The sequence below is a fragment of the Pinus tabuliformis genome, chromosome 7 (assembly GCF_031772625.1).
Source record: "Pinus tabuliformis cultivar Carrire ecotype Pingquan chromosome 7, CPIR1, whole genome shotgun sequence".
NCBI lineage: Eukaryota > Viridiplantae > Streptophyta > Pinopsida > Pinales > Pinaceae > Pinus > Pinus tabuliformis.
In genome coordinates, this window is record NC_142293.1 from 1,313,423,169 (window position 1) to 1,313,495,257 (window position 72,089).

The window sequence follows — 72,089 nt, forward strand, 5'->3', positions numbered from 1 at the left end:
ATAGGATTGATGTTTTCATAGGGACTTTAAAGGATAATATCCAACATGAGGTTCACCTTGGGGAACCTGATTCATTGGAGAAGGCATTCAGGCTAGCAAGAAAAATGGAAAGCAAAATTATGGCAACCAGGAAGCCTACCACTCACAACTATAAATATGGAAGTGTTTTTGCCCCTAGCCTTCCACAACCTACAAGGTTGACACCACAACAATTGGAAGAAAAAAGAGCAAAAGGGCTTTGTTACAGTTGTGATAGAAAATACACTAAAGGTCATAAGTGTGCTGAGAAGAAATTATTCTACATAGATTGTGAAGAGGAGGAAGAAAAGGAACAAGAAATGTCAAAAGAAGAGGATATACTCTAGGAACAAACCCTAGATAAAGAAGAAATGAATCCGACCATATCTTGTAATGCATTGGCTAGAATTACCACTCCTTAAATTATCAAGATAGAAGGACATATCAAGAAGAAAAAGGTAATAATGTTGATTGATTCAGGAAGTACCCATAATTTTATTCATTGTAAGATAGCAAAGGAATTGAATTGCTTCCTATATCTAGCACCAGAGTGTCAAGTGATGGTTGCAAGTGGAGGAACCATAAATTGCTCTGGAAAGTGCCATAATATCAAGCTATCCATGGGAGAATATGTATTGAATAGCCCAATGCTTTCCATTCCAATGGGTGGTGCTGATGTTGTACTAGGAGTCAAATGGCTACAATCCTTGGGTACAATAGCTTTTAATTTTCAAGAACTTTTCATGAAATTTTGTGTGGAAGGAAAGAAAGTTGAATTAAGGGGTATTGTAGGGAAACCGAGAAAGATAATCAGCTCTAACGGTATGACAAAGCTTCTAAAGAAGGAACAACGAGGTGTAATTGCACAATTATGTTCACTAGAGGTTCCCACATCGAAATCATCTATTTCTCCATATCTCCAAAAAGTCTTGGACAATCATTCCAAGGTATTTGAGACTCCCAAAGGTCTCCCACCTATTCGTGATCATGATCATGCTATTCATTTGATTCCAGGAAGTCTTCCTCCAAACATCAGGCCATACAGATATCCCTATGCCCAAAAGAGTGAAAATGAACATATGGTTGCAGAAATGCTATAGGCTGGTATAATTCAACCTAGTCAAAGTTCTTTCTCTCCTCCAGTAGTATTGGTGCACAAGAAGGATGGATCATGGCGCATGTGTCCAGATTATAGGGAGCTCAAAAAGCTCACTATTAAAGATAAATTTCCCATTCATGTCATTAATGAATTATTGGATGAATTGCATGGATTAATTTACTTCACCAAGTTGGATCTTCGTTCAGGATATCATCAAATCAGAATGAAGACTGAAGACATTCCGAAAACAACATTTAGAACTCATGAGGGTCATTATGAATTTTTGGTCATGCCTTTTGGCCTTACCAATGCACCTTCTACATTTCAAGGTTTGATGAATTCCATTTTCAAACCCTTCCTTAGAAAATTTGTGTTAGTATTTTTTGATGATATACTAATCTACAACAAGTCTTGGAAGGATCACGTTGAACATGTTGACAGGGTGCTCAAACTATTGGAGGAGAAACAATTATATGCAAAAAGCTCCAAATGTTTCTTTGGAGTACAAGAGGTGGAATATCTGGGTCATATTATATCTCACAAGGTGTTAAGGTAGACCCTAGCAAAATTAAAGCCATCAAGGAATGGAAAATCCCCACATCCATAAAGAATCTGCGAGGATTTCTCGGGTTGACAGGGTATTATCACAAGTTTGTTAAGAATTATGGGATAATAGCAGCACCTCTAACAACATTATTGAAGAAAGATACATTTTCATGGACTCTAGAAGCAACAAAGGCCTTCGAACATCTTAAAGAGGCAATGTGCCAAGCACCGGTCTTAGCTACGCCAGACTTCACAAAAACCTTTATTGTGGAATGTGATGCTTCAGGAAATGGAAGTGGTGCTGTTTTAACGCAAGATGAAAGGCCCATTGCTTTCGAAAGTTGTCCAATCAAGGGAAAGTATTTACACAAAGCTATTTATGAGAAGGAAATGTTGGAAATACTACATGCACTAAAGAAATGACGACCCTACCTAATGGGAAGACACTTCAAGGTAAAAGCAGATCATGATAGTCTTAAATACTTTTTAGAACAAATATTATACTCTGAAGACAAACAAAAATCAGTCACAAAGATGTTGGGTTATGACTTTGAAATCATCTACAAAAAAGGGAAGCAAAATGTTGTGGCAGATGCACTGTCAAGAAAGGATGAGGATGTGGAAGCATTGTTGTGTGCCATTTCTATTATCCAACCAGATTGGATAAATGAAGCAAGGAAGGAATGGAAGAATGACAAAGAAGTGTGGGCACTCATTCGAAAGTTACAACAATATCCCAATACATTTGATACATTTAGCTGGAAAAATGATTCGTTATGGTACAAAGGTTGCTTATACCTATGTAAGAATTCCCAACTCAAACAAAAGATTCTTATGGAATTGCAAACTTCTCCCTTAGGAGGGCACTCAGGATTTTTAAAAACTTACCACAGCGTTAAGAAGGATTTTTTTTGGGATGGCCTTAAATAGGATATTCAAAAGTTTGTGGAGGAATGTTTGGTTTGCCAACAAAATAAAGTTGAAACAACTAAGACCCCAGGTCTATTACAACCTTTATCCATTCCAAGCCAACGTTGGGAGGAGGTTTCAATGGATTTTATCACAGGTTTACCCAAGTCTGAAGGAAAGAGTGTCATCATGCTGGTAGTTGACATACTTACCAAGTATGCACACTTTTGTGCATTATCATATCCATTTAAAGCCAATATAGTTTCTACTGCATTTATGGAAACAATTCAAAATCTACATGGAAACCCAAAGATTTTTGTAAGCGACAGAGATCCCATTTTCACTGGAAATTTTTGGACAGAATTATTTTCTTGTCTCGGTACTCAGTTAGCTCATCTCTTATCTTATCATCCTCATTCTGATGGGCAAACTGAGATAGTAAACAAATGTTTGGAAGGATATCTTTGTTTCTTTGTTTCTGGTAAATAGACACAATGGGTCAAATGGTTGCCTCTCGCTGAATGGCGGTATAACACTTCCTTCCATACTGCAGAAAAAATGACTCCACTTATGGCACTTATGGATATCATCCACCATCCATCACATCATATTTAAGAGAAAATTTTAAGGTTCAAGCAGTGGAACATCACATCGAGCATCAACAACAAGTTCTCCAACTCTTAAAGGATAACCTCACGTTGGGGCAAAATAGAATGAAACAACAGGCAGATCAACATCGCAGTGAAAGAAGTTTTGATGTAGGTGACTGGTATTCCTACCATTACAACCATATAAACAAATGTCCCTCAAGCAAGCTAAGAAGGATAATAAATTATCACCAAAGTATTATGGTCCGTACAAGGTGTTGCAAAAGATTGGTACTACGACATACAAATTGGAGCTTCCCGCAGCTTCCTGAGTGCACCCAGTTTTCCATGTTTCATGTTTAAAGAAGGTTATAGGTGACAAGCTCCCAGTTCAAACATTATTGCCAGAACTTGACGAGGAAGGAAAAATCATATTGGAACCGAAAGCAGTCACAGAAACAAGAACTCGACAACTACGAAATCGATCAATTTCGAAGTATCTCATCAAGTGGAAGAACTTATCCACTGAAGATTCCACATGGGAGGATGAGAATTTTATACAGAAGCATCCAGAACTACTCAAGCGTTGAGGACAACACTTTTCGGAAGGAGAGGGGAATGTTAGGCCCCTATAATACTAGTGATTCCCCCATTAATATTGTCATTGTATCCCTTATTGTTATTATTGTGCCCCTATTGTCCCCATATTGTTATTAGTATGCCCCATAGAAACCCACTATTATTATTTTTGTGCCCTTATGTTATTACTATTATGTCAGCTTGATTATATTATGACCCCTTAGACTCCTATATATAGAAGGGAGTTTTAGTCATTTGTATCATCCAAGAATTGTTCATTTGTGTAATGTAAAGGAGGTTGCCCCCTCGAAGAGACTGAATTCTAAGGCATTGATCTATCTTTTCTATATTTTTGTGAGTTGGTTTCCTAACACCATTTCCATCCCATTACAGGGAAGTCCAATGAAAAGCATAAGGCATCCATAATGTAGGTAGACATGTAGAAGGGAGGAACCTTGTCTTCAAAGATGTTTTGGGAATACCGAAAGGCTAAAATGTGCCTATTCAAGCTATCAGAAAGAATAGTAGTCCAATAAAAGATATAACCCTCGGAGACCCCATCAATTAAAAGTACCCAGGTGTCAGGGAATTTTGACATGTTAAGGTAGGAATATAATCAACACAACATAGAAGCGACTTGAGAAAAAATGGATGCAAGAGGTTCAAGTGAATACTAAACACTTTCTTCAGCTTTGTGCTTGCTGGAGTATTTTCTCCATTCTTTAATCGGGTTTGTCGAGTTTCCATGTTCTTTTACGAAGGCTTCGACATATTTCCTATTGTAAATACATTGGGCATCTGGAAAGTGGTACATACTCTCGAGGAATTTGTTGGTAAAAGAGACAATGATTGTTCATTTTCTTGTATGAATCTACCTTTCTGAAATGTATAAACTTCTTACCACCCATTAGACAATGTATGTATACGGTAATAACCTCGGCCTTGCCCCACTTCTATGGAGAAAAGAGTTGACTTCATCTTTCTCAATGGCCTCTAATACAGGAGTTCGATCATCTGTTGTTACTATTTTGGTTGTAACCTTTGGCTTTTCATCTTCAAAGTATTGATACATCGCTTCCCAAGAGGGATGACTAGAATCTCTAATGCATACTATATCATAGAATAACCTAGCTCCCAGAGCCTTCTCATCGATTTCCTCTATAAATGGGCATGTGGGTTGTTGCTGTGAAACCTTCTTCTTAGGTTTAGTTGCTTTCTTCATCTCTTCTGTATATCGAGGAAGCAAATACAAAAATTAGCAGGAAAACTCTTTATGGAGGCTCAAAAAGGAATAATGAAAATGAATCTTTAAAACATATTTTAAATCAATCGAGGGAACAAAAATGTCCATTAATGTGAGCCTTTATTCATTTGAGGACCATTATTACGACATTAAATCGTCTAAATGGACGAGATGGTGAACCACGTGAAGAATGCCACATAACATCTTGGGATAGAGATATTAGAGGGAATTTGAATTAAATTACAAGATCACAACAATCATATCTATTGGGATGTCGAGATGGAAAGAGGCAAAAATGAGTTATCGGGAAGAAATTTAAATTGATTTATGACAATGACTCGATATCCCGAGGTTCTGAAATAAGAGGTGGCTTCAAAATGGGAATTATCGTAAACTTTTTAAATAAAAATTACGAGATAAGAGAAGCTTGAGATCGTCATCAGATAGGAGCGCAATATCAGAAGCTCAGAGATATTAACAATTACAATAACTTGAAAGGTGCCATGTGGATCTCGGGGAGGAAAATCTTATAATGTTTAAAGAATTGGTTTTGATAGAGCGGTGTTGAGATTTGAAGCTTTTAAGCCCATACTTCACCTTTTTCGAAGATTTTCCTTTTAATTTCTTCTAAGGACATTTTTGTGGCTTTTGTTCAACTAATTTAATTTCATTTTTTGTTTTATTAAATGAATTAACACAAGGAAAAATCAAAAGGGTCCCATTATTATGACTTTAGAAGAAAAATGGGGGTTGTTGTTTTGCCACAACACTATGGTAAAGTGGGCGTGAATATCATGATTACAAATATAGTTATATTGTAAGTATTAAAGTTTATATATGCTTATTAATTTAATTTAATTATGGTTACAAAATCATTATTTTAATTTATAATGTAAAATAAATCTTAAATTATAGTTACTACTTATATGTTATATATTTTAATGTGATATGTATATTGTGAAATTTTTTTAACTACATGGTTATTCATAATTTATTAATAAAAACAAAATTACATTATAAAAAATTAATAATTAATAATATATATATATATATAATTTCAACGAGTCAAAATGTTTTAATTATTAACTACATATTTTTTTTGATAATGTCTTTACGTCGTAAGATGTTTTGCTATGAAAAGAACTCCCCTCCCATGCCACCTGTTCCTCCCATGCCACCTGTCCCTTTGTGTGCCTTTGATTTAGGTGTCAAATGATAGAAATAGGCTCTACCATCATATTAAAAACCGTTACTAGTTAGTTACAATTCGTTCCAATGAGATTCGATGTGATAGTGTGATAGACTTAGAGTACCATGATTCATTTCGTTGGGCATCCTAGGATAGCGCTGAGAGAAATCAAGGGTTAATGGCTTCCAAACAATATCTACGAGGGGTCGCGCTCGCCCCTGCTCGCACAGGACTTCACAGGTTTTCACGGGCTTCTGGGCCATGCAATTCCAAGTTCTCAAGTTCAAAAAATTGAACTCACAGGCAGAATCAGATCTTCTGGCATGTATAAAGTGTGGATCTCGCCTTGCGTCCTCCGAAATCGAGTATCTGGAAAAATATGCAGCAAAAAGGTTGTAAATTCTAAAGAATAATTACAGCAACAGTCTCTGCAAGCCTTCTTCACGTTGGGGCCCCGGTATGGGAGGCAACAAGGTGCCAAGAGGCAGATCTGTCTGTTCAGTAAGATTCCAGGTCTAAACTTTTTCCCAACCGACGAAAAAGGAAAAAAGAAGAAATAAAAATCGTTGCATTTATCTTCTTTTAATTTGTGAGGCTGTGGATTGTAGCTTGGAGGTGAAGCTTTCAAAGAATCTTCAAGGTGTAAAGGTGAAAATCAAAGAATATTGACGTTTCCGCAGGGTTTTAAGCTTCAAAATCGAAGCTAGGTTTCCTTTTTTCAGTTGAAGGGTGTGAGGAAGCATGTATTTGGAGTTCGGCTGCAAGAAAAATAATAACGCGAGCTCGGAGGTTCAAATGTCTGTAACGGATCAATTTGATCGTCTTCCCAATTTGTTAGTTTTGGTGATCTTTAACAAGTTAGGCGACATCAAATCCCTAGGGCGGTGATCGATTATTTCGAAATGTTTTAACGATTTGGTGCAGCAGATGGAGGATGTCGTGGTGAAGGTGGCCTGTGTGATCTTTGGTGAGGAGAGTGGGAGTTTGAGCGGCAAGAGCAGGGGATCTATAGGTCTTTTTGTTAAACTTGTGATCGGTAGTATAATTAAGCCCTTACTGGAATTGAAACATATCCTTAGGATGAAGAAGGTAGTTCTTGTCGAGGTTTCACATCATTCCCTCGGTGAGGTGCTATAAAACTTTGAGGAGATTAAAAATCTTCACATTGAGCTTCCTAGCGGAGAGCTGTGTGATATTGGGAATGCTTCAGAATATCATTCTCACCGATGCAGATGGACATGGGATGCTCAGTATAGGGAAAAAAACAGTTGCGAGAGTTTAGGGACAAGCCGCTAGCAGCCTCAACTTCTGTGAATCAGACATAGGTTCCAGCCTTGAATATGAAGCTCTGGTATGCCCCATATCTTGAGCTTCTAGAAGGTGGTGGGATGGAGGGAGCAACCCTTGTTTCCATTAGGCCTAGTGATCAACCGATTAAGAAGGATACAAAAGCTTTTCTAGCAGGGGAATTTGATGAACCATTTGGTGCAGCTACGAAGGAAATGGTGAAGAAGAGGACTTACCTTTTGGAAATGAATTCTTTCTCGCTGATGTAGAACATAAGGTTGGCTGGGCTGCTCACACGTAAGTTTGTTTCTTGAGCACAAATTTCTTTTGACAAATTGATCTGCAAGCTAGGCATGCAATTGAATTCCTTATCATATTACAACCTTTGACAATTAGGCTTTTTGGAGCTTCTTATACCGAGTATGACCAGAGCTCAATTTCTTTGATGCATAGATAATGGATCTTCGACACAAGAAAGTCCAACCTTGTGTTCTGGGGACAATACTATGAGATTATGTTTTTCATATAAGCCAAATTTCTTCTTGTATTTGTGGTTTCTGGCTGGTCTAGTAACCTTTTCACATGATCCTTTAAAGGCAATCTGAAATTTGGCCTGCACGGCTAGATTCATTCTCTAGTGATGAGGATTATGTTGTAAGTGCTCAGGTCTCCCATTGTAAATTGTTAAGTTTGAAGCTTTGTAATATTATCATTACAACCCAAAATTGATTTTAATTTAGCCACCCACATATGTAGTTAGAAGTCAAAAAGTATAAAATACCATCTTTGATGGATTCTTTTTGCATTTAAACTCCTTCAAATGTTCTTACACACTTCAAGCTTTGGTAGTATTGAAATGGTTAATCATTTATCCAATTTACTTTCCTTGCTTCTAGTATAATAGAAGTGCTTTTGTTTGAATTTTATAATACTCTATCCTGCGCAGAGAGCTATGGTATTGTAAATTTGTTCCCTCGCACTTGATTTCATCCTTTCTCTCACCAATAATATCATTTTTAAGATCCCAACAAGAAACTTGGTCTGATTGTGCTCGTTGGTATGAGGTTAGGTTGAGATTTGAAGATATGATATCTGGTCTTTGATGGAAATCGTTTGCATTTAAGGTTTCATTGTTCATATATAGCAAGTGCTTGAAGTATGATATTGTTTGACATAATTATGTGCTAGGTATATTACTTTCCCTCTTCAATGCTTATGGTGTGTTAGAATTATAATTATTGTATCCCTCTTGTTTTGTTTTTCTGGGTAATTTTAACAAGCAACATTAGAATTTTTTTTCTAATTTTTTTTCTTAAAAATTAAAATCAAATATGCTTCTTAAAACTTAAAAGTGAAAGTGAAATTTCATCCTTGTAGTAGCAGTCAATTATAATTATATTTCTGAATGTGGATTTGAAGCTATCATAGATTTGAAATATTAATTTTGTTATCTTGATTAAACTATGATTATAGTTCTAGGGTCCTTATCATATTACAAACTTTGACAATTAGGCTTTTTGAGCTTCTTATACCGAGTATGACCACAGCTCATTTTTCTTTGATGCATAGATAATGGATCTTCGACACAAGAAAGTCCAATCTTATGTTCTAGGGACAATACTCTGAGATTTTGTTTTGCATATAAGGCAAATTTCTGCTTGTATTTGTGGTTTCAGGCTAGTCTAGTAACCTTTGCACATGATCTTTTAAAGACAATCTGAAATTTGGCCTACATGACTAGATTCATTCTCTGGTGATGAGGATTATGTTGTAAGTGCTCTGGTCTCCCATTGTAAATTGTTAACTTTGAAGCTTTGTAATATTATCATTACAACCCAAAATTGATTATTTTTGCATTTAAACTCCCTTCAAATGTTCTTACACACTTAAACCTTTGGTAATATTGAAATGATTAATCATTTATCCAATTTACTTTCCTTGCTTCTGGTATAATATAAGTGCTTTTGTTTGAATTTTATAATACTCTATCCTGCACAGAGAGCTATGGTATTGTAAATGCTATGGTATTGTAAATTTGTTCCTGACACTTGAAGGTCGACTGGGTTGCTCACATGTAAGTTTGTTTCTTGAGCACAAATTTCTTTTGACAAATTGATCTGCAAGCTAGGCGTGCAATTGAATTCCTTATCATACTACAACCTTTGATAATTAGGCTTTTTGGAGCTTCTTATACTGAGTATGACTAGAGCTCAATTTCTTTGATGCATAGATAATGGATCTTCAACACAAGAAAGTCCAACCTTGTGTTCTGAGGACAATACTTTGAGATTTTGTTTTTCATATAAGGCAAATTTCTTCTTGTATTGGTGGTTTCTAGCTGGTCTAGTAACCTTTGCACATGCTCCTTTAAAGACAATATGAAATTTGGCTTGCACAATTAGATTCATTCTTTGGTGATGAGGATTATACTATAAATTCTTAGGTTTGAAGCTTTGTAATTTTTTTTTCTTAAAAATTAAAATCAAATATGCTTCTTAAAACTTAAAAGTGCAATTTCATCCTTGTAGTAGCAGTCAATTATATTTCTGAATGTGGATTTGAAGACTATCATAGATTTGAAATATTAATTTTTTTATCTTGATTAAACTATGATTATAGTTCCAGGGTCCTTATCATATTACAACCTTTGACAATTAGCTTTTTGAAGCTTCTTATGCCGAGTATGACCAGAGCTCAATTTTCTTTGATGCATAGATAATGGATCTTTGACACAAGAAATGTATAAACGTAAAATTAAATGATGGAATCATAATTTCCATATTTGGTGTAACTATCTCTTGATTGATTGGCATTTATAATGAAATTCAGAAAAATGTACAACAATCACTATATATAGTAAATGATTTTCACTATCATCATGGAAGAGTAACAATTTAATGCTACTCTTTCCTACCCCATTACATCGTTTCCTTTTCAACATCTGGTGCAATTGCTAGTTACCTTTGTCCTAAGGATGAATCACATTAGATGGTTCAAAACGTCGACCAACAACTAATAATGTGATTAATCCTAAAGACATTCTCAAAAAATTAGTATGGATCACAAAAGTCTAAAACCAAGAACAATAATTAATGATTTTATTCTTTTATTTTTGTTTTATGTAATTTGACCAAGTCAAAATGTTTAGCCAACATAACATAATGGGACATTACAACCTCTCTTCCATATTGGGCTGGAGAGTGTAGATGCGAAAATTAATTAAAAAAAAATTTATATATAAAATATTTTGATTATGAAATGAGAGGTGGTTTTTTGGCGATATTGATGAGCCATGATATTGGCCCATGGTATTGTAACAAAGCCTATTTATAATATAATAATATCCATGGTAAATTGAGAGTGAATATACATGGTTAAAAATCTTGTCATATTGTAAGTATTAAGTTTCTATGTGCTTATTAATTAAATTTAAATAGTGTTACAAAATTATTATTTTAATGTATAGGTAAAATGGAACTTAATTTATAGATACTATTTATATATTATATATTTTAATGTGATATAAAGTTTAGATATATCTGAAAAATAATTATAATAATTTTGTCCTTAGATTTAATTAAAAAATTCTTATAAAATTAAATTCAAATAAAATATTTAAAAATATAAAATTAAATCCAAATAAAATATTTAAAAATATTTTGATTGTGAAATGTGAGATGGTTTTTGGGCATGTGATATTTATGAGCCATGTTATTGGCCCATGATATTGTAGCAAAGCCGTATTTACAATTTAATAATACTTATGGTTAAGTTGGCGTGAATATCTATGGTTAAAAATATTGTTATATTGTAAATTTATTTAAAGTATTAAGGTTTTTATGTGCTTATTAATTAAATTTAAATATGGTTACACTAGCAATTGCCCCAAAAGGTGCAAAAAAAGGCCGATAGGTTTTTTAAATTGGAAAAATGATATGAAAATTAGAAAAATGGTATGAGAAATATATAATTTCTAGAGCTCAAACTAAAAACACTGATTTGATATACTTCTAACAGAATACTAAAAATAGAGACTAACAGCTATTGGAAACCACCATTTAAATTCAATTAAAATGGTTGGATTATACTATTAATTTATATTTTTTTCTTCTAAAAATTAATTGAAATTTATTTACAGTTTATTTTAATTTACATATGAATGATAAGTGGTGCTATTTTAATTTCATATATAATCCAAAATAAAATACAAAATAATGAAATTTTGTAACGAAGATTAACTCCATATAAATATAAATTCTTAATAAAAATATATAATCGTTATATTTAAAAAAATACTCATGTCATTCATAAAATTTATAATTTAGTAATGCATAACTTCATAAATAACTTAACTATTTATAAAAGAAAAATTCAAATCGAAAGATACTCTCTCCATATATCTAGATATAAATATAAACATTAATCGAACTTGTGTATGATTCTATTATTCGAGAAGATCAAAATCGAGAAACATATCAAAAACCTTAACCTTGATAGGGACAATGTGAGATTGTTTTAATTTTAATTGCTTTATGAGTAGTCGGCCAATGTTTATTCCAAATGGTTTTAATTTGAACGAATGAGTATTTATCTATCTCTAATTTCACACACATTGTATTTATCATTCACTTCACATTTGTTTTACAGTTTCTGAAATTGTGATTAGAAGTATAGAGTTAAAACTCTGAAGAACTACATTTCTAATTCACAATGGTGTTAACAAAAATACATTTCTAATTCCCAATGGTGTTAACAAAAGTAATTGTCACATGCATGCGAATTAGAACATACATTAGCAAAACTGGCATGGTAAAATTTGACATAGTGTTTCAGAAGTCAACTGCTATCATTGCAAAAAACAATAATTTCTTGCTCTTTGGTTCCATGAAGTTCCTAGTAACATTAGCTAAAACCACAAATAATTGACATGCTACCAGAACTTAACTTTTACCAAATACAACTCCAAGCTCACTGGATACCTTAAAGTGTCACTCTTATAATAAGTAAAAAATTAATTTCAATCACTGGTATCCAAATAATGGTTTCCTGGGTATTAATTGGAAAATGTGTTTTCTGCATAATGCCTAACAACTACAATAGAGCCCAACACTAACAAATATTCTATTTCTGAGAAAAGCACATCATACTGACTCTGACAATTTTCATATAATTAATAACTATTTGAAAAAGAATCTTATCTAATTTGAAAAAGAATCTTAGCTCAAGTTGCTGTGTTATGAAATTTTTTAGGAATACCGTGTCAACGGTTAAAAAATTGCGGCTTTGAACTAGTGAATTTGTGTTGCCATAACTGTTCTTATCCCGTTTTCCACATTCCCTTTTTCCAGTCAATCTTTTGGGATCTCTTTAATCTGGTTATGACTCCCTAGGAGGCTGTGCTTCTCTGTACTTTGGTGATTGGCAATGATTACCTGAGGACTTTGGATGTATTATGTGATGGATGGCCGAGATTCACTGCACTTAATGCCTAGTTTGCTATTGGGCATTGTTGAAATTTTACGCGATCGCTCAAACACTTGAAGTGCAATTCATTTCACAATATTACATGTATATGTATGACATTCCCTTTGAGCCATCGCGTAAAATTTCAACAATGCCCAATAGCAAACTATGTACATATTTTTTTGACTCATGTTATCTTATAGAAATATATGTCTATTATATATATACGTATCTCTTTGGTAGACTTTACGTCAATGTTGCAAGCAACAATCACTCAAAACATTCATATAGCTGTGATATTTCAACGGAGCTATTGGGGTTGGGTCAATATGTTGACAGCGTCTGGTGAATGATCTTAGCACCACTTGCTCACTCTTAGTCCAAATTTGCATTATCATAGATATCAAACCCCCAAATTTGTAACTCCAGAGAGTCCAATTTCTCGGCCAAACAGAGCATGGCATAATTGACAGTGCAGGGCTGCGATTGAAATCAACACTGTTGTTGCTTCTGCTCATTACCATTGGCGTATCAATGCACTCTGTATAGTTAGTGTAGCAATCAACAAGCAAGGAGTTGATAGCTTGTTTTCCTGTACAGTTTTCAAGTGATAGCAATCAACAAGCAAGGAGTCGATAGCTTAGTCCAAATTTACATTATCATGGATATCAAACCCTCAAATTTGTAACTCCAAAGAGTCCAATTTCTCGGCCAAACAGAGCATGGCATAATTGACGGTGCAGGACTGCGATTGAAATCAACACTACTGTTGCTTCTGCTCATTACCATTGGCGTATCAATGCACTCTACATAGTCAGCGTAGCAATCAAAAAGCAAGGAGTCGACAACTTGTTTTCCTGTACAGTTTTCATGTGAAGGTACATTTGGGTCCACTTTACATTGGTAGAGTGATTGCCCCAAATGAAATTAGCAACCTATTCATAAATTTATTTAGACTGAATTGTTTTCATTTATGCTTGAACAAGAGTAAGTTTGATTAAATTCCATTGAATTTTCCAAATTGTGAAGTAGGTTGCAGTCTACTTCAACCAAGTTGCTAGAATTTACTTCAACTTATTTTGACAAAAAGTAGCTAAATATAATCTGGCAATATTGAACAATGGGAAATACACCTTATTCTATTCGCAAAGACAAACCATATTAAAAAAGTTGTACCATAATATAAGCCTGCAATGCAAAAGTTGGAGGATGACAACCTTTTTAAACCTTAAGAAGGCTGAGTTCAACACTTCAAGCAGACAACATCAACTTGCTCCTTAACACATCCACTTTGCTGCTTGGAGGTTAGACAGTCTCTTCATGGCAACATACATATGTTATGTACAAGAACATATCTGCCAAACTGAATGGAGTTGTTTGTATGAGAGAAAAAAAGATACTGCTCTCACCTTCTAACAAAAATGACAAGAGGATGGAACTAGCTCATCAAAGGATGATTAATATGATGTATCTGACAAAACTAGGGAAAATTTTTTAGGAAAAAGGAAGTCAAGTGTATTCGTTAATTAAATCTGATGCTAAAGGGACTCTACAAAAGTAAATCACTACCAAAAAGGAATGACTTTGTGCAATACAATATCCTCAGTTGTTGCTAAGGAAAAAATATATTAAACTTTAAAGCACTAGTTGAAAGAAAGAGCACGAAATTTGAAGACTTTTAAAACTAAATTCTGTCTTTTTATTACCCAACAATGCATATTTATAATACAAAAGGATGACAAAAGTAGAGACTGGAGATGAAATTTGATCATCAGGTATTGATCAATCTAGCCTTAAATAAATGGAACTTATTGAATACAGTTTTATTCACATAAGAAGCAATATGATAACTCGATGTACCAACAGTAGACAAAAGAATCTTTAACGCTGATGTTTAATTTTACTTATTCTTATTAATTGTTATCAATTATAAATTTGAAAAAGTACTTTCATTCCAAAAAGTATTTGGGAAGTGTGGGGGAGTGGTTGTGAGGCATCTATGTTGGAACTTTTCTGGTAGCAAATTTGGTTGGGATTTGGTTCATGCCCGATTTGGAGCTGGAAACTGAATGATCAACATATGGCTGAAATCCCTTGCTTTCAAGAGGGAAAGGAATTTCTTTTTCGAATGATTTATGGGTTTTGGAATCTACATCTTGGACTAAAATTGAGAAATTTCTTATAGTTTATGACAGAGTAACTAATAGGTGACATCCAAAACTTCATTCCTTCAGAAGAGAAATATAAGATGGACATTTTGATGCAAGGACCTATCTAGAGAGATTGGGTGTGGTCATTTGGTAAGGCTCTTTATTTTTATGATACCAGGAGGATTTATCGTCTGCTTTGCAAGAAGTTGCACTTAGCCTCTACTTTGAATCCTAGATGGCCTTTGATGGATCCTGAAAAGAGATGAATTGAAAGATTGCATAGTCTGTGGACCCTCAAAATCTACGTTAAGCTCTGAGTCTTTGGCTGGTTCATTATTTATCAAGGTTGTCAACAAAGGTTCACCTATCCAAAAGTGGATTCACAGATAACAGGTGCTTAGTGTGTGGGAAGGAGGAGAACCTCAACCATATTATGTGGAACTCCAAATTTACGCTAGATTGTTGGCATTAAGTTCGATGGAATAGGAGGTGGTAGTGTGTATGAGTTATTTTCTGTAGGAGTAGTCACTGTCTCCAGACGCGTGCCAGTGGTATGCACAGACTCCGCAAGTTGGCTTGAAGGGAGCTCCAACTTCACACCTAGTAAGTGTAGGAGGAGAGAGATTGCCAATGAAAAGGGCCTGGCTACCCATCATCAAACCCCCAAGGTTGATAGATTATGATTGGAATTCCTGTTGCTCAAATTAGGATCATAAGGAAAACCATTTTCTGCAAACCCATCCAATCTGGGAGGCTGAGCATATGGCAATCGCTGAGTAGTCTTGAAGCATGGTTCCCCTATGCTCTTTAATGGGGTGTCATTGCCAAACTGACCAAAAGGGGAAATCCCTCCTCCTCCTACACCAAAGGGCATCATCCTCTCGCTATCTTGAATCCGTTTTGCACGCTGAATTGGGTTTCCGTAACTATGTGACAATCCCAGTGCCTGATTCAAAATCAAACTCGTGGAAACCTCTGTTAAGCTGGGAACGAAGTGTATGCCAATGAATGCTGGATAGGTTTTAGGCTATCAAATGTGACATTAGGAATCCGCAGTTTTGCAGAGCCAGACAAGAACTCATGATAATTATGACTATGATTATGTTGGGATGTTGAAGCATTTGCACCGTTGATGGGTTGCTAATTTTGTTGATTGTTGCCAATTGCTTTAGAGGCAGATCGGGCGGGTAAAGAGGTAATTCCTGTCTCTGCCTTATCTTGATCTGTGTGTTCCGGTGATTCTTAATCTCATTATCAGTCCGCCTAGGCATTTGAACCCAAAATTAAAATCATAAGAATACATACCCTAAATTTATTGATTTGATTTATTTTCAACATTCAAAGGGAACCAAACATAGGTCGTCCCAACATATATACCACTGATAAAATGAGTCACAAAGTCATATATGGCCTCAACTAACAAATGGGTTTTCATCAGAGAACTTTTGTTTTAATAAAAAAGACACGTAAAAGCAAACCAACAAAGGAAAAAGTAACAATAGGTACCCCCTGAGCAGCCATGCGAGCCCATTTGTTTCCGAACTTGGCGACCTCGGGCAGTTCCTACTGCCACATTGTAGTGTTGTTCCTACGCCAAACATCCTATGTCTCTGCCGCCGTCGCCGCTGCCCTGATCAGGATGCAAGAATAGCCATTTATTCAGAGAGTCGTTATCCATGAGCTCGTAAACCAGGAGCCTCTGGCGAGCATTGTTCCTCCCTCTCCTTGAAGAGTTGCAGAGTGAGCAAGAGACCTATTCAGAATGCTTGTAATTGGAGTAAAATCAGAGGACGGAACATGTGGTGAGGGTGCCAAGCTACAAAACCTTTGCTGAATGTTTATATGAGATTTCTGAGCTTTTCTCGCAGCAATTCTCGTATTCTGGTGTCCTCCATGTTTAGTGACATAAACTCCACTAAAAATTTAAACGGACTCTCTTGAAAATGGTGCGCACAGATGTCAAGTGGAAAACAGAAAGGTGGCCTAAAATCTGTGCACAGATGTCAGACGCATATGAAAAGTGATGAAAAGTGTAGACGGTCGATTGATTCAAAAGAAGACCTATCAGCCTAAAAATCATTATTTTAATTTATAAGGTAAAATAGATTTTAAGTTATAACTAATACATAGATATTATATATTTTAAAGTCGTGGAGAAGCTCAAGGTAGGTGTGTAGGCTCAATTGAAAAAAAATAAAAAGATAAAAGTGATATCGGATAAGTGTAAACATTTAAATGTTGGTTCAATTAATAATAAAAAATTAAAAGTAATAAACAAAAAGTTAAAAGTAATAAATAAAAAGTTAAAATTAATATAAACCCATAACTTATTTCACAATCATGGATATTCACCCCACTTTATGGTGGATATTATTAACTTGTAAATAGGCTTTGTTACAATACCAGGTGTCAATACCACATGCCCAAAAAACATAACTTATTTCACAATCAAAATATTTTCTAACAATATGACAAGATTCTTAACCATGGATATTCACCACACTTTAATATGGATATTATTAACTTGTGAATAGGCATTGTTACAATACCATAGCTTACCAATACCACATGCCCAAAAAACATAACTTATTTCACAATCAAAATATTTATAACAATATGATAAGATTCTTAACTAATGATATTCACCACCACTTTGCCATTGATATTATGAACTTGTAAATAGGCTTTGTTACAATATCATGGGCCAATACCATGGCTTATCAATACCACATGCCCAAAAATCACAACTTATTTCACAATCAAAATATTTTATAACAATATGACAAGATTCTTAACCATGGATATTCACCTCCACTTTACCATCGATATTATTAACTTGTAATAGGCTTCGTTAGAATACCATGGCTTATAAAAACCACATGCCCAAAAACAATAACTTATTTCACAATCAAAATATTTTATTTTTATAGTTTTTTTAATTAAATCTAAGAGGTAAAATGTTATAATTACTTTTGAGATATATTTAAACCTTCAGCACACGGCTACTAAAAATATTTCCACAGAAATTAAATCAAGGTCTTAATAAAATTAAAAATGAGAATACTTTTATATATAAAGATGTGAAATTTATATAATATAAATAATATTATTAAGAACTAACATAGATCCATCTTAACTAAGGATCCAAGCAATGAGAGAAAGCAAAGTGACTAACAATAATAGAGGAAATATAATGCATGATTCTTTTAAGTTTTTCATTATTGTATTTTCTTTGACATGATTGATCCAAAATATTGTTTAATATCTTATAACCAAATGCATTTTTTCAATTTAGATACTTTCTTAAACAAAACACAATGGGATAAAATTCAAGAGAGGTTTGGTGGGGGCGAGGGAGGAGAGAGATGGGTGGGAGAGAGAGGGAGAGGGAGGAAGGAAGAGAGGGATGAGGGGAGAGAGAGAAGGAGAGAGGGAGAAAGAGGAAGGAAGAGAGAGAAAAGGAGAGAAAGAGAGAGAGAGAGATGGATTTGGTGGGAGAGAGAGAGGGAGGAAAGATGAAAGTCATAGATAGAGGTGGAGAGAGAGAGGGAGTGACAAGGGAGAGATGGATAGAGGAGAGGATGGAAGAGAGAGAAGAGGAGAGGATGGAAGAGAGAGAAGAGGAGAGGAGAGAGAGAGGGAGAGAAGGGGGAGAGAGAGAGAGGGAGACAAAGAGATGGAGGGGAGAGAGAGGAGAGAGGGAGACAAAGAGATGGAGGGGAGAGAGAGGAGAGAGGGAAGGAGATAGTGATAGAGTTGGGGAGAGAGAGAGAGAGAGAGAGAGAGAGAGAGATTGGGGTGGGGGAGAGACATAGGGAGGTGGGAGAGAAAGGGAGAGAGAGGAAAAGAGAGAGTACTCAAGAGAGAGAAGGAGAAAGAGAGATGGAGTTGGAGGGGGATAGAGAGGGAGGGAAGAATAAAGACTTAGAGAGAGAAAGATGGAGAGAGAGGAGTGATAAGGGAGAGAAGGAGAGAGGAGAGAGAAGGGGAAGAGAGAGACGGATAAGAAGAGGGAGGGAGAGAGATATAGATATACATAGAAAGAGAGTGTATGTTTGGGGGATGAGATAGAGAGAGGGAGTAAGAAAAAGACACATAGATACAAATATATATTATATAGTATTAGATAACCAACCTAGATCCGTTTTATCCCCAAATCTATCAAGCACCGAGAGGGATCAAATCTCTCAAGGTGCAAACCTTTCCTAAATTCCTATGACTAGTGATGATAGCAAAGTCTAATTCCAGCGTTCCAAGCATTGTAGTCCATTTGCACCAAAATTTTATTGGCATAATTTATTACCCTTTGTCTTACTCTGATTCTCACCTGAAATGATGAGTAACTATTTACTAAGAATGATAAAAGATCTAGATAATTAAATTATCATATCTCCATCCATTAATTAAGGAAAAATATTTATTTTAAACATATAACCTCTTCAAAGTGAAGAAGTACTCTCAACTAGTATTCTTTGTTAGATTATACATAACAATCATAATGATAAATATAAAAATTATTACTTATTAAATAAATAAACTACATTAATCTATTTATTTTTAAACAATATAATAATTTTCACATATATTCAACTACATTTAAGAAATAAAATAAGAAATTATTCAACTAAATATAAGATAAAATTTTAGAATTCTTAAGAATAGTTATTAATAACGAGAACGGTTTCTTCTTTCGAGTAAAGATTGGGTCATTGAGCTCCAAAAGAATATATGTCATTGTAATTTTGCATAACATGCACCCACTCAGAAAATAGCATAATAATATTATCTTTAAAAATATACCTTTGAAACCCACAAGTGACCTCTATTAAAAAAAATGCCTTTTAAGTCAAATGACGTATAAAGGATTTTAATAATTTGGCATGCCACCAGAATCTTCCAATAGAAATCTTGTTTACATACTAATAAATTGGTTTATCCAAGCCAAGCACTCACAATGGATAGCCGAATCATGTCCTCCAACTTGTCCACAATGGTGAGCTGTTGGGAAAGTTGTGGAGTTTAGTTTTCAGAAAATCATAGGAGAACATGCCACTCTTACATTGACTCGTGTTTATATATTCATATATTGTAAATGTATTAAATACTCAATAGAATATTGGTTTCTTTCACACTAACATTTATGACATATTAAATCATTTAAAAAGTGTAAATATTAGTTTGGATTTCAAATATATGTGCTTCATTTAATGCATATATCACAAACAAGGTTTTTGTTACAGAAAAGGTTTTTAAAGTCACATAAGGTAGGTTGAGAGTGACGTAAGAGGGTAGCTAGGTTTGTTTATTATTTTTAATTATTTTGGTTTTTTATTTGTTTTATATTTTTATATGTTATTTATTTTAATTAATCTTATTGTGTTTTAATTAATTTTCATTGTTTGTTTGTTTATTTAATATTTAATAATAATAATAATAATAATAATAATAATTATTATTATTATAATAGTTTGGTTTAAGTGATGTTTATTTTTTAATGATTTTTTATTTTTTATTTTTATTTATTTATTTATTTTAATTATTTTGATAATGTGTATTTAATTATTAAATTATTTATTATTATTATTATTTTTTTAATTTTAATTTTAAATTTATAGTTATTATAATTATAATTTATGGTTATAAAGTTTTTTGTCATTATTAATTTAGGATTAAAATTTCAAATATTTTATTTAATGCAACAATGATCTTTTACAAGTTATAATGATCATTATAATGACAAACCAAATGTAGGGCAAAGATGAAGATTCCAGTGAGCGATTTTTTGGCCATAGGAACATGAGAGGAAGTTATATGACGAGGGAAGCACGAGGCGAAACCGACAGAAGGAGTTGGTTTCTAAAAGAAGGTCAAATCAAGCACCAACACAACTTACCTTCCATCTCAATGATGGATGCCTAGTGGTCTTCTTGGCAATTGTCCTCTGCTGCATAAATTTTGGGCAAACTCTTAGCTACTTCACCCACTGTGCAAGATCCTTGGGCATTGTATATCTTTGGTCCAACATTTTGTTGATGTGGAAAGTCCCTTCTTCTGTGGTTTTCACACATGCCCAACATTTTAGTGGCTCTTGGTGTTCAAAATTGGGTTGTTATGGTGCTGATTGCTACACATTTTTCTTAACAATATTGTTAGTATTCTGTTGAAATTGGTTTGCAAGGGCTAAATGCTTAACCTCCCTTTTCTCTGAAGTTTTCTTGAGGCAATCCTAATTGATTCTAGCATTTTTCCTTGCCTTTCAATCACCCTTTATCTCTGGTCCGCATTTTGCTTGATCATAGCAATGTTTCAGCTTCTTGATAACTTCCTTCAAAGTTTGAGGTTCTAGCAACTCAATTTTATCTCTGAATTCCATAGGCAACCCACTAATAAACCTTTGAATCTTGGCTTTCTCATCTTTGAGATATGGCACATACCTCAATAATTCTAGGAACTTGGTGACATATTCATCATCTGATAATTGCCCCATCTTGAGTTCATAGAACTCTTTTTATTTTCCATCATAATAACATTTAGACAGGTATTTCTCTCTGAAGAGTTTTTCAAATTCATCCCAAATTAGCTCCTTCTCAACAATACCTCTAATGTCTTCAAATATTCCCACAATATGTCTGCCTTCCCCTTCAAGCTATAGGTGGAAATCCTAGCTATAGGTGAAAAACTTCTTCATGCTAAGCAACCAAGCTTTTGCCTCTTCTAATTTCTTCATATGCCCATAAAATGTGGGTGTCTTGGCTTTCTTAAAATCCTCAGGCATGTACTCCTTTCCCTTGATTCCTGAATTATGATGATGATAATAGTGAGAGAGAAGGTGGTGCCTCTTGGTAGCAAAACTAGAATGATGCACGTGTGTTGGTCCCTCTTCTAGGGGTGCTCAAGGGTATATCTCCTAGCACAATATCCTCACTTCCCTATATGTGCCTCTTCCTAGATCTACCACCATTTTCTCCATTTCTATTCTCTTTTGATGCATGAAGGCTCCTCCTATCTCTATGATTGGCCCTCATCCTATATTGCTTCTCTCTCTGCAGATCTTAGAGATTATGCAGGATAACAAAATTTATCTCAACATGCCTTTCTTGAGCTCTCACTGGCCTCTCATTGTCTTCTTTGAAGCTCCTAACCTCAACCCTTAGGCTCCTCAAGGTGTCCATCCAATCTGGAGAGTGGTTCCCTCGGCCTTGGTCAATTGATATTTCCTCTTCATGAACCCGGATTCCTTCACTTCCATGTTGTGATTGATCTGAGCTATAATGCACCATTCGAGTCACCATTTTTGTGCTATCTCTATCTTAAGTTGCTTGTGATGTGTTATCGATCACACACACTATTAGATAATTCAAATAAATAAACACATGTATGGCCATGAATGTTATACTCATGGGACTGTCATGGTGATCCTACCATAACAAGTCAACCACATTAACCTCCTCATGAGATTAAATAATTCATATCCATCAGTTTCAACTCAAGCCATCTAAACTATTAGTGCATCATCAATAAAATAAACAACCATTTAAACATAGGGTCCTGCCCTTACAGAGCTACCATAACAACTTGCACGTAACAAAATAACCATATTAGCACAAAATTATAACAAAACAACAATTTACCATTTGTAATCTATAGACCTGCAAAATTCATAATTTATTACAGTGGGTAACCTATTCATTCATTCCTGCTATTTAACTTTATCTTTTTCCAACCATGTCACAGAGTGAATAATGCCCATTTAGGTCTGTTATTAATTTATTTAGACCAACTTTTTTTTCCGGAGAAAAAAACACAACTTTTTATTATTGACATAAAAAGTTTACATTCTGTTGTGTTCTTGAGCCGACAAGGGGGCTCTAAAGTTTCTGTTTTGTTCACATTGTGAGCTGTTACAGCCGTGCCAAAAACACTATCAGTTCTCCTCCCCACAGGAGGCGACAAAATACCAACACAAATCTGAAAACCGTAGGTTCTGGGGTCTCCTTCGATGAAGGGAAACAACCCCTCACAACAAAAGTTTTAAAAGTCTGGTTGTGTCAAAAAGATATAGACAGCAGTAATGTTATATAGTTTTGCTGTATACATAAGCATGAAAAAAGACTATATACCGCAGAAAAATAAATATAAAACGTATATGTACAGCATCAATGAAATAAACTAAGAAGCCGCTGTCAAAAATGTCTATGTACTGTATTCACTGTGGCAGAGAATAAGGAGGCTGATGAGTGAAGTGTGACTGTCCCTGTCTGATCTCTTCAACTGTCCAACTGCCCAGATCCTGTTGAAGACCAGCCTTAGAAAGTTTGTCTGCGTCTTCATTCTTGTCCCTGTAGATGTGGCATATAGTGAAACTGTTAAAAGAAGCTTTTAAAAAGTTAATTTCATCAACAAGAGTCTTCAGTATTTGATTTTGACAAGTTGCGTTTCCATTGACCCATTTAATGACATTTAGTGAGTCCCCAAAGGTTTGAACCGTGTTGATATTTCTGTGAAGAAGCCAGCATAAGAGAAAGCGTAAGGCAGACAATTCAGCATAGTTATTTGTGCCTGTACCCAACCCTACAGATGCTTTTAAAGAATGTTCTGAGTTTATGTGTATGCACATGCCCGCTCCTGCCTTATTGTTTTGGGATGCCCCATCGAAAAAAGCCCACGGAATGCCTTCCTGTATATTGATTTGTTTTTGTTTATTTTTGGGATTTCTAGCTTCTGGAGGCGGGATGGCTGAGTATATGGCTGCTACATTAGAAGCAGTGATGGAGATGGGGGTATCCTTGTCTTGAAATAGGCATTTGTTTCTTGCCAACCAAACACCCCAAAAGAAAACCAGGGGTAGATTTCTCATGTTCCCCTCCGGATAATTATGCCACCATTTCCTCCAAGCCTCTTCCATTGGTTCAGGACCCCACTGTGCTTTTACCTTGAGCATGGAAATAACTTCCTCCCAAATCCTTTTGGAGACTGCGCAGGATGTAAAAAGATGACAAATGGTTTCCTCTTCTGTCTTGAACAGGGGACATCGCCCAGGCCCTGCTAGAAACCTAGCTTGTAAAATATCCCAAGTTGGGATCTTCCTTCTTAGAATACACCATAGAAAGAGCCTGGCCTTTGCTGGACTCTTGAGTTTCCAAATATTTTTTGCCCACCAGACTGGTTCTCCCCAACCCTTCTTACTCATTAGAAAAGAGTATCCTTCTTTGGGAGAGTAGTCCCCGGTTTTACCTTGTGCCCACATCAGGCGGTCTGGTTCCTCTTTAATCCTTACATTTGAGCGCTGTAGTTCTTTGAGGTAGACCTCCCACTCATTCTTCCATCTGGCATTTATTCCTAAATCATCGACACCCTGCCATGCCTGTCCCCATAAGGTAGATTGGCCCACTTTCTCCACCTAATTTAGGGAGGTAATACCTATGCTGTCTAAGTGTCCTAGAAGCCCTGGGGACAGGGCATAATCTTCATTGCACCCTACCCAGGGGTCTCTGCCAATACGAACCTGTTTTCCATCCCCCACTTTCCAAGCTAATCCTTGTTCAATTACTGAAAAGGCTTCCACCGTGACCTTCCAGATGGCAGAGGAATTCTTTATCTTCTTGTTTTGACTCCGAATCCAATCTTCCAAGGGGACTGGATCGATGTACTTCCTTTTCACCACCCTAGTCCACAGATTCTCCATAGTTATTAATCTCCACCCCGATTTTGCTGCTAGTGATAGGCTGAACTCAGGGAGTCTTTTAATACCCCATCCACCCCAATCTTTTGGCCTAGCTACTTTGTCCCAGGCTACCCAAGGCAGTACCGAGGCCTCATTTGTACCTGCCCAAAGAAATCTACAACAAATTCTTCTGATTTTCTCCATTACTCCTTTGGGAATCCAAGTCAAAGCAGCCCAGTATACAGGGATGGCTAACAGAACTGATTTGATAAGGGTCAATCTGCCTGCTCTGGAGAGCCACCTGAAGCTCCAGTGTGATATTCTGGCTTCTATTTTAGCTACAAGCCAATTCCAGTCCTCTTTTTTGTATGAGGCTGGTTTTAACCAGAATCCCAGATATTTGAAAGGGGAATCCAGAGCTTGAATGGGGAAAGGGAAGAGATTGGCCATTCTATCCCTCTCTCTTCTTTCAAAATCTGCCACACATACTTGAGATTTACGAGAATTTATCTGCATTCCAGTAGCTTTCAGAAAAAGATCAAAAATGCATTTTAATTCCTTTAGTTCATTGAGAGATCCATTGGTGAAAATCAATATATCATCAACAAAAAGTAAGTGAGTGATATAAAGATTGACTGCTACCTCAATACCTTTTACCTTCTCCTCTCTTCTGGCTTTGTGGATCAATCTGCTTAGGCCTTCTGCCACAAGAAGGAACAGGAGAGGGGATAGCGGACATCCTTGTCTGAGGCCTCTTTGACTGTTAAAAAATGAGGAAGCTGCCCCATTGATCAATACTGCAAAACTGACATTTGTGATGCAGCCCATAATCCAGCTAATAAAGGAGTAATTGAAGCCCACATGAGTAAGCAGCATCCGGATGTAGAGCCAGCTTATTCTATCATATGCTTTTGAGAGATCAATTTTGATGACTGCTCCCTTTTTTTTCTTCAATCTGACACTATGAATAACCTCTTGGGCTACTCCAATTGCTTCATGGATTTGTCTACCATCCAGGAAACCAAATTGTTCCATTGATATATTCCTTGACAGGATAGGGACAATTCTGAGAGCAATGACCTTTGCAATAATCTTATAAATACAGTTACACAAGGAAATTGGTCTGAAATCTTCAAAACTCTCCGGATCATCCTTCTTAGGAATGAGAGCAATAAAGGTAGAGTTAAAAGGTTTGTAGACTTCTCCTTTCTGTCTTGACTCTTCAACTACCTCAGTAATCTCAGAACCTATAAGATCAAAAAAGTGGAGAAAGAGTTCTACAGTCCATCCATCAGGACCTGGACTTTTATCCTTACCCATAAGCTTCATGGCTGCTTCCACCTCCTCCTTGGACACCGGAATTGTAAGGTCTTCTGCTTCATCCTCCTCAATGAACCTGGGGAAACATTGAGCTGTTCTTATGACTTCTGCAATGGTAGCCTCTCCCGGGTCAGAGAAAATTTTCAGGAAATGTCTCTGTCCTAAGCCAGATAGCTCAGGGAAAGATTTGACTTCCCTCCCTTCTTCATCTTTGAGACTCCAAATGGTATTTACAGATTTCCTGCCTTTGGCAAAATTGTGGAAAAACCTTGTATTTTCATCCCCTGATTTTAGCCAGATAGCCCTACTCTTAAGCCTCCATTCTTCTTCCTTATCCAAGAGGATTTTGTTTAGCTGTTTCTCTAGGTGAAGAATTCTGTCCTTAGAGGCCTGCGTAGAATAACCATCTTCCTCAGTGCTTTCCAACTGCTTCAGCTCCTCCCTGATTTTATTCAATTCCTCATTTTGATTCAGTTTCCTGTCCTTTGCCCAGGAGATTGTCGCTTTCTTCAATCTTTTGAGGTTCTCCATAAACAGGAAACTCTTATCCTCACCTGAGTTATGAACTGGGTGGATCCAGGTCTCTTTAAACAGGTTACTATATGAAGGGTCATGGAGCCAGGATGAATTGAACTTAAAGGGCGCAGGAGGTTTTGGGGGAGGAAAAGTGAGTTCAAGAAAAACAGGGAAATGGTCCGAGTTCCCTACTTCCTCTACCCACTGCTTGAGGAGAGGAGCTTTTGCAGCTAAAGACTCAGATAACAGAAAACGATCTAGTCTTTTGGCGATCCGGTCCTCCCCTGACCTCCGGTTCCTCCAAGTGGGCTTTAGTTTGATCGGGGAAGGATCTATGAGATTATTTTCCGTTAAGAGGTTAAAGAAGAACGCTGTGAGGGGATCTTCCCTAGCTGATGGACCCCATGCTTCGGCTCTACCCATGGAGAAGTTGAAATCACCCCCCATAATCAGCAAGGATGATTTCAAAACCGATTTTGACATCAAATCAGCCCAAAAAAATTCCCTATCCTGACAAGGCCCATAGATATTGACAATATTGATGGGAAAAGAGAAATCGGGAGAACTAACCTCCATTCCCATAACCTGTTTCATCCCCCAATGGTTAATGACCTTCACCCGACCTTCTTTGATTCCAATAGCAATGCCCCCCGAGTGACCAGATGAGTCAATAGCAGAGAAGATCCAGCCTGGCAGGAGGGTTTTGAGCATAGATTCAATCTCAGAGGCTTTCCCCAGGGTCTCTTGCAAAAAAATAACATCAGCTTTTGAATTAAGGACCCACTCCTTCAAAGCCAGTTTTTTAGGTTTACTGGCTAAACCTCTGCAGTTCCAGGATGTCAGGATCATTTCAAAACATCGACAGGGGGTTGCGCTGCTCTAAGAACCCCGGGGATAGAATACTGTTTGCCATCTGCAACATCCAATTTTGCTTTAAGTTTTGCCTTGGACATGTCCGATTTCCTACCTCTCTTGTTTTTTGAGCAGCACTGTAGGGAAGACTGCCCCAGACCACCAATAACCCCTGGAAAATCAGTCTTCCCCCCCAAGGATCTCAGGTTATAAGGGCAAGGGGTACGAGAAGCGGGGTTGGAGAGTGGAGGCCAGTTCTCTTCGCAATTTATATCAAGAGACGGAAGAGCCTCAGAGATAGAGTCTACACCCGTGGTTATCAGCTCATGTTCCATATTTTTAATATTATTATTTTGATGCGAAGGAGAGAAAGGGGATGAAGCATGCAAAGTAGTTAATTTATGCTCAGGAGAAAAACAGGATGAGACAGGGATCCCTGAGCACATACCCATTTCATTGTCGCCAGGAGGGTGATGTTCTGTAGGAGTTTCCTTGGCATCCTCCTCCACGGCTTCTGTTCCTTTCTCGTTCTCTTCCACAGCTTCCGCCTGATGTGGGACCTTGATCTGAGCCGCCTCTTGGTGTTTGTCCGAATCAGGCAGAGGATCCAAAAGAGTTTCGTCCATCTCCATCTGCTCTGTACCTCCCTTTTCCAGAATTTCTTGCTCCTCCAGTCTCGGTGAAGGGATAGATGTAGGTTCTCTGTATACAGAAGTCCTCCAGAAGCGTCTCCTTCTTCTATGTTGTGGGCAGTCCTGGGCCAAGTGCCCGTATTCATGGCAGCGGTTGCACCTAAACGGCAGGTGTTCATAGTCAAGTATCTGCTCGAAAACATAATCTTTATACTGTAGATTGATTTTTTGTGCCAGGCCTCCACTCGGATTGAGAAGTACCAGCATACGAGCCATCGCTCTATTTTTCGTCTCCAGAAAAGTCATATCAGCTTCCATGAAAACCCCCAACCTATCCCCAATAGATTTGAAGACCGCTTCTGTCCAAAGGAAAGATGGGAGCCCCGGAGCTCTCACCCACACAGGGAACTCATCCGTTCGCTCCTTAATAGCATCAAAAAGGGGGGACCATTTCTTCAACAGGACGGGAATGTGCCCAATGTGCCAATTTCGTTGGGAGACCCATTCTGCCGAGGCCTTATCTATGAACCTAAGCTTAAACCATCCTTTTGCAAGACATTGAGCTTCAAACTGTAATGGTCTTTCCGAAACAAAACAATTTTCACCCCATGCTTGAAGAAATTCCGAGGAGAATCTCTTACCTCGAGCTCTCCCGACCAAGGTACATTCTGCAACAGCTAGGGATTCTTCAATGGATACCTCCATTCCCAAGATCAGATTACCATCTATCACCTGAGATCCAATAGGTCTTTGCGGTCTTCTCTTTGCCCCTTTGCTTCTTAACTCTTCCTCCGTTGCCCTAGCTCCCCTGCGCACTTCATTTCGAGCTGGGTTCGTCTGCACAGAGCCCACATGGGGTTCTATCTCCGGCAATGTCTGATGCTGACCAGCGATGCCCGTATCTTGAAACCCTAGAGGTGTTAGCCCAGCTGTCGAAGCGTTGAAGCCCTCTCGCTCCCCCGCCGAGCGTTCACCGAGACCTCTGGCGAAAACTCCTTTCTGTGGTGGGGAGTCTCTTGGCAAAGAGACCCTAGATAGTGTGGGAAGACCCCTTGGAGCCCCAGGGAGACCAAAACCTGACGAAAGCCCCAAATGTGCTATCTCTTCAAAACCTTTTGAGTGCGCAAAACGGCCTGGTACAGCTTTCCCTTTTGGGTCCGGATGAAAACCCTCCTCGTTTGTTCCGACCACCGCATTATCACTTCCCACCTGCTTGGGGAAAGCCGAAAAACTGGATGTGAAATCCCCGCTGCTCGGATCTCCACCTTGGAAAAGGAAAGAGGGTTTTTCCCCCGCCTGTGTTAGTGCTTCCAGTCTGGACAGTTCGATAGCTCCAAAGTAATGTTCTACATTTTGAGCAGTGATATCCTTCCCCCACATGGAGAGGATATCTTCCGGCTCCGGATCCAGGTCAACGAGGTCGGCGGGATTTACCATGGTTAAGGTCCGTTCCGATGCTAGCAAACGACAGCCAACAGTCCAAACGCTCCTTTCTTTCGCGACTGTTAGGGAAACGGAAAAGGGCGAGGGTAAACAACAACCAACTGTAGTAAAAACATCTAAAATCAAAAGCCGGGAAAAAACTTTCGCCGAGAAAAATCCACCTCCACCTGCCAGTTTCTTAGGCCAAAAGAGCTGACCCTGCGCCTACAGCTGTTCTTGGATCCTGACATCAATACAGCCTACCCGTGACCTGTGCGCAGTTCCGAACAGGGCCTTGGTTTCAAAACCCTAACCTACTCCATTCTCCGAGCTCCCTATTTAGACCAACTTTTAATACCTAAATAATTGTTTTAATTAATTTCTAAAAATCAATGAGAGTTTTCCATGAGGATATCTCTATCCTCACTTGCTCATGATAGAGCCCATTCAGTCCAAGTGTTGAACCATGTTGTGATACCACCTGTGACCACCCACCCCACTTTACTTCCGAGTGGGATGGTTGTCCCTGCTAACCCAACTCCTTCTATAGTTGCTAGAGGAATGGGGTAATACATTATAATTCTTTCCCTTTTTTGTGTCTCTTAGAATACATTGCATTCATTTATTTATTTGATTATAATCATTTATTCCATTTATGATCTTGGTAACCATATTCCATTTATTCCATTGCTTATACTCATGCCATAATCTCAGAAACCATTTATAATCACATAGATATACATGGTTCGTATGTATCCATATATCTCTATAAACTAAGTGTACATAAATAAGAGGGGGGCCTACCAAATTCTTTAAAATTTCAGTAAACCTTAGCGCCAATAGGAACCCGTCACATTTCCCCTGCTCGCAGACCCCACCATCCACTAGCACATCTGATAATTGAGATGAGCTAGAGTAGATCTATAGCTTGCGTGGGGCCGGTGGGGGGGTCAGACTTGCACTAACGCCAGAAGGCGGGGGGGGGGGGGGGGGTTGGGTGCGACAACATCTTCATTTGTGATCATAAAATCTTGATCAACGATGTGTGCAGGGGGTTTCCCTCCTCACTAATGTCACCTATGGGGGATTGCGCACGCTGTCAGATCATCGACAATGATCCTCCATCGTTGATCTATGCGCAGGGCCCTGCCCAACACAACATCACCCTCCTTTGGTCCAATCATGGCTGAGTGTTATCTTGGCTGCCAATCTCTGACTTTCATATCCTCCCAGCACCCCGATGTGGCATACACTAACCACTAGGGGCCCACTCATGGGTAGCCCACCAGTATGGATATGACCACAACTAAAGACCATTGGTTCAAACTGCACATAATGACCACAATTATTTTTATATCGGGGTATTTTTTAATTAAATCAGGAATCATGCCCTATCTTCCATTATCATCGTGCAATAATGAACTAAGTATTGATTAGTTAATAGAGGCGAAATGCCTCACTAGAGATTCTTGCACCAACTGTGCAATTGCATCCACCTAGTGCATACAACATTGTCATTATATATGTATATATACATAAACATGCAAAATGACCAAGTCCTTACATAAGAGCTTTAAATCAAGGTGCCAGGAACCCAAGCTTGTATGCAGGATCTGAGAGGCAGAATCATAGCCTCAAGGACATATTATCCACAACTTCATTCCTTTCGAATTACCACTCTACATCATGAGCAGTTCAAGTAATCAACATAGATAAATAATAATGATAGATACATTTATATGTTCCATTTCATTCCAAAAAGAAAACACAAGTTTATTACACATTCTAACACCAACCATAGTACTACTTTATAGGTGTAAATACTTACCTTGGATTAAAACCAGAAGTATGGGAAATTGAGTCTTGGACAAGGACTCTCCACCCAACCATAGATAGTTTCAACCAAGCTTACTTGTAGTTTTCACCCCCAAGCCATATTATAAAGGTCGAGCGGCTTTCTTCATGGATCAAAACACCAGCTTCTAGCTGAAACAGGGACTCCAGAGGACCTCCTTCCTCCACCCACCAGTCAAGTAAAATACAGGAAATCCAGAGACCATCTTCCTCCACCCCAAAAATTCTAAGGGACTCCAGAGAGTAAATATACACCCTTTAAGTAAAAAAAGGTGGTTCCACCCACTCTGGGGAGCCTAGAACCCAATGAAAAAACCAACGACATAAACAAGGGCATCTTCAAGAATGACTTCCACAGGTTTCAACCCAAGGATTGGTCTCTTCTTGAGTTTTCTAGGGCTCCAGAGATAACTACCTCAACCCACAACCTCCAGGGAACCTAAACTATTACAGGGCTCCAGGGATATCTATCCCAACCCACAACCTGTGGGGAATCTAACACCCTATCCCCTTTACTTCTCTTCTCTTCTGCCACTTTCTTTTCTGTTACTCCTCTTTCCCACACTTGTTCTCTATGGTTGTTTTCTCTGTCTCCTCTTTTTCTTTTGCCTCTACCTCCCTAGAGTTTGAATTCCTTCTTTTCTGTTGTTTACTTGTTGCAAAAGAATTGACTTAATGTACTTACTTTCAACATTGTCACCCCTCATAAATTATTCCATGTCTTCCTTGTGAGTGTTCTCCAAGGAAACATGAGCCTGAATACTTCTCTTTGCAGCCCAATTTAACTCTTGATCGGTTCCTTGAAGATCACCAACCAACCCTGATGTCTATCCAAAAACTAGTTCATATTTATGCATAAGAAACCTCATTTCTCCCAAGAAAACCACCTCTTTAGCCCTGAAATCCATGCCCCTTGACTTAGTCCCCTTTTTTAATTTTTTTATTCATTGTAAGAATGTTTACAATGCATTTTCCTTAGATAACCATGGTTTGGGGTTTCTCTCTCTCTCTCTCTCTCTCTCTCTCTCGCTCTCTCTCTCTCTCTCTCTCTCTCTCTCTATATATATATATATATATATATATATATATATGAAAACTCATTCTTTTGGTCAATGCATATACTGAGAGAAATCACTATGGATTTTTATTAATAGCATTGTGATGACTTTCCATGAAATTAATATTAGATTAATTAACTTTAAAAATTTGATTGAAAACAAAAAATCATAATGAAATTTATATTCTTAATTTTTTTTTTCTTAAAATACGAAGTATCCATGTAGTACCTGAATGAATATTCACTCTCAAATCTTAAGAAAATTTTGTTGAAACTTCAATCTCCATATTAAAATTTGGGATTTTTTTTTCCACTTATGAAATTTAATGGAAACAAGACTCTTCCTATTAGAAATACTTTGAAAAAACTTCTTTCTAATAATTATAAAGTTTTGGATTCCCCAAATAGTCTATTTGATACATTTTAGATTTATTGCAACTCAATTTAATTTATGTATAAATCTTTTGACAAAAAATAAATAAAAAATTGTGTAAGCTTGGTAGACCTCCTTTTTCTATTAATATTTCATAAACATATAGTCATTGGTTTTCAAAATTCTGCTGGTGGCCTCAACCTGCCCGCAGGAAACCAGACATGTTGGCCACCTTTCTTCATCAAACACTATCCAAAATCTAAGTAGAGTAATTCTTATCATCCAGGCTACATTGGCTACCTTATCTTCTATATGCTTCATCCTTGAAAAGTAAATGCTAACCGTCATACAAACAAAATTTGACTAACTAGACTGCTTCATTCATCTGAGGAATCAACTGGGGCCAGGGCTTTCACACTCAACCCAGGTACTTCACTTTGCATCATAGTCTGGAGTTGTTATTCAATTCTATTTAGGCAGAGGTTGTTATGATATTGCTGCATTTGAACTGACTGAATCTCCTTCTGGAGATCCTTTAGGCTTGGTTCTGTTGGTCTATCCTCTTCTGGTTCTTCTCTTTCCTTGTAAGTGGTCATTGCTTTAGCCAAGATGTTTTTCATAACCCAATATTGTTGGATTGTCTTCTGAAACAATGTTTGGCGACCTCAGGTATTGCCTGGATCCTTAATTATCGTCTCCCATTCTTATGCTTGAATCTCTTCATTCTTGATGTTTGCATTTAACTCTCTTTCCCATTCATAAATAACTGCTTTCACTTTAGCTGAGGTTCCTACATAGTAGGCATTGATGAGACTTTGCATACTTTCATGTCCTGATTTCCTTCCTCTTTTCCTCGGAGGTTTGCTTGCAGATGGCTCCAGGCCTTTCATTTTTTTCTTTGTCATTCCCATTCTTCTGTTCCCTTTCCTTCCCTAATGTTTGCCTTCCTTAGCCATCTTTGTCTTCATCTTTGTCTTCTCGCTGCTCCTGTCGTTCCTGCATGCCTAGACCATGGCCTGGTGAGCACTAGCTTGATGCAAGTTTTGTTTCGCTGGAGCCTTGATCCAGGTGGATATTGGTGGCCACCTGCCAAGTCCACCTGGACCACCACCATTGTTTCTCTCAGCATTTTCAGTTTCCTTAGTTGTAGCACAACTTACTATTTTTAGCAGTTTTTTGGGTCCTGAACTTCTGGAGCCGTTTTGAGGCCCTAAACGACGTTTTTTGGGAAATCAAGTGGTAGTGCTCGGATAGATCTTTCTAACGAGCTATTGTACGCGTCAAACGGAGATTGTATGCCAAAGTTACGACCCCGGAAAGTTGGTGTACCAATTTACCCAAACAGGGCCCACAATTTGGCGTTTCATCTTCTAGGGTTAGGTTTTGGAGTGTTAAGGGTTTTCCATTGTTTCTCAACAATAAATAGGCCTTCGAGCCTCATTGTAACACAGTTCAGAGGCATGTAGCCACCACATCTCTTCTAAGAGATAAGCTACCATCGCCCTAGCTAGTTTCTTTCCATCACTGTTTGTAAGCATATTTCAGTATTTTACATTAATGAAATGAAGTATTATTTCCGCTGCATATCTGTGTTTATGGTTATCTCTGTAATTTATTGCGTTCCTGTTTAAGTCTGGATTAGTGGTATCAGAGCGGTCTGCTTTTTCTCTGTTTTTCTTTGCATGTCCCCAACAAGGTTGGGATATAAGGAGTTAGGGCTTGAACTGGTCGAACCTTTGCAAGACTAGCCTCGCAAATCCCGACGGCCTCCCATGGCGGATGAGAAGAAAGACGAGGGGGCAGGAGATCCTATCAAAATCTTGCTCGAAGAAGCCCTCGAGCGACAACGGAACGCGATGATGGACAGCTTTGCCTAGATCCTTCAGCGGCTACCTAGAAGCGACACATCGGCTTCCAGCAGCTACTCTGGAAACGCCACGCCCTTTAAGGTACAAGTTAATTTTGAAATCCCCATATTTGAGGGTCAGATAGACGCAGATGCCATAGATAAATGGTTAAATCTGCTAGAGGGTTATTTTTCTATTCATGAATTTTCGAGTTGGGAAAAGATTGTTTTCGCTCTTCTCAAAGCAGCCCCCAATGTCAAGGACTCGTGGGAAACCTACTGCGAGCAGAAGGATGAAAGTACTGGCTCACTATTTTCAGCCACACCCACCTGGAATTCATTCCGGGATGCCATCAAGGAGCAGTACTACCCTGTCGGAAGCTATGAGGATGAATACATAAAGTGGACCACGCTGCGGCAGGGAAGGGACCAAGACGTGCCGGAGTTCACCAATCTTTTCCATACCCTTCGCACAAAGTTGGGTATCAAGGATTCAGAGCAGCATTTGATACTCAAATACTGCGGCTGCCTGCACAAGTACATCCAGGAAGAAATACAATTCCTGAACATCTCCTCGCTCGGCACAGCATACCGATATGCCGTTAAGGTCGAGCAGAAGTTTAAACAAAAGAAGCGAGACTTTGGATCTGCGAATCCAAAGCAGGGGAAAGGTGCCCCTAAACCACAGAACAAAGGACAAAGCCAAGGCGGGGCAACCCAAGACAACCCGCCGAAGCTGCAAGCAAAGAACAGCGCCGCGAAGCCGAAAAAGGACACGGGAAAATGGTGTGAGTTCCATAAGAGCTCCACTCACAACACAAGTGAGTGTCGGGCCAAGCAGTCACTGGTGGCTGAGCTAAAGGTTTCAGAATCAGATGCATGTTCCGACTCTGAGTCAGAACCCGATAAGGGGAATGACAAAGGGAAGCAGATCATTGATGCGGATCCCAATGCCACTGTTGCTACCGCCAAGATCCAGAAAAATGAACCCGAAGATCCAGAGGAGGAGGAGCGTCTCTTCCACTCCCAGATGTGGGTAAAGGGCTCCCCGCTACAGTTCATTGTTGATAGCGGGAGCCAAAAGAACCTAATTTCGGCAGAGGTCGTGAAGCAGTTGGGCTTACCAACCACAGCACATCCACAACCGTACACCATGGGTGGCTTCACCAAGGACGAGATCTTCGCGTGAGCCAGCAGTGTCGCCTTCCATACAACATCAAGCCCTTCATGGATGAGGTATTGTGTGACATTGCTCCCTTGAGGTTTGTGATGTATTATTAGGACAACCATACTTGTGGAAGCGACATGCTGTGTATGAATCAAGGCCCCGTGTTGTTATTATTACATTGGGAAATAAGTTGTACATGATACCAGAGGTAGCACCACCTACTGCCATCTCTTTGATTACTGCAAAAAAATGCAGTAAGCTCATTTCCAAAACCGAGAAATTTGTTTTCCTGATGATACGCCCTCAAGGAAAGAAGACGGTGGCCGTGGCATCTAGACAGGGCCCCTCCACACAACAACTACAGATGGACAAGGTCGTGGAGGAGTACGAGGACATCTTCACCTCCCCCGCAGGGGCTCCTCTGCACTGTCAGGTCAAGCACTCCATCGATCTGACCCCAGGTGCGCTGCTACCCAATGGACCAATTTATCGGCGCTTCGTTCTAGAGAACGATGAAATCAAGAGGCAGATTCAGGAGCTCCTGCAGAAAGGTCACATCCGTCCGAGTTCATCGCCTTGTGGGAGCCCGATCATGTTGGTACAGAAGAAGGATGGGACGTGGAGACTCTGTATTGACTATCGGGCACTGAACAAGATCACTGTCCGTAATAGGTACCTGATCCCGTGGATTGATGACCTCTTGGACCAACTAAAGGGGGCGAAATATTTCAGCAAGATCGATCTGAAGTCAGGATATCACCAGGTACCAATCGAACCCTCTGATGTGTGGAAGACTGCCTTCAAATCCAAGGAGGGCCTTTTCAAATGGTTGGTTATGCCTTTCGGATTGACGAATGCTCCTGTAACCTTCATGAGGCTAATGGATGACATCTTGCGGCCATTCACCAACTCATTTGTAGTAGTATACTTGGATGCCATTCTGATCTTCAGCCAGAGTTGGGAAGAGCACCTCCACCACATCCAACAGGTTCTCCAAACACTGCGGCAACACAAGCTATGTGCCAATTTGGAGAAATACACTTTTGGCATGACCTAAGTTTAGTATCTGGGATACATCATTTATGAACAGGGGGTGCATGTGGATCTAGCCAAGATCCAAGTTATTCGGGATTGGCCATCTCCAACCACTCTAACAGAGCTCCGCAGCTTTCTAGGTCTTTCCAACTTCTACCGCAGGTTCGTGTTGGGGTTTTCTCATATTACTTGGCCCTTGAGTCAAGTCACCAAGGGAGGAACGAAAGCAAAATTCTTTTGGTCTGAATCTCAACAGAAGGAATTCATAGAGTTGAAGGATCGGCTCTGCACGACACTAGTGCTCGCGTTACCAGATTTACAACAACCATTTGAGGTCGAGACAGATGCCTCTGACTATGCTATTGGGGCAGTCCTTACTCAACATGGACATCCAGTGGCATATCACAGTGAAACACTTTCAGGCACAGTCCGGAAGTACCCCACTTATGATAAAGAGATGTATTCCATTGTGCAGGCCTGCTGAAAATGGAAGCATTACATTTTGGGGAAGGAAACGGTCATCCACACAAACCACCGACCCTTGCAGTTCATACAGACCCAAGGGAAATTGTAGAATGATCACCATCAGAAGTGGTCTACATACCTGCAACAATTCCACGTGAATATCAAGTATAAGAAGGGCAACACCAATAATGTTGCAGATTGCCTCAGTCGACCACCGATCATGGCGTTAACCACTGTGCTCAACTCTTGTGGTCACGAGACTTCTGATTGGCCACTTCTCTACAAAAGCGACCCAAAATTCGGCCACACATACCAGACACTCTTGGAGGGTCAGCATGTTCCAGATTTTCACCTCCAGGATGCCCTGTTATGCCACCTGGGTCACCTTTGTGTTCCTTCAAGTGAACGTGCCAAGATGATTTGGGAAGCACACTACAATCGGGCTGCGGGGCATTTCGGGGTCGAAAAAACAGTGGCAATACTGCAAAATTATTTCCATTGGCCGAATCTTCGACAGGATGTTGGAAAGTACATCAAATCATGTATTGCCTGTGCCATTTCCAAACCGACCATCAAGAAGCATGGCCTCTATACCCCGTTGCCTACCCCTAGTCGACCTTGGGAATCCATCTCCATGGATTACATGTCAAGCCTTCCTTCCACTAAGCATGGAAATGACTGTGTTTTTGTGGTCGTCGACAGGTTCTCAAAGATGGCCATTATGGCAGCCTGCAAGAAGAATATCACAGCAGAAGCCACTGCTAAACTCTTCTTTGAACGAGTGTGGGTGCACTTTGGGATCCCACAGTCTATCATCTCAGATCGGGACAGTCGGTTCCTCAGCACATTTTGGTCCAGTCTCTGGTCAATGCTGGACACCAAACTCACGAATTCCACAGCCTTCCATCCTCAAACTGATGGCTAGACAGAGGTTGTCAATAGGATGATTGTGCACATTCTGTGCATGTATAACTCAAAGCATCCACGCACATGGGACGAGAGCCTCCCCTATGTTCAACACAGCTACAACCGAGCTCTTCACAACTGCACTGGCCATAGCCCTTTTCAGGTGGGTTTGGGATTCCAGCCACTATGCCCCATTGATGTGGCCATGCCACTTGCAACTACTCACATAAATTCAGCTCATGTCTAGTCCGAAACAGATAAGGCCACCAACTTCATTGAGCACATCCAACATATTCGCCAGCAGGTCCATGACATTATGGAGAAATCAAATGCCAAGTACAAGCAGCGACATGATCAACATCGGGTGCCACACAAGTTTCAGGTGGGCGACAAAGTCTGGTTGCATTTGCAAAAGGAACGCCTTACTGGAGCCTATCGGAAACTGAGACCACTCCGATATGGTCCTTACACCATTACTAACGCTGTGGGAGACAATGCATTTGAGCTCAGCATTCCCCCATTCCTTGGCCTGCACCCAGTGTTCAATGTGGACCGCCTTCGGCCATACTTTCCACCATTGCTAGACACATCCGACATTGCAGAATAGCTCACACCCACAGAATTAAATCCAGATTGCATGGAAAAAGCTGCAACTGATCGGATCATGGACACCCAGATCAAGAACACTCGCCAACAGAATACCCAATTGTATCGAGTTGTCAAAGCAGGCCAACTCCTTCACCAGGGCAAGTGGCTCACCAGGGAACAAGTTCAGCAAAAGTTTCCTCATCTCATGGAGGAACTCAACGCAATGGGGACCATTGCTTCCTAAGGGGGGAGGAATGATCTAGGTGGATATTGGTGGCAACCTGCGAAGTCCACCTGGACCCCCACCATTGTTTCTCTCAACATTTTCAGCTTCCTTAGTTGTAGCACAACTTACTATTTTTAGCAGTTTTTCGGGTCCTGAACTTCCGGAGCCATTTTGAGGCCCTAAACGACGTTTTTTGGGAAATCTGGGACAACATGGGTCCATGGACCGATGTTGCCTCCCAAAGTGGTAGTGCTCGGATAGATCTTTCTAACGAGCTATTGTATGCGTCAAATGGAGATTGTATGCCAAAGTTATGACCCCGGGAAGTTGGTGTACCAATTTACCCAAACGGGGCCCACAATTTGGTGTTTCATCTTCTAGGGTTAGGTTTTGGAATTTTAAGGGTTTTCCATTGTTTCTCAACAATAAATAGGCCTTCGAGCCTCATTGTAACACAGTTCAGAGGCATGTAGCCACCACATCTCTTCTCAGAGATAAGCTACCATCGCCCTAGCTAGTTTCTTTCCATCACTGTTTGTAAGCATATTTCAGTATTTTACATTAATGAAATGAAGTATTATTTCCGCTGCATATCTGTGTTTATGGTTATCTCTGTAATTTTTTTCGTTCCTGTTTAAGTCTGGATCAAGCCTTCTGAACATTGGCATTTATGCTACCTATAATGTAAACTAGAATTAAGACATTATAAACCAGAATGAAATTATCCTTAGTATACGAATAATATTTTATGATCTGGGTTTTGGTCTTTGTTTTGTCAAAATTCCCTGTGTTCATGCTTTGTTTCATGGTCTGAGAATTGGCCTTATTCCTTCCCGAATTCCCAACATTCTTCCCCATAATTTTAGGTTGAGACTGCTCCGGTACAATCTCTGTCCTCCACTCTATGCCATCTCTGCTGCTCGTTCCCCAGATGACTCCCAGGTGCCCCTCTCTACCCTCATAGGCTAGCAAGATAGAGAAAGTTCCTCCATCTTCAGGGTTGCTACACTTTGGCAATCAGTTTGCCCCCCTGACCGAATCCCTCAAGACCTCCCTGAGCCTCAAGCATCCTATGCTACCAACCCTGCCATCGGGACTCCCAGAGGTCTTTCTCTCCTGGTTTTCTCTGCCCCAGAGAGCAAGAAATTTCTTTATCCTATCCCATAGATCTACAATTCTATCTCCAGGTAGCGAGATTCCTGACCTTCTCCAGGAAATCCCCCAGATGATGCTTAGCCAAATCCGGGTTTGGGTTTTCTCCCCTCCCTGGTCGAGGGGCCAACTGTTTCTCCAGCTTCTCCCAGCCGATTCTAGGTCTTGCTTCGACCCTAATCTGAGGGGGTGCGCCCAGTCAAGCAAGCCAGAGGTTGCACCAGGGTCTGGTTTCACACTAGGCCTCTCGTAGTTCCCTTTGTTTCCCTCCCACCCAATCCAGATAACCTTCCTTAACTACCATAAGAAGTTCCTCATACATATACAGAGAAATATGCTCAGGATGACTCTACTTCTGAGTCAATTTGGCCTGACAGTCTCCTTCTGCCCCAGGACCTTGCTACCTTCATACGAGGTTCAAATTTCCCTCGCCCTTCACCCCATATAGTTATTGGGTCTACCCCGCCCCAGGTTGACAGACCAATAACCCAAGGGATCCAAGAAGCTTTGTTTCTTCTTTCAACTGGGGAAACCATAATAATTAACCAGCATTCTTCTACAGAACTCATTACTTTTCTTCTTACAATCGAAATTCATCTCAAATTCCAATTCATTATTTCCTTACCGACGCAGGGGAGGGCTGGAGGCACATACTAGGTTTTACAGCTGAAGGCCGAATGCTGGTCGACGCCCCCCAACTCTCGGTGCTTTCCAACTCCAACTGCACGTTTAACCTCCGCTTCCTGCATGCAAATGCCCATCAACCTTTCCACCTTTTCCTTTAATTTTCTCTCCCACCTACCCGTCCTCACTCCCAAGGTACCCTCCACTTTCTTTATTCTGCTGGCCACCTCCCTTTCCTTCACGTGTGGGTCTCGAACTGATAGCCCACTTACCTTCCATTTAATGCCTGTCATCATTGCCTTCCCACTTCTGGCTGCTCCTGCCGTCCTGTATTTCTCGGTTCTCCACGTATGCTTGCCAACGCCCCTGCCATCTGTCCTTCCTCTCTTACCTTTGCCCACCATTTCCTGCCACACCCCGATCGGGGGTTCTCTCCTTTTTCGTTATCTATTCTCAGGATTTCCACAAGAATACTCATTCCTTCTGTTCAACTTAAGTCGTTGCCCCTTATATCAAGGTTGCTACTGGTTTTGCCACATCCCCAGTTGGCTAGGCAGTCTGTTGCCACATTCCTCGATCTTCGAACATGTGTCAGAATAATATAGTCTAGTCTATCCTTTTTATTAGATTTCCTATATCCTGCACCAACATTGCCATCCTCCAACTTTGGCTTATCTTCTCCCATTTGGTTCCTTGCTGAAGTTTTTTCACTATGTCTATTACCAGTCTCGAGTCTCCTTCCACCTCTAGTTTCTGGAAAATTTCTCTCCAAGCTATTTCAAGCCCTCGCTTTAGTGCATAGAGCTATGCTTCGTTGTTACTCGCTATTCGACAATCCATATCATACAGTCGAATGGTGTTGCCTTTATGGTCTCTTAACACCCCTCCTAAACCTGCAGCCCCTGGATTCCCTTTAACTGCACCATCGAAGTTTAGTTTTATGAACTCTTCCTGGGGAAACATGAAAAGGGTTGGGGAGTCACAGGGAGTAGGTTTCTGTTTCCATGAATTGGCCATCAACATGCTTGGATTCAGGCTTAACCTTTCCATTATATGACATTCCTGTGGAGTGGATTCCCAATCATCTGGGTACCAGTTCTCAGCAAGAATCGTTTCTTGAATGTTCTGAACTATCATTCCCCATAACTCTATTATTGTTCTCTTTTCCCCTTTAAATTTTTTTTGGTTCCTTTCCTTCCACACCGCCTAGAGCAAGAATCCAAGGGATATATGCTAGGCTCAGTTCAAGATGGGATTCTGGTAAGGCTTCCTTCTCCATGTTTCCATTTTTGTTTTCATGCTTGATTGATCCCTATCTCTATGGCTGAATAGTTTTTTGTAATACTGCCATAGAACTTCACTGTAACTGCAAGCATTTAATAAGTGTTCCATTGATTCCATTTGTCTTTCACATATGTAGCAAACCGATGGTCCTTGCATCCCACTTACCTTAATTGATCCCATCTTAGTGCTCTGCCGTGCAGGACAACCCATAGGAAGAAGGTTATTTTGGGCCAAAGTTTATCCTTCTAGATTCATTCCCATATGGGTAACCCTTGATGTTGATTATGTGCTTCTTACAGATAGTATCCTTCTTAGATGGTGAACATCCCTTTTATTCTATATCCCCACCTTATTATGTCTGATCCTTCCTCTATCACTATTCTTCGGGACTCCATCTCCTTCTCGTAGGTTTCCCATTGAATCGAGTCTGGTGCGCCACACCAATCTTGTTTCCTCTTCCTTTTCTCCATTTTCCCTTGTATCCGTTCCCCAATAGTCTTTCACTGACTGATTTGCTGGGTTGTTTGTATATAGGAATATATCCACTAGGTCTGGCCTACTGAATAATTTCTCTCTCTGCTACCACGCCTCTTACCAGAATCTAGCTTTGTCTCCTCCCTTGATTTCCTAGAAACTATGATTTCTTATCAGTTCTCTGTTTTCAGATGCCAGATTCCATATAGCCGACCCCTTTATGTTTTCCTGGACTCTTAATCTTCCTTCTGTCGATCTTGGCATTCCATATTTTCTCCCCCATATTTCTTTCCATAGGTCTGTTCCTCCCTGAATCCATCTCCACCATAACTTAGCCCCCATTACCTGGTTTAGAATATACGGGTCTTGGAGTCCCAGCCCTCCCACTTTGTTTGGTTTACTTAGCCAATTCCAAGATAACAGTGCCCATTTTTTTACTGTGTGTGGCCCTTGCCATAGGAATTTCTTGAAGATGTTGATCATTCCATGGCATACAATTTTAGGGACAACTTGGCTTGATAATTGGTATATCGAGATTGACTGAAGCACTTCTTTTAGAAGTATGACTCTACTCGCCATATTTAGAGTCCTGAATGTCTAGTTCTGAAGCCTCCCTTGGATTTTTGCCAGAAGTTATTTCTAGTTTTCCACTCTAATCGAGTTTAGACTTAGCGGGATCCCCAGATATTTTGAGGGGAGGTTTCCTATACGAAAGCCCATTGTTCTCGCCAGGAAAGCTTGGGATTGGGCTGTTGTATTAAAGAAGAAGATATCCGACTTCTCTTTGTTGATATGTGTTCCTGAAGAATTCGTGAAATTGACCAAGATGTCTATCAGGACCTTAGCTTCCTTGAGGGTTGCTTGCCTAAACATCATTATGTCATCAACAAAATATTGATGTGTTAATGGCGGGTCATTGCCTCACATTCGCAGGCCTTTAAATTGACCTCCTTGCACCTTTTGTTTTACATATCTTCCTAATCCTTTAGCTGCCAATATGAACAAGAAAGGGGACATCAGGTCTCCTTGTCTTAGCCCACTTGTTGCATTAAATGCCTCAGTCAGAGCTCCATTCAGGAGGATTGAGAACACAAGGGTTGATATCATAGAATAGATCTAGTTTATCCATATGGGATCGAAGCCAAAGGCTTTCAGGATTCCTTGGAGGTAAGACTAGCTTAGCTGGTCATATGCTTTTGATAGATCTAGTTTTATCATCATGCCTTTAAATTTTAGGTTCTTCAGAGAGTGAATTTCCTCTTGAGCCGTGACTATCCCATCCACAATTTGCCTTCCTTTTACAAAACCAGTTTTCTCTTGTGAGATTAAGCCTGGGAGGATCGGTTTGAGGTGATTTACCATTATTGTAGCCAGAATTTTGTATATTACATTGCATAGAGCTATAGGTCTAAACCCCTGAGGCTCTTCTAAATGGTCTGTTTTGGGGATAAGAGCTAGGAAGGTGGAGTTCAAGGCCGGGTGCATCCTTTTAGTTTGTCTTGACTCCTCCACTACTGCTAAGATATCTTCTCCTAAAATCATCTAGGTTGCTTGGAAAAATTCTATTGTAAAGCCATTCGGGCCTGGAGATTTGTTCTTTGCTAGTCCTTTGATCACTTCTTCCACCTCACTCATATTTATTTCCCTCATGAGAGCTAGGTTCTGATCCCTACTGAACAACTGAGGGATATGCCGAGTAATCTTGTTTATATCTTCTGTCCTATCTAGATTAGGTTCTGTCAATAAGTTTTGGAAGTGATGGACCAACAGGTTCTCCATTTCTTCCTTTTGAATAAGGCGATTTCCTTCCTGGTCTACTAAGGAAAAAATCCTGTTATGCTGGCGATGTTGAATCATCGCTTTGTGGAAGAATATAGTGTTCCTTTCCCCCTCCCTCAGCCACTAAATTCTTGATTTTTGTTTCCACAAAATCTCTTCCTGCTGCCTCCTTTCCTCCAAACTATTCAACAATTGTCCTTCTTCCTCCACTAGGGGTTCAGTGCGACCATTTGTTATTATCTGTTGTTGCACCTTTTTCATCCTTTCCTGTAGCAATTCTTGTTCCTGTTGTATGTTACCAAATTCTTCCTTATTCCATTTTTTAATTTTATCTTTGATTTCTTTGAGACGGAGTTGGAATGTATGCATTTTGTTTCTTCCTTGTTTCTTACTTGCTTTCCACCATTCCTTTAGTTTTCTTAGGAAGGTTGGGTCTCTCAACCAGAATGCTTCAAACCTGAAGGATCTCTTGGTCTGCCCTTGTTTCAAGTCCACTTCCAATCTAATAGGCCAGTGGTTAGATCCCATGCATGGCAGGATGGACGCCTCGTAGTATACATCTCTGATAATTAAGTTTTCAGATGCCAAGAAAAAGTCTAATCGTGACGATATTTGACGGATTCCTCCTCTTCTGTTATTTCACGTGTATGTTCCATTGATTATAGGTATATCTACTAGGTGGAGCTCTTCTTGTAGATCCCTAAATTGTTCCATTTCAGGTTCCTCTCTTCTAATCCCTCCTTTCTTTTCCTCCAGGGTGGTTATCAGATTGAAGTCCCCTGCAATCAACCAAAGTTTTTCATCATGCATTTGGTTTAGTGTCCTTATGCTTTGTATAAAATTTTCCTTTTCAGTTGGAATATGCGGCCCATATACTGTTGAGATCATAAACCATTCTTTGGTCCTTATATTCCAAAATCGACCTGTAAGGATTCTCTGCATTCCTATCCAGTAATTTGCCTTTACCTCTGCTGGGTTCCAAATGATTTCTATGCCCCCTGCACTTCCTTTCGCGTCCACTGCAACTACTTCATATCTTGGTTTCATTCTCCTTAGAATCTCTTCTAATTTCTCTCCTATTATCTTTGTTTCCTAGAGAAGCATTATTTGAGTCTTTTCCTTTTTTAACTGATCTAGTAGGTATCTCTATTTTCCCCGCTGTTTAGGCCCCTTATGTTCTAGGATAGTACTATAATTGGGTAACTTTGTTGAGTTGCTGGAATACCGCTGATAGAGGTACTACCCTTCCAGTGTTTACCAACATTTCTCCCATAATTTGGATCGATTCTTGTAGATTCCTCCTTCCTCTTTTCTTCCCTCCTTTTGTTCTATTTTGATATTCCTGGGGGTTTTCTTGTTGCATGCCCAGTTTCTCTACGATCTCTAATTGTCTCTGTCCTTGGTTGGATTTGTATTGCTGGAAGGTTTCCTTGTATAATTTCTTTTGATCCTCTGGGATGAATATTTCATCCAAGTGCCTCCATTCATTTAAAAGTTTTTTTAGGACTTCATCTTTTATGCTTAACTCCTCCCCCTTGCTCGAGTCTACTTCCATTATTGTGAGATCCATTCCTACCAGTTCTTCTTTGTCTGTAAGATCTATTTGGGCTTTCCTCTTTGGTGTTGTTTTCGATTTACTTGCACTACTTTCTTTTCCTTTTTCGTGGTAATCCATGAGCTTTGCTTCATTTTCTATTTCTTCTTCATCTTGCAATAAATCATATCTATTTTTACTGCTCGGTTGTGTTTGCTTGATGGTTTCTAGGTTATGGGATCCTTTTGGATTCCTCCTCTTGTGCTTCACTTCTTGGAACCCCTCATTCCCCTCCTGTGGGGGTTTCATTTGTTTTTCTTTTAGATCCAGCCCTTCTTGATTCAACGGGCATTCTTTAAATAAGTGGCCATATTCATGGCACCTTCGGCATCTAAACGATATATGCTCATAGTCCAAGGTCTTTTGCCATATTTCTTCATGATATTCTAGCTCAACTGATTCAGGGATGGGCTCTGATATATTCATATACACACAGATTCTAGCATATGAGGTATATTGGCCCCTTTTTGTGGTTTCAGCTATTTTGACAAATTTTCCTATTGTGTTCCTGATTCCTTCCAATATTTTCGGATCCCAGAAGTCCATTGGGAGCCCAAAGAGTCGTACCCAGACTGGGGCAGCCATGAATGTCTCTTTATCTAGACTGTAGCATTCTTCCCAATATCTCATGAAAAATCCTACATTATAATGAAAATATGGGTCGTTTTCAAATACTCTTTCCTTATCTTGCAGGTTTGAGAAGATTACCGTGAAGAAGCCTCTGGCTCCCAGTTTGAGTTCTATATGGCCTTTGGGTTTCCATTTCTACTGGATCCACTTGATCAGGTCCTTCTTCGTTGGCCAAACTCCTATGAATTTGCAGATCATCACGTGGTCCTTCATGTAGTTGCATATCTTTCCAGTTTGTTCATTGGGATTACAAATTTGGGTTTCTTTGTTGAACACGGTAGGCACTGCCCTCTGCTTCTTGCTTGCCATCTTGCTCTGAGGACTGAGCCATTGGTCAGACTTGCCGCTCCTTGGGAACTTGGCTGGTTGTTGGTTTTCCCGCTTGACTCTCTAGCTGTTATATTCCGGTAGGAGGGGATCTCTCCCCCCCCCCCCCCCATCTGCTTCTGGCATGTCTTTCCTTCTATCAGATTTTTGTTCGGCCACTCCTATTATACTGTTAGGGTTTGCAGGTTTCAGACCCTAGGGTTTGAAAATTTTCATAACGTCGTTTGTTCCGTCGCAGGCCATAAAACATAAACTTGATTTACACTAATACTTTTTATTAATTAACTTAGTTCTTTATATTAACTACTTGTAAATATCAATATTATGTGACATTAAAATAGTTGTATTAACATTAAATTTAACTTTTGATTCTAGAAATATTTTTATTATTTACAAATTTAGATGTTAAAGGATCAAATTAAAGAAAATATTTTGATCAAGAAAACATAATATTTTTAAAATAAAATTAAAGTATATTACTTGAAATTGGATTTAAATTAGAGAAATATTGTTCAAAATAATTTTTATGACAAAATAGTAAATATAATGACTATATAAACTCAAATAGAAATAAAATTTTAAATTGAATAAATACAAGAAACTATAAATAGTTATATAAAATTAATAACTAAAGATCAAAAATTTAATTACATAAAACCAAAAACATTATAATGAATGTAAATTTTAAAATTGCAATTTTTTTTTTGTTTAAGGCTCGACATTTAATTACCGATAAGAATAAGTACAAGCGGGTCTACTCGATGTTAAGGGCCACCCAGTAGGGAAACAGAACCAAAACCACCAATTTAAAATCTTGAGGTTACATATGCTAAACTTAACTAGTATGAATTTCAAGATCATATACATGAGTGAGCATGATTTGCAAAATGACACAGGATATCCAAAATTTTGGCTTGGAGCCACAAAACTGATAGTGCTAACACTATGCATAACTAGTCTAACTTATAAACGACAGAAGGCCACATATAAGATGACCAACCAACATACTGAAAAGAGATGACTATACCACAGAACCAATCTGTGAAGAGCTACGATCCTCGAGTAATGATCTTGACTACGCACAATAGGAATGTCCTTAGCACCCTCGAGGCCTTAATGTCGAAGTTGCGCCAACAACAACTAATGAGCAACCTCCAAAGATTTCCATCTTGCCACCTTGGTTTCACCTTTCCTTTTAGCCAGCTGATGATCCATAGTGCCATATTGTCAAACCCGAAAAAGTTTTGAACAACTCCAAGGTACCCAAAGATGCTCCCCCTAAGCAACACTCTTGGTTGACGATCCAACACATCAGGATTACCCAACCACACTCTGAAATATCAATCCAATCCACCAGCAGTATAGACCATGACCTTGATTAAGCCATAACAGAGAGAATTGACAAAAAGATCAACCATGAACCAGTCTTCTCCATAATTTAGCATAGATATGATGATTAATCACCATGAATTCCCCCCAGCGTGGTAATTCCATTGAGAGGCTAGACGCCCTAGGTCTGAAAGGCGAGTCTGAGTGTTGAGGTGGAGCCCTTTTTCACCCATAAGAATTCTCTAGGTCGTGAATTTCCCCTAGTCCAGTGTATATCGAGCCCCAATATACATGCAAATAAAAAACGGAGAATTTCGCATGAAGGTGTCGTCCCCTACTGCCAGTGAATTGCTAAGATGAGCGACATTACACTGACTAGACACTGTAACTCGAGTTGCAACCCAAAACACAATATTATTATTCATGAAGTCAGAAGGATGTATGTATCCCTCACATGCCATAGAATTAAACCCACTCAAGTCTCCCAGAGGTCGAATGGACTTGTAATTATGATGCTCCATAATGAAGCAAGCTTGGAGGTATTGTCTTGCATCTGCAGTGATGCTTCAACCATGATAAGATTTATGGGAGCGTACCATTGAGCCTGTGTTGACGTATCTACCCCCAGGTGTAGAGCCCAACCATCACTAGCAGTCATATCAATTTGAGTGGCCAACATTTGCATCTGCGGTAGGGGTTGCAGAAACTTCTTTTGAAATTACTAAAAACAATTATTATTTTTCTCTGCAAATACTAAATTCTATTAACTGTAAGGCAAAATATTTTTACATAGTATCGAGGCTTGGAAGCGCTCAACAGAACAGAACTGCCCCTTTACAAACATAAGCTGGGGAAACCAGTTACAAAGATCAAGAAACCAGATAAAAGACATAAAGAGAGACATGTTTTGCCGAGAAGGAGAACTGAGCCAACACAGAAACACAAAATCATTGCAAACCAGCACATAATGTGTCACCAAATCCCCAGCTGGAAGCCAAAAACAGTAGGACATTAGCACTGAACCTTGACCGTGAGCCTGAAACAGTAGCCGAAACAAAAAAAGGAGGCAGTCCCAGGTGGCGCTACTTCTCCTTTGCCGGGCCATGGTTCTTCTTCTCAGCCAGACCTGCATCACCAGTCTTCAGACCTTCATTGCCGCCCAAGTCGCTGCCAGGGATTGCCATGGCATGGCCTGCTTCGCCATGAGTCCCTTCCTCAGCAGCAGGTCCTGTATCTTCAAGGGGAGGAAGATTTTTGAGAAATTCCTCCTGTTCAGACTTCTCATTTTTCCAATTCTCCAAGTTGTCTTTGTCCGTGGAATGCTCACTGCTTTGGGAAGGATCAGGGGCTATGCAGGCCAGAGGGGAGACCTGATTTTCCTCTTCCGAAAGAATAATGGTGATGTGAGCAGTAATAAGGGGCCTATGCAAATTACTTTGAAATTTAAAGTGCGTGGTTTGGAAGGCACTGTTCGGAATAGGCTTACGACCAGAGCTTAAAGATGGCCCAGCTTCATGGACGGGGGAGGGATTGAAGGGTTTCGGCGCAGTTTCCATAGCATGACCGGCTGGGGGATGCAAGCGGCTGTCACGACGCCCCCCTGAATGATGCCTCTTGCCCGAACGAACCATGATGACAGACAGGAGGTAGGGCGCAAATGGATTATGGACAGGAGAACCAACAGAACAGAGTCGGTTGAGGCGAGAGGGATGCCCAACAGAACTTGCAACCGACAACACAATACAACAGAACTTGCAGACAACAACACAATGCGTGAATCCAGAACAGGGGAGAAATTACCCTTGATAGAGTTGGCTTGGAGCTCGCAGTAGTGAACCAGAATTAGTCCATCACCAACAGCCTCCGCAAACCAGGTTCCGTTGCCGAGCGACTGAGCACAAGGCATGGTGAAATAGCTATGGAGCAGCATGATTATAACTGAAGGAATGTTGCGTCGATCAGCGCAGAGCATAAATGCGAATCCGCCAACCGATCCAACATTAATAACTTTCCCCAGCTCGCGTGAGTTTAAGTCCCGGGAGGCCACGCTGCTCTGCAGCTGGCAGTACCGGACATTAATTCCTTGCATGGGAAACAGTAAGGTTGATGGTGCCACCCGCATCCGGGAGTATTTCTTCGATCTCAGGCATTTCCTTCTGCACAAGATTATTGAAGTCTAGGAGTTGAGATTCAGAAATTAAATTTGCGGGTGATCCAACATGTAAATGCCGCCCACATTCAACTCCCATATTAGCCAAGAGGTCCGCAACTTTGTTCCCGTCCCTCCGAATGTGTTTCAAGGAGACCGCTCTGTGGGAGGAAAACCAGCGCTCAATATGCAATAGCCGTTGTGCCATTCTCCAACTGTTACTGACCTTGGAGGAGGGGGAGCCCTGTAGAATTCTCGAGACCATTTGGATGATAATTTGAGAGTCTCCCTCTATTAAAAGCGGGAAGAGATTCCTATCTTGCGCTAAAAGTAGCCCCTGCCAAAGACCTTCTAACTCCGCTGAGTTATTGGTGTCCCACCCTTGTGAGCCTAAGAAGGTTATGATATTAGCTCCCTTATAATCTCTGAAGATCCCTCCAAAGCCAGAATTCCCTGGGTTACCCTTTGATGCACCATCAAAATTTAGCTTATACATGTTCATGGGGGGAGGGAACCATTTCGCCATTGAGGGACCTCTCGGAGGCTTTGTTCCTTTGATCAGCTGTTCTTGCTTTCTGTGGAAGTTCCAATTATTCCATATTGTTTGTTCCTGAGGGATAGTGGGGAGATCCTCTTGGTACCATGTTTTAAGAGATATGGTTTCTTCAATGTTTTGATTGATGATTTTCCATATGTCATCCAGCGTTTTGGAGTGATTTTTGAAAATTCTACCATTTCTCTCTTTCCATATGGCCCATATAACAAATCCTGGGATGAGCTTCCAGAGAAAGTTCAGGATCTTGCTTTGAAAGGGGTGGGGGTCCCAGTTGCGTATTGTAGCAGTTATATCTCCATTGGCTCCTCCTTCTTTTTGACAACGGAAACTGATTTTTTGCTAGAGCTTGTGTGCCAACGGACAGTAATACATGAGGTGTTCAATGGTTTCCTCTTCCTTTTTACAGTTGGGGCATATGGAGGGTCCACAGAAGTTTCTTTTTCTTAGATTGTCCCATGTGAGAATCCTCTTGTGACAGAGGAGCCAAAGAAAGGTAGACACTTTCGGCCAGATGGAGGGATCCCATATTTTTCTCCAGAGCGGGTCTAGCCTCATTTGTTCCTTGATAAGTATATTGTAGGCCTCTCTAGTGGAATAGGTTCCCTTTTCTTCATATCCCCATCTAAGAATGTCTTTTTCCTCAGAATGCTGAATTTTCCTTTTTGTTAATTCTGTATCCAGAATTTGCTGGTCTTGCCTCGTCCCCTGTCCTATGATCTGAGTCACTTTGAGCCACTCTCTGTAATCTTGATGTGAGGTGTTGCGCCAAAAATTCCTCACCGTGTTTTGGGGGTGCATATCCTGTTCCAGGGGTACATTTGGTGGGAAAAGGTCCCTGAGTTTGGGCATCTGTTGCCAAGAGTCGTCCCAAAATCTGGCATGATCACCATTCTTCACTTCCCAAAAGCTGTGCTGCTGTATGAGGTTCTTGTGCTGTTTGGCCGAGTTCCACATGATTGAGCCATTGCTAGTCTCTGATATTCTGATGAGTTCCTCCCTTGGACAATTTCCCACATATTTGGCTGTCCATAACAAGGCCCAAGGAGTGGGAGGTTCCGAAAGCCATTTCCACCAGATTCGAGCCCCCATAACAACATTGCTGTGAGTGGGGTCTCTTAATCCGATGCCGCCTCCTTTCTTTGGAAGGCAAGCAGTTTCCCATTTAACAAGAGCCCACTTGCGCCGAAGTCCACTGCTGCCCCAGAGAAACGATCTTTGGATAGTTTTGAGTTCTTTAAGAACCCATTTGGGAGCCGCAAGGATGGAGAAGAGGTATAAGGGCATAGCTTGAAGGACAACTTTAATCAGAACAAGACAGCTAGCCATGTTAAGAGATCTGTGAGTCCAGGAGGAGAGCCGCATTTCTAGATTATCTAGGAGGGTTCTCCAGGAAGAGTGCTTTAAGCCAGAGGCTATGAGCGGAGCGCCTAGATACGAGGAGGGAAGTTTAGCAGAGGAGAAGCCTAGGATGCGTAAAATGGCTGACTGAGTGACTGAGGGAGTATGAAAGAAGAAGATTTGAGATTTGGAGTGATTGATGGAGGCACCAGAGGCTTCCGAGAAGTCCGTCAAAAGAGTTTTGAGTTGTCTAGCCTCTTGGACTGAGGGATGCCCGAAAAGCATATTATCATCAACAAATTGTTGATGGGTGAAAACAGGGGAGTTGTGAAAGGAGAGGCCTTTGAGACGGAAAGCTTGCTGAGCATGTTTGATACTTCGCCCTAAACCCTCCGCCATAATGACAAACAGGAAAGGGGAGAGGGGGTCGCCCTGCCTGATACCACGAGTAGGATGAAAGGTCGCGGAGGGTATGCCATTAATTAGAACAGAGAAGAATGAGGATGAGATGAGGCTCATAATCCATCGGACCCAGGAAGCATCAAAACCAAATGCTGTAAGAATCTTTTCAATATACTTCCAACTTAGGCTGTCAAAAGCTTTTGAAAGATCTAGTTTGAGTAGCATACCTGGCTTCTTGGAGATCTTCAGAGAATGAATTATTTCATGAGTAAGGATGATCCCATCCGTGATCTGCCTTCCCTCAACATATCCGGATTGCTCAGGTGAGATGATGAGTGGAAGCAGGAGCTTGAGTCTGGAAGCTATAATTTTAGAAACAATCTTATAGATTATGTTGCAGAGTGCTATCGGCCTGTACTTGTCAGGCTTGCTTGGCTTATCCACCTTGGGGATCAGGGCTATAAATGTAGCATTTACCCCTGGAAACATCCATCGGAGAGAGCGAGACTCTTCAACCACCTGCCAGACCTCCGTCTTGATTAGGTCCCAAAAATTATGGAAGAAATTAGAGGTGAATCCATCCGGTCCTGGGGCTTTGCCGGCTTTTAGTTGTCGCACTGCAAGTTCCACTTCTTGGAGATCAACAGGCTTGAGGAGCATTTGATTATGCTCTTCTGTAATAAGTTTGGGAATATTGCGGGTAATTTTTTCTATGGCCTGAGATCTGTCTATGTTTGGTTCTCTGTGCACCTGCTTGAAATAATTTAAAAGTTCAGTCTCTATTTCTTCATGCTTTTCCACTCTGATGCCTTGCTCGTTTTGAATATGAGTTATATTGTTATGCATCCTGCGCTGGATTGTGGTGCTATGAAAGAATTTGGTGTTTTTCTCTCCATCTTTGAGCCACCTGATTCTTGATTTTTGCCTCCACAACGTTTCTTCCTGCTTTTCCTTTTCTGCTAGTTGCATTTCAAGGGTTTTTTCCTGTTCTGCCAGGTCCTCTGATCTGCCCATTGTGATGATCTTCTGCTGTAGCTGCTTCATATCCAACTCAATGTTTGCTTTCCCCTGAAAGATATTGCCAAATGAAGTGTGATTCCAGTGCTTGATCTTACCTTTTAGGTGCTTAAGCTTTTGTTGGAATTGGAACATTTTGGAGCCTGGAGGAGGATGGAAGCTTTTCCATTCTGTGTTGATTAATTTGTGGAAGTCTGGGTGGGTCATCCAGAAGGCTTCAAAGCGGAAAGGCCTGCGGATATTGTTTCCTGGTCGAGACCATTGGAGGGAAATGGGCCAGTGATCGGAACCCGTGAAGGGCAGGATGGAGGCCGCAAAATCACCCCCAAGATGAATGGCATTGTCAGAGAGTAGAAACCTATCCAACCGAGAAGCAATTTGCTGGTTCCCTGCTCGTCTGTTGTTCCAAGTAAAAACTCCATTATTGGAAGGGAGGTCGATAAGCCAGTTATTCTGGATGAAGTCCTTCAAAAGCGATCCTTCCTGAGAACTTCTACATCTGCCCCCTCTCCTTTCTTCCAGTCTTGTGACCATATTGAAATCACCTCCTGCGATCCATAATGGGTGCGGTCTGTTCTGGTTGAGAGCCGAGATGGAGTTTAGGATCTCCGCTTTTCGAAATGTTTCCTGTGGGAAATAAACATTAGTTAAGAGCCCATGTTGGTTTGTGCCTATGATATGAAAAATTGCTTGGAGGAAATTCCTGTGTGCATGAAAGTTGTTGAGCACGATGGCTCTTGAGTCCCATATAATGGCTAGGCCTCCCGAGGCACCATCTGCATCTACTGCTATGTTATGACTCCCGGGCCAGAATTTAGCAGCTAGTCTATCAAGTGCATTGGAATCACATTTTGTCTCTTGCAAGAATAAAACCTGAGGGTTTTCTTGCTTTATCATGTTTTTAAGGATTCGGGTTTTCCTGGGGCCATTGAGCCCTCTTATATTCCAAGAGATTAACTTCATTGGGAAAGAGTGTTTTCAGGATGATAGTACTTGGTTAACTTGGCATACCTGCCTGATTCCACTAAGATTTGACCAACCTTGATTGTTCTCTGAAGAATGGTTTTCCTTCCTCGCTTTTTGATATCTTTGGCTATGAATCGACCATCCCATGGGCCTCCTGTCTGTATACCCAAAGATTTCTGCCTCTGCGCCCGAGATAACACTTCTTCCAGGTTCTTAAGTTGTCCTGCCGGAATGTTGTCGAAGTTGTTTGTGGTGCAAGCTTTTTCTAGACCGGGAAGGTCCAGATCCCCAATGTCTATTGTTTCTGTTTCTTCCTCCATAAATTGAGAGTAATCTGGTTCTTCCATTGGTTCCTCTTCTAAGCTAGCATTTGGGTTTGGGATCTCCAACTGCATGGCTTGAGCACTCCATAATATTTCTTTTTGCTTGTCTGAGATCGAAGCCTCCTTACCTTGAGTATCTGCTTGTGACATTGTGGGTTTTCCTTCCTTTGAATGGTCGTCGCTCATTGATTCTGGCTCCGGTGGATTCGTTTGCATTTCCGTCTGGTTGGCTAAGGCATCAAAACTGTTGCTTGTTGAGGGCCCGGGTTGACTGGTTTGCGCTACCTTTGGTTTTGGAGCATGTTTCTTGTGGGTTTTCTGGCGATTTGTGACCTTGATGAAGCCACCTGCTTCAGAGGCTTCCGGATCCGAGGCGGGAGGGGGTTTCTGTGTTAGAGGGCAGTCCCTGAATAAATGCCCAAGGGCATGACATCTTCGACATCGAAAGGGCACATGTTCATAGTCAATCGTTTGTATCCATTCAATGTCAAAGTGAGAAATGCTTACCGCATCTGGAAGAGCCTGATTGAGATTCATATATACGCAGATTCTAGCATAAGAAGTGTATCTGCATGTTTTCGTTTCCTCCGCTATTTTGACAAACTCACCCAGGGTGTTTCCTATCGCCTGTAGGGAGTCTTCCTCCCAGTATTCCACTGGAAGCGAGTATAAGCGGATCCACACCGGAGCCCAGCTGAGGTCCTCCTTATCTGGGTTGAAGCGCTCCACCCATCCTCTGAGAAACAAACCAGCTGCATTGAAGAAATAGGGCCCGCCGTCAAGAACCCTATTTCTGTCCTCCAAGCAGTTGAAGATAGCAGTGAAGAACCCTTTCGGCCCCAGCTGCAGGGTGATATGCCCCTTAGGGTGCCATTTCGCGTTTATCCAGCTTCTTAAAGCTTTTTCGGTTGGCCACAGACCAATGAATTTCCCTATTAGAGCATGATCTTTCATGAACTGGATCCTCGCATCGATTCGATGGCCTGGTAGTTCTACCCTTGGGCGAACAGAGGCCACTGGTTTGCATGTAGCAGAGTGAACTTCTGGTGACTTTTCATCTTGTCTTGCCTGTTGGCTTTCCGGAACTTCATTTTTCTCATTCTGATTTGTAGCTCCCTTTCCTTCCTTATTCAAGAACTGTTCATTGTCGCTTTGTGGGGGAGGTTCATGGCCCCCCCCCCCCCGGCTGGGGCTCCATGAGGTTGTGTACCCTCAGTCCGTTGAAGAGAAGGACCTGAATCCGTCAGTGATTGCAGAGTGCTGTAGATTTACAGAGCCTGCCGTCACTACAGATGTTCAAACCCTAGACTGCAGAGCCCGAACCCAAAAGCATTACTAAAAACAATTATTAAAAATACAATATTTATTTTTTAAATAAATATATGAAATCTGAAATATTCAAATATTATTTATTGGACAAAATATCTTTCACTAATTTGTAAAATATTCTAATACAAATTAATAAATATTTATGACATATGAGATAATTAAAGATAATTACCATTTTTAATAAACAAATTAATAAAAACAATTTTTTAAATTTCAAAAAAAATAACATACTCATTACTTTTCCATCATATACTTAAAACAATTAATATATTTGAAAGTTAGTTAAAGAAATACAAATAAGGAAAATAGATGTAAAAAAGTTCGTCATAATATTTTCTCTATTAACAAATGGTAAATAATTAATTTAATAACTGCCCATACAAAAGGTATAAATAAATATTAAATGTTACATTGCATATATAAAAACTCAAATAACTATAAAATAATGATAATTATTATCAAAATCTAACTATAAAGTATACAACATTGATTCAATTCAACAATATTGATTTGGTCCTTTTATAATTTTGGAATATGTATTTATACAAAACTATTTCCATTATATTTTATTTGAAAATTAGTAGCTTCAAAAGATTTTTTTGAGAAGAAGTCTAGTTATACTAGAAAATGTGAATATAGAATAAATGTTTATGTATATATTGAATATATGTAGGTAGACTAAATATAGTTGTTCAAAGCCAAGAATTAACTTTGAAAAGACATCACAACATAGCAACATCCATCTCATCAAACCTTAGACATTTAAATACACCTTGTTCAAGGATTTTAGTGAAAGGGTCAAGATCTTAAAGACACTTTATTTAAGAATTTTAGTGAAAGGGTCAAGAAAGTTGGCATTTATTCCATCCAAAATTTGGCTAATAACTAATTCCATATGATAAAATCAAAATGTCCAAGGATTGAATATGTTCAACATAAATTATAAAACCCAAACTATTACTAATTTTAAATTTGTTACTCTATGTGCAGAGAGCTCATCAAGATCGAAAAAATCAAAAAGTATTTTGAGAAAGGGAAGGAAAGATATTAATAGAGATCAAAGAAAGTTCTTGTGTGCAACACTTGCAAGAATTAAGCTTCACTTGGAGCATATGAGGCAATTTTGTATTAGCATAATTTCCAACTCTATGCAATTTAGAATATAATGGAACTTGCATGATAAATTTTTTCAAGACGTACTATAGAAACATGAAATTTCCTTTAGAAGACATAGTAATAAAATGTTAAAATTTTAAGAAAAGGGAATTTTGCTACAAGCTGAAGAAAACTAACAAACTAATAATAATACACTCATAAAATAAATAGCAGAAATATAGAAAAACCAGACATGGCGGAAAAGGCCAGAGCCTCACTGTATTCCTCTCATAACTCAATCCAATGTACAAATAATGATAATATTACAAATAAATACATGAGAAAGTTGTCTCAAGATAGTGCGTCTATCTTGAAGGTTGCGAAAATATCTCAACAACACACTAATCTAGGAGAACTAGTTGGAGAGAATCTCTCATCCTAACTAAACTCCCTAGTTTGAGGAACTAACTCCTAATTCTCAAGATTTGATTTATTTAATTATAATTTTGGATTTATAATTGTTTTATTATGCGAGTGAGGCTAACATTCCCCCCCAATGATAAATCCAAAATAAGAACAAGGAACCCTCTTCCAAGTTCTCAAGTTGATCCTCAAAAAACATTTGCCTGAAAAATCGCCAAAGATGGACGCTGGAGACACTGTAATATAAAGAGACCATGAGTCAGATGCATGTCTGATTCATCTCTGAATGTCGCTTGACAACTCCATCACGTGCCAAGCTGCAAAAGGATCTGTTTGTCCTTTGCTTGCAATCAGCATCCTTTGTCCATTGAAAAAATATAGAGAACGCCCACTGGCTAATGACGTTGAAAAACAACTCACTATTGCTTTTGCTGTGTTTGAAAACTGCTCATTGCTGACTTTGCTGTAAATCGCCCACTAGAGAATTTGTTGATGCTCACTCGCTGATGAAAATGCCCACTGGCTGCTTTGCTGATGTTGTCGAGACTTTCAGTTTGACAACCACTGTCAATTTCATTGACATTTTCCCCCATTTATCAACTGAAAGAAGAGACAATATTCTTCAAATTATTTCTGAACTCCCCCCCTTTAGGTGTAGGAGTAGTTCACCTTGTACTCCCCCGTTCAACTGCATGGGAGTACCATCTTCATTTTTACTGTTGGATGCAATATGTGTGAGTGAATTCAATTGTAAAACTTATACAATCTTCTGACCATGGATGACCATTCCGAGGGATCAATCCATGAATAATCGATCTTCAATTTGGTTGATGGTTGTTGTTTCCTGCATTGTGCTGATGAATGATTTGACTCGCCACAATGGTGACAAGGATGGAGATCAAAACATTGATCTTCCAGATGACCGATTCTTTGACAATGAAGGCAGTTTGGTTTGTTTGCTCCTTTCTCATGACTTGTTGATGTGATTTGATTAAGAAATCCTGCACTGATGAACTTGATCGGATTAGAATAATTGGGGATATGCAAGTTGTTTTCATCTTTGTCAAATCCTAATCCTCATCGTTTTTTTTACTTTGAATTTCTTCACATGGCTTGATGATTGGTTTGGAAAAAAGTTGAACTGGATCATGGACCACTTCAACACTTGAAGTTGGTTGGATCAGTGACTTGGAATCAACAACTGTCTTTTTATTGTTCAAAGACTTGGAAGCATCACTCTTCTCTAGCAACTCAGTGCTTTATAGTTGCAACTTGAGTTGAAGGAACTCAATCATTTCATGTGCATGTTGAAGATGCACTTGAATATCAACAAGAGTTGTTTTGCTGATGTTCACCATGTCACCAGTTGATGATAAAATCAAATTGTTAAGAATTTGGGACAGTTGAATGTGTGTCGCAATGTTAGCTTGCTCACTTTGAATTCAGGGTCGCTTATACTGTTGCTTATTGTTGATGCTTTAAACACTTGCTAGAGTTTTATAACTTGGTCGCTTGAACTCTTGATTTCACGCTTGCTTGATAACGATCGCTTTGCTTGAATGCTTCACTGACACTGTGTGAATGCTTCAATCAACTTCACACTGGCTTATTTGTTGTAGATGTCATGCTTTGAACTTTCGCACTTGATTTTGACACGCTCGCTTGCTTGGTTGTTTGAATGACACACTCCATTGATTTATTGCTTATTGCACTTGCGTTAAACACTGGCTTGATTTGATACTCATTTGAAGAATAGAATACTAGAATTCACACTCAATTGATGATGATTGCTTTCTAGATGGCTTGCTTGAACTTGCTTGATTGATTACTGACACTTTGTGAGTTCTTGAATGTACTCACTGAATCTGTTGATTTAAGAAAAAGGAAGGCTGTCGAACACTGTCGAAAATGCACCCAAGAGACAAATGACAAGTTCAATCTTGATGACTTAGTTGAAGACTTACTTGACTTAATGTATTCACCTTAACAATTCAAATTAGAGTGTTGGTGACAATCGAGAATGCACCCATACAATTTAGTTAAAAAATGTTTATCTGCAAGTGATACAAAAAGTGTTGATGATGTTGATGTCATCTTCGCTTGAAATGCTTGATTTTGTAGCACCCTTAACTTGACTGCTTTGATTACATGATGTGAAATGCGCTTGCTTGGAAGATCATCTTATCAAGTTGATGATGTGACACTTTGTGCTTGTGTACTTAAGCTTGCTTAAGTGTTCTTATACTTAAGCTTGCTTATGTGCATGTAGTTTTTTAAGCATAATATAAAGAGAGTGTTTTGATAATTTGAACTTAAGTCATGCACACACATTCATTACACACGGTGTACCTAAGATCCCCTTATTCAATTTCGGGCGGATCTAGGACACAAGCACCACAAAAATGATGATTTTATTAATTACCGAAGTACATCATTCTTCAATGTCACAACTTTGTCTTGGAAACTTCTCCATGAGAATGTCACACTTGCAAACTTTGGAAGCAAATTGTCTTCAAAAAACTGCCTATAGTGACTCAATCATTCTCAAAGTAAAATATTACTTTGGATTACAATAATGATTTTCACTTTCACTCCCAATATTACAAAAGAATAATTTCACCTTAACACTCCAAAAAAAATAAATATTTTCTTCTCATACAAAACGGTAGCAAACCTTATCTCTTCCAACAATTTACCCTTTCACTAAAATTTAAATTAAGTGAAACTTTCATCCTTATAACTCCAAATATAAAAAAATTATTTTATCCACTCCGTTACAAAAGATTCACTTTACTTCCATCACTCCCAACATAAAATTTATACACCTTATGTCTCCAAAAAAGAGTATTTTGGTTTTCAATCCCTTTTAAACTCCCATTAATTTTTTTTAGTGAAGTTCCTTTTAAAAGGTGAATTAACTTTTATAAAGTCACTTTTTTTCAGTGAATGAATCTCTTCCTAAAAGTCAAAACACTTTAAAAAGTCAAAACACACTTTAAATTTTTCATAGATTAAACCTCTTCGTTGGAGAAGAAGTTGAGTATGGCCGCAACTAAATTTTCAACACATTTTGTTGGGAAAAGTTGCTCTCTTCCACGCTACCCCTCTTCCATGCTTTTTCTTCACGTTGGATCTCTTTTCGGCTTTCTTCACTCCACGAAAAACAAGCAACACACAAGGTCAGTCTTCAACCTCACATCCCTTCATGCAGAAACACATTTAAGTGTCACACATTCGCTCATCTGGATCTTGAAGGGAAGTTAACGCCAATTTTGGTTTCTCTTGTGAGCAAATATTCATCCATGCTTGATGGCCTTGATAACGCCAGCATAGAAATGGCATCACTGGCCAGTCCACTCGTGCACTGCTCCATATCAGAATGGAATCATCCTCCACTGCAATTTGAGACCGAGCGGCACAGAAGGAGCAAAGCAAATAAAAGCTAACACCAAAATAATAAATTATTCTTCCTTTATTCATTCATTGGGAATAATTTCTGTGTTGACTTCTACAGGACAACCTCATATTGATGCTTAGTTTGCAGACAACAAGAAATTATCTGACCTTCATTGACGTGAAAGAAAAATATAGCGATAGGGCTACATTGGATATTTGTTGCAGATATATTTGGGCATCAGGCACTGTATGATGACTTGCCGAAGCTGAATTCTACTGCGCATTGATTTCAATATGTGTTGCTTTAGCTTGAGTGCATAAGGCATATAGATAACTTAAAGGTCCACAATTGAATTGTTTGGGAGTACTGAATCAAAACTGAAAAATGGGTTCTCTGGTGAGGATGAAAATCGCGCAAACGCATGCGTTGAAGTAGATCTCGTCGGAACCGGATATGGCTTTCTGTTTCACTATGTTGCAGAGGGTCTCTCGGAGCTTCGCCTTCGTTATCCAGCAATTGGGACCCGAACTTCGAAATGCTGTATGCATATTCTATTTGGTTCTTCGAGGCCTTGACACTGTTCTCTAGGGGAATGTTAAGATCCGGTGTGGTTTGACTGCCAAAATAATGGAAAGGATCAATACAATAGCTGAAGTGTACGGGGCTTTCTTTGACTTTTCGAGAAGTTTGGCATCTAAAGTTCCAAAAGCTTATCCCAATGCCAGGGAGACATGGCGGAAAACTAACAAACTAATAAACATTCACCAAGAAGCCATTAATGTTGCAGAACTGAAGTATTCTCAAGAATGGCTCTGATACCAATTGAAGAAAACTAACTAATAATAATACACTCATAAAATAAATAGTAGAAATATAGAAAAGCTATACATAGCGGAAAAGGCCATAGCCTCACTGTATTCCTATCATAATGCAATCCAATGTACAAATAATGATAATAGTACAAATAAATACATGAGGAAGTTGTCTCAAGATAGTGTGTCTATCTTGAACAAACTTGGTTGAGAAAATATCTCAACAACACACTAATCTAGGAGAACTAGTTGGAGAGAATGTCTCATCCTAACTAAACTTCCTAGTTTGAGGAACTAACTCCTAATTCTTAAGATTTGATTTATTTAATTATAATTTTGGATTTATAATTGTTTTATTATGAGAGTGAGGCTAACACAAGCTTCCCAATCCATTAGCATCACTCCCATGTTCAATTTTTAAAAACACTTTAAACCCAAGAATCAATCGGTGGAAGTTTATCCAATGTTTAAAAACATTTGAAACCCAAGAATAAATGGGTAACAATTACATTAAAAAAAAATTTAAATAAAAAATAAAAAATTGAAGCTTCAGAAAGTCTATCAACAAAAGGAGAACTCAGCACATCCACATAAAATCCAAATCTACAAGTTTAAATGTGACCCAAACTGCCCGAATACAACATCATCACTCTCATATCCAACATTAGAAAACATTTGAAACCTAAGGATCAATGGATAGTTGTTACATTAAAAAAAATGAAGCATCAGAAATGTCTGACAATAAAAAGAGAACTTGGAACACCCACTTGACTCTGAATCCAGAAGTTTAAATGTTATCCTACATTGTGCCAACTCATCAAACTGTAGATCTTGGCTCATGCTTTTCCTTAAACGCCAACACTAGACGTAGAGCATTTCAAATTTTTTTGAAGAGGGATAAGGAGGTAACTGCATCATGGTCTACATAGAGATTTTGAAATAGAAAACAAAATAGAGTGGGAGTTTTGAAAATGAAACAAAGCACGAGTGTTTGAGTTTTGAAAATGAAACATAGCGCGAGTGCTTAAAAATGAATTAGGGCGAGAGTTTTGAAAATGAAAGGGACATTTTGAAAATAAAATAGCGCAGAAATTTTGGAACTGAAGCAAAGCAAATACGGTGGTAGTTTTGAAAAGGAGTGAGATTGAGGTATAGATACAATTGGGTTGCCACGTATTCTCCAACTCAATATAGAAGAAATGTTGTAATATCATGTCTTGTTATGTTATTTAAACAAAAATAATAAAAACAAAAATAAAAATAAGGATACAGTAAAATAAAAATAACATATTGATTCATGGTATTCATGTGGAATATAGTTTTTATATAAATGAGGAAGGACCAGCTTAGATCCATCTTAACTTCGGATACAAGATATTTCATTCCTCTGGACACTTGGTAGATCCAGAGTTTAGATGAATCTCAACAAGGTGATAACCCTCCAACTAAGCATCCTTCAAAATCATGCAAATCATAGAGACATCAAACAGAGAGTGAAAACGATGTTGAGTTAACAACATAATAAACAACTGATGCCATATTCCATTTATTCCATTACTTATACTCATGCCATAATCTCGGAAACCATTTATAATCACATAGATATACATGGTTCATATGTATCCATATATATCTATAAACTAAGTGTACACAAATACGAGGGGGGCCTTCCAAATTGTTTAAAATTTCAGTAACCCTTAGCGCCAATAGGAACCTGTCACAGTGCCCCTACTCCACGGACCCCGCCATCCACTAGCACATCTGACAGTCGAGATGAGCTTGAGCATGGGGGGCGGGGGTGCGGTCGGACTCACACTAACACCAGAAGGCGGGGGGTAGGGGGAGGTTGGGCGCGAAAACATGTTCATCGTTGATCAACGATGTGTGCGGGGGGGTTCCCTCCTCGCTGACGTCACCTATGGGGGATTACGCTCATTGTCGGATCATTGACAATTATCCTCTGTTGTTGATCTATGCGCAGGGACCCACCCAACACAACACCACCCTCCTTTGGTCCAATCATGGCTGAGTGTCATCTTGGTTGCCAATCTCTGACTTTCTTATCCTCCCAGCACCCCGATGTGGCATACACTAACCACTAGGGGCCTGCTCACGGGTAGCCCACCGGTATGGACATGACCACAACCAAAGGACCATTGGTTCAGACTGCACATAGTGACCACAATTACTTTTATATCGGGGCATTTTTTAATAAAATCAGGCATCATGCCCTATCTTCCATTATCATTGTGCAACAATGAACTAAGTATTAATTAGTTAACAGAGGCGAAATGCCTCACTAGAGCTTCTTGCACTAATTGTGTAATTGCATCCACCCAATGCATACAACATTAATGTCGTTATATATGTATATGTACATAAACATGCAAAATGACAAAGTCCCTGCATAAGGGCTTTAAATCAAGGTGTCAGGAATCCAGGCTAGTATGCAAGGTCTGAGAGGCAGAATGATAACCTCAAGGACATATTAGCCACAACTTCATTCCTTTCAAATTACCACTCTACATCATGAACAGTTCCAATAATCGACATAAATAAATAATAATGATAGATACATTTATATGTTCCATTTCATTCCAAAAAGAAAACACAAGTTTATTACACATTCTAACACCAACCATAACTATGGGAAATTGAGTCTGGGACAAGGACTCTCCACCCAACCATAGATAGATGCAACCAAGCTTACTTGTAGTTGTCACCCCCAAGCCATATTATAGAGGTTGAGGGGCTTGCTTCAGGGATCAAAACACCATCTTCTAGTTGAGACAGGGACTCCATAGGACCTCCTTCCTCCACCCACCAACCACTCAACAATCAAGTAAAATTTAGGGAATCCAGAGACCATCTTCCTCCACCCCAAAAATTCCAAGGAATTCCAGAGAGTAAATATAAACCCTTTAAGTAAAACACAGTGGTTCCACCCACTCTGGGGAGCCTAGAACCCAATGCAAAAATCAATGACATAAACAAGGAGATCTTCAAGAATGACTTCCACATGTATTGACCCAAGGATGGGTCTCTTCCCAAGTTGTCCAGGGCTGCAGAGATAACTACCTCAACCCACAACCTCTAGGGAACCTAAACTATTACAGGGCTCCATGGATATCTATCCCAACCTACAACCTCTGGGGAATCTAACACCCTATCCCCTTTACTTCTCTTCTCTTTTGCCACTCTATTTTATGTTACTCCTCTTTCCTGCACTTGTTCTCTAAGGTTGTTTTCTTTGTCTCCTCTTTTTCTTCTGCCTCTACCTCCATAGAGTTTGAATGCCTTCTTTTCTATTGTTTACTAGTTGCAAAAGAATTGACTTAATTTACTTACTTTCAACGCTGTCACCCCTCATAAATTATGCCATGTCTTCCTTGTGAGTGTTCTCCAAGGAAACATGAGCCTGAATACTTCTCTTTGCAGCCCAATTTAACTCTTGATTGGTTCCTTAAAGATCACCAACCAGCCTTAATGTTTGTCCACAAAATAGTTCATATTTATGCACAAGAAACCTCATTCATCCCAAGCAAGCCACCTCTTTAGCCCTGAAATCCATGTCCCTTGACTTAGTCCCCTTTTTTTAATTTTTTTATTCATTGTAAGAATGTTTACAATGCATTTGCCTTAGAGAACCATGGTTTAGGAGTAGTATATATATATATATATATATATAAGGTCATTCTTATGGTCAATGTATTTTATTCTCATGGTTACTCTGTTATATACCTAGGGGGGATAATATGGGGTACCAAGGGAGGTACCCAAGGTAATAATGTAATAATGGGATGGGCCATAGTAATAAATAGGGTGGTTAACCCACATCATGTAAGGGACTACAAGTAGTTAATAATAATGTAATGGGCCCATGGTATTAGTTGATGGTATGAGGGAACCAAGGTAATGACCCATGGTATTGTATGTATGAGGCCTATATAGAGGCTAGAGACTCCACATCGAGGATATGAAGTGAAGAATTATTGTATGAACAGGGATATGGCTTGTGGAGTATTCTCCTTCCTTAAGGAGTGAATGTATGGTGTTGCCCTACCTTAAGGGTTTTGATAATAAAGAAGCATTTCATATTATTTCTGGGAATATTTGCATCAACTTATGTTTTGATATCAGATCTATAATATTCTTGGGTTAGATCTACAACAATTGGTATCAGAGCTACAACAAGTGGTATCAGAGCACTTTCTTGGGCACAAAAGTGGAATTTTTTTTTTTATATTTTTGCAGGGTTTCAGGGGCGGCGAGTTGCAGATCAGATATATACGTTTTGGTGAAAGATCTGAAAAATATAATTGCATATCTATATTCTTTGTGAAAAAATATCCGATTTCAAAAAAAAAAATCGGTTGAATCGGAGTCCGGATGAAGGAGATATCGCTGATCTAAAAATTAGTGGGGTTGCAGACAATTTTTCCGGGCAGCGAGTTTGCGGCACAGATCTAGACGTCCTGGTGCAAGATCTGCAAAATCTAATTGTAGATCTGGAATCTTTGTGAAAAAACACCTAATTTCAAAAAAAAATCAGTCGAATCGGAGTCCAGATGAGGGAGATATTGCTGATTTAAAATCAGCTCTTTTTGCAGAAATTTTGGTGACGGCGGGAGAGTTGCAGCGCAGATCTGAAATTCCAATTGCCTGGATCAATATTTCTACCACATTGGCAGATGCAGAATGATTGTTCCATTTCCAAAAACAAGTCATAATAGGGATTCTGAGCAATATTGATTAAACTGTGACAATTTCAAATTTTCGCCAAGTAAGTGAAATTTTTTCAAACCCTCTTCATGGAATATTTTACTGGAAAAGATGATAGCACTACTATTGAAGAATTCATACAAAACATAAATAAAATATTTGAGGAGAGATGGAAGTTTATGGTACCACTTTTTTTGAAAGAAGAGGCCACCATATGGTGGAACTCACTGGGCCATATAGCCTTGTCCAAATTCTCGAATGAAGAAATGGAAAAACTCCTTATGGACAAATGGTCTCAGACTAGAAAACAAGATAAGGGGAAACATGTGGGGTTATTTCCTACTGGTATATCCTTATTGCAGGTTTATGGATTGATTTAGAAAGAAAAGATCATTGTTTCTATAAATCTTAGTTGCAAGCATAATTTCATCAATGTTAATTTGGCAAAAAAATTGCAAGTTCCAGCGAAACAAATTCGAAGTACACAGGTTGATGATGAGGTTGTTCAAATTTATAAGGATTTGAAACTTTCTATGGATAAGTATGTGTTTCATGGTGATTTTTATGCTTCAGATATGGATAACATGGATGTTGTTTTGGGATACCCTTGGATGGAATTAGTGGGTACTATCAATATTAATGTGCAGAAGAAATTCCTGAAGCTATGGTATAAAAAGAAGAAAATTACATTACAGGATATTTCCATCCATAAACAGGTAGAGCACATGGAGGTTGAAGCAGAAGATGTTACAGGGACTGACATATCAGATGATGAGTAGTTGATGGTCGACAATCAAACACAAACATAGGCTGAAGCCGAAAAGGTAACAGGTGCTGACACATCTGATGAGGGTTCAGTGGTTGAAGTCATATTAGAAAAGAAGACACCACAACAGGCACCACAACAGGGTGAATTAAAGAAAAAGCCATCGTGGGTTAAAACTTCAACATATCATCACCCACATCACCCCGCAAGAAGACAACCAACAAGATGGCAATCAATTAGCCACAGGGACAACAACCCCCGCATGACAGATCGAGAGAAGCCTAGATCCACCTACTACACATCAACATAGAAGAACTGTCACGATCAAATTGGTATCAGAGCTCTTTCTTGTGCAAACCGTGGAGAATTTTTTTTTTTTTTTTTTTTTTTTTATTTATTTATTTATTTTTTTTTTTCAGGGATTTTTGGATGGCGAATTTGTAGATCAGATCTGTACGTTTTGGTGCAAGATCTGCAAAATCTAATTGCAGATCTGTATTCCTGGTGAAAAGATAGCTGATTTCAAAAAAAAAAATCGGTTGAATCGGAGTCCGGATGAAGGAGATATCGCTGATTTAAAAATCAGTAGGGTTGTAGACAATTTTCGGGGCAACGAATTTGCGGCGCAGATCTAGACATCTTGGCACCAGATCTGAAAAATCTAATTGTAGATCTGGAATCTTTGTGAAAAAACACATGATTTCAAAAAAAAAATCAGTCGAATCGGAGTCCAGATGAGGGAGATATCGCTGAATTAAAATCAGCTCTTTTTGCAGAAATTTTGGGTGACGGCGGGAGAGTTGCAGCGCAGATCTGGAATTCTAGTGCCTGGATCAAGATTTCTATCACATGGGCAGATGCAGAATGGTCATTCCATTTCCGAAAACAGGTCATAATAAAGATTCTGAGCAATATTGACTAAACTGTAGCCACTTTAAATTTTCGCCAAGTGAGGAATTTTTCTCAAACCCTCTTCATGGAGATGCTATATTTTACAGGGAAAGATGATGGTCCTACTATTGAAGAATTCATACAGAGACACAAGTCCATACATGGGACATATTGGAAGTTTTCAATGATGCTTAATCTGAGAGATGAGGCTGAAAATTGGTGGTCATCACTTGACCAAAAGCAGTGGACCAAATTTTCAGATGCAAAATTTGAAAAAGTCTTTTTGGACAAATGGTCTAGGGCTTGAAAAAAGGAGAATGCGACACATAAGGGATTATTTTCTACAGGTGTCTCCTTATTGCAGGTTCATGGATTGATTCAGAAAGAGAAGATCATTGTTTCTATAAATCCTAGTTGCAAGCATAATTTCATCAATGTTAATTTGGCAAAAAAATTGCAAGTTCTAGCAAAACAAATTGAAAATACACAGGTTGATGATGAGGCTATTCAAATTTATAAGGATTTGAAGCTTTCTATGGATAAGTATGTGTTGCATGGGGATTTTTATGCTTCAGATAAGGATAACATGGATGTTGTTTTGGGATACCCTTGGATGGAATCAGTGGGTACTATCAATATTAATGTACAGAAGAAATTCCTGAAGCTCTGGTATAAAAAGAAGAAAATTACATTACAGGATATTTCCATTAATAAACAGGTAGAGTCCAAGGAGGCTGAAGCAGAAGATGTTCCAGGGAATGACATATCAGATGATGAGCAGTTGATGGTCGACAATCAAACACAAACAGAGGCTGAAGACGAAAAGGTAACAGGTGCTGACACATCTGAGGAGGGCTCAGTGGTTGAAGTCATATTGAAAAAGAAACCACAATAGGCACCACAGCAAGGTGAAGTAAAGAAAAAGCCATCGTGGGTTAAAACTTCAACATATCATCACCCACATCACCCCGCAAGACAACCATCAAGATGGCAACCAATTAGCCACATGGACAACAACCCCCGCATGACAGATAGAGAGAAGCGAAGATCCACCTACTACACATCCACACAGAAGAGCTACCACGGTCAACTTCCATCTCAAGGGAACGAGGCACCAGCGAGATCGAGGGTTCACCTTTCTCTTGGATGGCTAGATGCACGTGCATGGTACCAGTGGACTACTCTTTTGAGTAGATCTTATTATTTGTGTTCTTCTCATGTTTCGGGGACGAAACATGCTTAGGGGGGTGGAATGTTATATACCTAGGGGGGATAATATGGGGTACCAAGGGAGGTACCCAAGGTAATAATGTAATAATGGGATGGGCCATAGTAATAAATAAGGTGGTTAACCCACATCATGTAAGGGACCACAAGTAGTTAATAATAATGTAATGGGCCCATGGTATTAGTTGATGGTATGAGGGAACCATGGTAATGACCCATGGTATTGTATGTATGAGGCCTATATAGAGGCTAGAGACTCCACATGGAGGATATGAAGTAAAGAATTATTGTATGAACAGGCATATGGCTTGTGGAGTATTCTCCTTCCTTAAGGAGTGAATGTATGGTGTTGCCCTACCTTAAGGGTTTTGATAATAAAGAAGCATTTCATATTATTTCTGGGAATATTTGCATCATCTTATGTTTTGATATCAGATCTATAATATTCTTGGGTTAGATCTACAACAATTGGTATCAGAGCTACAACATACTCTATAATTGGAATTGGCATGTAATGATAATCTTCATGCCTTCAAGTTCTCACTTGTAATTAGAAGAAGGTTGGGATAGGTACAAAGGCCCTTCCCCTAACCTTATATATGTGTGTGTGTGTTATGTTATGTTATGTTAAGTATACACTTATATCGAGAGTGAGATACATCACTAAATCAATATGGATTTTTATTAATAGCATTGTGATGACCTTCCATGACATTAATATTAGATTAATTAACTTTGACATTTTGATTGAAAAAAAAAAATTCATAATGAAATTTATATTCTTAATTTTTATGTAGTCCTTACTTGAATATTCATACTTTTCATTATATTCTTAATTTTTATGTAGTCCTTACTTGAATATTCATACTCTCAAATCTTAAGAAAATTTTGTTGAAACTTCAATTCCATATTAAAATTTGGGAAAAAAAATTCCGCTTATGAAATTTAATGGAAACAAGACTCTTCCTATTAGAAATAATTTGAAAAAACTTCTTTCATATAATTATAAAGTTCTAGATTCCCCAAATAGTCTATTTGATACATTTCAGATTTATTGCAACTCAATTTAATTTATATATAAATCTAAATTTATATTTATTTGACATAAAACATAAACTTGATTTTTTTTTTTTGACAGAAACGAGTAGGTTGATGTATTAATTCTTGGCTGGAAAGCCATAATTCAGATTACAAAGAGGTGCACAGAGATCAGATTTCTCTTCTATCAGGATCCAATTGACTTCCCCTCCACTAAGCCTGTGATTTTTACTAGCTGTAGTTCTTGTAACTTTATCTATCTTTCCTAAATTGCTGATACAAACAAACTGCTTCATTAAAAGGCAGTAAAACATTTTAAATAGGCTATTTAAGGGATGGGGTCCCAACTTTCGTCTCCATCTCTTAGGAGCGCTCCAGGGGGGAGAAGCACCGCTTTGTTGGCTTCAGCATCGGCTTCTTTATTGTTTTCTCTCTTAACATGAAGGAACTCCAGATTCTGGAAAGTGTTTGTCAGGACTCTAATTCTGCTCAGGAGTCTTGATAATCTTAAATCTGAGGGAGAGGATTTATCCACCATGGCCTTAATTATGGACTGGGAGTCCCCAAAAATAATTGCATCTTTGATGCCCAGAGAGATGAGCATCTTGAGTCCCTGGAGGAGAGCCAAGGCTTCAGCTTGAATGCTGGAGTTGAAGCCCACTCCCCAAGCATATCTAGATTCGATTCTGCCATCTGCATTTTTAATGACACCACCTGCTCCAGAACTGCCGGGATTGCCCTTTGCGGCTCCGTCAAAGAAAAGAGTTTTTCTTGCCTTCTTTTTGCATAACTCAACGAGTTCTTCAGTCTTGAGACAGATTTGCCAATGCTTTAGGGGAGGAGGAAGCCTGACTTTGTCAACGAACTGGAGGCCCAGAGAATCTCCCCAAGCTGCGTCTTGATCGCTAAGATCTTCCCTGTCCAACTGATCTCCCACACAGTCCTTCAGGTGACTTTTAATTTTAATCCAGATTATTTTAGGATCGCTCTTTTTATCATTAAAAATCCTTTTGTTTTGTTCCAACCAAATGTGCCAGCAGGTAATTTTAGGCAGGGCGAGCCAGGCGGTTTTGATATGAAGGTTCTGAGTGCCACCAGGATACATGCGCATCCAATTTGCAAACAGGTCTGAGCAATGATTAGGAGTAGTGAAGTCAGTGTTCAGGGGACTTAACGCCTCCTTCCAAAGAGCAGCTGCGAATTTGCAGGAGAGCATCAAATGAGCGGCTGTTTCTTCATGGTCTTCGCACAACGAGCAGCGTGAGGGACCGTTAACGCCTCTTTTGCGAAGTCTGTCTTCAGTCAATATCCTGTGATGGCAAAGAAGCCAGCAGAAGATATCTATCTTGGGGATCGTTGAATGGGACCAGATCCCCTGCCAAGGCCTCGGATCAGGCGGCACGTTCGGATGCTGAGTGAGTTGTTTGTAGCCCTGCGAGACTGTGTACTTA

The 72,089-nt window shown here is 39.3% G+C and overlaps 2 protein-coding genes and 1 pseudogene across 2 annotated transcripts; all 3 read right to left on the reverse strand.

The window, feature by feature from the left end:
• Window positions 1-15,524: 15,524 nt before the first annotated feature.
• On the reverse strand, window positions 15,525-21,020 carry LOC149252366 (transcription factor GAMYB-like; annotated as a pseudogene).
• Window positions 21,021-23,276: 2,256 nt separating this feature from the next.
• On the reverse strand, window positions 23,277-27,419 carry LOC149252367 (uncharacterized). The gene is made up of 3 exons (XM_089454128.1): window positions 25,815-27,419; window positions 24,576-25,244; window positions 23,277-24,470 (listed from the first exon to the last, which is right to left on the reverse strand). Exons 1-3 carry the CDS (start codon window positions 27,417-27,419, stop codon window positions 23,277-23,279), a joined length of 3,468 nt encoding a protein of 1,155 aa, XP_089310254.1.
• Window positions 27,420-49,269: 21,850 nt separating this feature from the next.
• On the reverse strand, window positions 49,270-55,892 carry LOC149252368 (uncharacterized). The gene is made up of 5 exons (XM_089454129.1): window positions 54,661-55,892; window positions 53,558-54,568; window positions 53,051-53,374; window positions 51,443-52,819; window positions 49,270-49,909 (listed from the first exon to the last, which is right to left on the reverse strand). Exons 1-5 carry the CDS (start codon window positions 55,890-55,892, stop codon window positions 49,270-49,272), a joined length of 4,584 nt encoding a protein of 1,527 aa, XP_089310255.1.
• Between the last annotated feature and the right edge of the window lie 16,197 nt (window positions 55,893-72,089).

Bases quoted from the DNA above. Each gene is read 5' to 3' on its own strand.
- LOC149252368 (XM_089454129.1), bottom strand. From the start codon at position 55,892: ATGAAAGATCATGCTCTAATAGGGAAATTCATTGGTCTGTGGCCAACC. The intron at 53,375-53,557 runs GCAAAAATCAAG...GCAGGTGCACAG, and splicing joins CAGGAAGAAACGTTGTGGAG to AGAACCAAACATAGACAGAT. The intron at 52,820-53,050 runs GTACAGGCCGAT...AGCTTTTGACAG, and splicing joins AAGCCAAGCAAGCCTGACAA to CCTAAGTTGGAAGTATATTG.
- LOC149252367 (XM_089454128.1), bottom strand. From the start codon at position 27,419: ATGATCCTGACATCCTGGAACTGCAGAGGTTTAGCCAGTAAACCTAAA. The intron at 25,245-25,814 runs GTCATTGCTCTC...ACTGGAATGCAG, and splicing joins TTTATAAGATTATTGCAAAG to ATAAATTCTCGTAAATCTCA. The intron at 24,471-24,575 runs GTTCGTATTGGC...TCCCTAAATTAG, and splicing joins AAGTGGGGGATGGAAAACAG to GTGGAGAAAGTGGGCCAATC.